Raw genomic sequence first — 65,069 nt, 5'->3', positions numbered from 1 at the left:
GAAATATTTGTGAAAATGTTACTTATTTATACAGTGTGTTCCTGGTGTGTGAACAATATGAACAATTAGAGGTCATTATACTTTTTGTTTTGTTTTGTTTTGTTTTGACAGGCAGAGTGGACAGTGACAGTGAGACAGAGAGAAAGGTCTTCCTTTGCCGTTGGTTCACCCTCCAATGGCCACCGCGGCCGGCGTGCTGCGGCCGGCACACTGCGCTGATCCGATGGCAGGAGCCAGGTGCTTCTCCTGGTCTCCCATGGGGTGCAGGGCCCAAGTACTTGGGCCATCCTCCATTGCACTCCCGGGCCATAGCAGAGAGCTGGCCTGGAAGAGGGGCAACCGGGACAGAATCCTGCGCCCCGACCGGGACTAGAACCCGGTGTGCCGGCGCCGCAAGGGGGAGGATTAGCCTAGTGAGCTGCGGCACTGGCCTTTTTTTTTTTTTTTTTTTTTTTTTTTAGATTTACTTATTTATTTGAAAGTTAGAGTTACATAGAGAAGGAGACAGAGAGAGGTCTTCCATCCACTGATTTACTTCCCAATTCACTGCAACGGCCAGAACCGCGCCTATCTGAAACCAGGAGCCAGGAGCCAGGAGCTTCCTCCAGGTCTTCCCATGCGGGTTCAGGGGCCCAAGGACTTGGGCCATCTTCTACTGCTTTCCCAGACCATAGCAGAGAGCTTGATCACAAGTGGAGCACCCAGGACTTGAACCAGCACCCATATGGGATGTTGGCACTGCAGGTGGCGGCCCCCATTATACTTTTAAAAGTTAGTTGCACTGGCTAATACAAAGACCAGGTCCAACACTGGCCCATGGCTTTGGAAGAACAAGTCAGAATCTTTGCTTTTGCTTTTCTCTATATATTGCTTGTTACTGTCTTAAAGACATCTTAAGGTTTATTGTGGAAAATATAGAGCATACCTAATTTTTGAAATCAATATAGCTGTACTAAGAGCATCAAACTGAAAGGAAAAGTAAAAGAACAGTTAAATTTGTTCCAAGATTAGAATTTAAGATATTTTATAGTTGAATTGCTATCTTCCAATTTTACATGCTTAGGCAGATTTTTCAACAGCAACAATGAAAATCAGAAGATATTAAAAAAAAGCTAACACTTAAGTATGTTGAAGGAAAATACCTAAAAATAAAGAGTTACTCATAGATTAGGGTGATGTAACTTTGAATACTAACAAAGCAAAATATTTAAAAAGTTTGAAACACAAGCCAAAATAAAAAAAGCATTTTTGGACAAATCTAAACGGAAAAACTAATGAGAATGGTACCTTGTAATTTGAGAGTATAGAATAATGAGCTTAAACCTCAGGAAACAATAGCATTTAATTTTGGAAGAAGACAATTATTTGTAGAAGAGCAGAGATACTACATGACAATGTATTAGACTGGGAGACCCAGTTTACCACAAATAAGGTGCAGGAGTGGTTCCATGACCAAAGAAGGTACTGGTCCCACACACTCCACCACCTGGAAGCTGCTGGTGTGAGTAGAGCATTGCATGGCTTGCTAAAGGTGGAGCTTGTAAACAGAGGACACCAATCTTTAGGATGCCGTCCTGGAATCAGAGACCTTTGTAAGTTACTGGTTTCCTCAGTCATAAAACAAAACAAAACAAAACAAAACAAAAACCAACAACACATGGTTCCAGGAACAAAGGAATTGGAGTAAGAAGAGCCTTACTTAACATCACTTCCAATGAAGCAGTTGGAGATACTGTCTTTGAACTCTGAGCTTTGTAGGGTTAGTGATCCCAGTTTTTAAAGGTTACATACTTTGGCAAGATTCCCATGGAAGTATAGCTGCCTAGGTACTTTGAGGACCAGCAGACGAGGGGATGAGGGGTAAGTGGCTCTGATCATAAAAGTCTGCTATGCACCGAGGTCATGGAGAAATATATATATATTTTTTTTTGACAAAAGTGGAGAGTAGAGAGAGAGAGAGAAAGGAGAGAGAGAGAGAAAGGTCTTCCCTTTTGCCGTTGGTTCACCCTCCAATGGCCGCCACGACTGGCGCACTACGGCCGGCGAACCACGCTGATCCGAAGGCAGGAGCCAGGTGCTTCTGGTCTCCCATGGGGTGCAGGGCCCAAGCACTTGGGCCATCCTCCACTGCCTTCCCAGGCCACAGCAGAGGGCTGGCCTGGAAGAGGGGCTAGAACCCGGTGTGCCGGCGCCGCTAGGTGGAGGATTAGCCTATTGAGCCATGGCGCTGACCGGAGAAATATTCTTAAGTGGTCTGCCTGGGTGCTTTTTATACCCCTGGCCTCAGAAGGAACTGAAGGATGAGAGATCCATTCGTGTGATTAGATCAGGCACTGAGGCTAGAGAGAGGGTGGCTGAAAGTGAGGGGAGTCGAGTGAAGAGCAGAGGAGGGACTGGAGTATATGCTGTGGTCTCAAGGAGCAGCAGGGGCAATACGTCACTACTACCCTCCCAGGGAGAGGGGCCCTGTGAAGTCCTAAAGGAGCTGTTCAAACTTGCGTCAGGCTGTGAGGAAAAGATGGACCCGAGTGGTCACAAAGGAACCTGCTTTAATGCAGGATGTTGCTCCAAGCCTCTGTGGGTGTGGTGGACTCCAGCTGGCAGTTTGTAAAAACTCATATTCTTATAGGGCTTTCCTCTGTTGCAGAGAACCACCTGCTCCTCTTGGGGTACCCTACAACCAGTGACTAATCGCAGCACCTGTATAATGGCTCCGTCACTTTTGCCCACTACACAACTCAATGGGGCATATATATTGCAGAGACCCTTTGTTGGGCTTGGTGGAGTGAGAATTATCTGAGTATACTTTTTGTGTGCTTAAATATAATATAGTGACTATCCCCTCCCTCCCTCCCTTCCTCCCTCTTTATATTCACCTCCCTGAAAGGCAGAGCAACAGCGAAATCTTTGATCCACTGGATCACTCCTCAAATGGCTCCCAGCAGTCAGGGCTGAGCCAGGCTGAAGCTGGCGCCTGGAGTTGAATCTGTCTCTTGTGGGTGGCAAGGGCCCAAGCCCTGGCGTCATCATCTCGTGCCTCCCAGTATGCTTAGCAGGAGGCTGTATCCGAGACAGAGTCAGAGACCTGATGGAACTCTGAGGATGTAGGTATTCCAGGTGGGGGCTTAACCTGTTGCATCACAACACCCAATCCAAGCCTTACTCTTAGGATGAGAACTATATGCAATTATTGAAGTCAGCTTAGATTTTCCAGTGAGCTGGGTAGGCAGTTCTATTGTCTGTAATTATGATGAAGATGGAAGCCAGGTTTCTCACAGTCTGAAAGAAGCTGCAGGAACAAACCCTGTGGTGTTGCACTGGGACTGGAAGTGTCAGCATGAACTCATGATTTTGTGTTTCTAAAGGTACATACACAGACATTTTCTAGCACCAAGAAGCAATTACATCTAGTAAAAGCTATGCAGCCCATAGCCCATTCACATTCTCTGCCAAGTCAAACTTGAGATCCTTGGGACAGCTGCCGATTCCAGGACTAGGGCTAGGAAAATACAAGGTGAAGTGCTCAGAAAATAATTAAATAGGGCTGGTGCTGTGGCACAGTGAGAGTCCCAGTCTGCAGTGCTGGCATCCCACATGGGCGCTGGCTGCTCCACTTCCTGTCCAGCTGCCTGCTAATGCGCTTGGGGAAGTAGCAGCAGATGGCCCAAGTGCTTAGGCCCTGCACCCACGCGGGAGATCTGGAAGAAGCTCCTGGCTCCTGGATTCCGCTTCGGCCTGGCCCAGCCCTGGTCCTTCAGCCATTTGGAGAGAGAACCAGCCGAGGGAAGACCTTTCTTTTTAAAGATTTACGTATTTGAGGGCCGGCGCCGTGGCTCAATAGGCTAATCCTCCACCTTGCGGCGCCGGCACACCGGGTTCTAGTCCCGGTCGGGGCGCCGGATTCTGTCCCGGTTGCCCCTCTTCCAGGCCAGCTCTCTGCTGTGGCCCGGGAGTGCAGTGGAGGATGGCCCAAGTGCTTGGGCCCTGCACCCCATGGGAGACCAGGAGAAGCACCTGGATCCTGGCTCCTGCCAACGGATCAGCGCGGTGCGCCGGCTGCAGCGGCGGCCATTGGAGGGTGAACCAACGGCAAAGGAAGACCTTTCTCTCTCTGTCTCTCTCTCACTGTCCACTCTGCCTGTCAAAAATAAAAAAAAAAAAAGATTTACGTATTTGAAAGGCAGAATTACAGAAGAGGCAGGGCTCTGAAGGCCGAGTCCTGCATGCCGGCATCTGGGTAGTGAACCAACAGGCGGAAGCGCTCTCTCTGTCTCTTAAGCAACTAAATAAAAACGTAAACATTCTGATGGACCTTTTCCCCTAGTCTTTCACAGCTTTCTTCCATCTCTTCACAGCGCTCAATCTGGATTCTCAGGTTCACAGCGCTCGGCACGCACGTACCGCGGGGTATTCTGGGAAGTGTAGTTCAAAGGCGGGACTTTCCTCCTGCGCAGGCGCACTTCTCCCTCTTTGGACGCGCTTTCTTCTGCCTTGCCGCTTTGTGAGGGCTGTGTGCGCACGCGCACTTCCGCTGAGGCCCGGCCCACTCCGCTCGGGGGACCGCACAAAAGCTCGCAATAGCGTGGGGCGTGGTGGGGCGGTGCCTGTCCGGGAGACCGCGCGGGTCACGTGGCTGCAGGTTGGGGGTCGGCGATGGTGGGGTAGCGGCTGACTCTTCCGGGAACGCCGTGACGGTTGACGGCGGGTGCTTCTCGCCGCAGCCGGTGCGGGGAGATCTTCAGGGGTCGTGAGGGTGGAATCCGTAGAAGGAAGCGTTTCAGGCTGCGAGGCCTTGGGTGCCGGGGTCCAGCCCACTGACAGTCCTGCGTTGCCCGCAGTGGGGTGCAGTGGGCACCCGAAGCCTTGGTTAGCAGCTCCCCGGTGAGTTGGGGAGCCCGGGCCGGACGCGGTGGTGCCGCACGTTTGGGGAGCCGGGGCCGGACGCGGTGGTGCCGCGCGTGGGGGAGCCCGGGCCGGACGCCGTGGTGCCGCGGGCGTGGGGAGCCCGGGCCGGACGCCGTGGTGCCGCACGTTTGGGGAGCCGGGGCCGGACGCGGTGGTGCCGCGCGTGGGGGAGCCCGGGCCGGACGCCGTGGTGCCGCGGGCGTGGGGAGCCCGGGCCGGACGCCGTGGTGCCGCACGTTTGGGGAGCCGGGGCCGGACGCCGTGGTGCCGCGCGTTTGGGGAGCCCGGGCCGGACGCCGTGGTGCCGCGGGCGTAGGGGGAGTCCGGGCCGGACGCGATGGGGCCGCGGGCGTGGGGAGCCCGGGCCGGACGCCGTGGTGCCGCGGGCGTGGGGAGCCCGGGCCGGACGCCGTGGTGCCGCGGGCGTGGGGAGCCCGGGCCGGACGCCGTGGTGCCGCGGGCGTGGGGAGCCCGGGCCGGACGCCGTGGTGCCGCGCGCGTGGGGAGCCCGGGCCGGACGCCGTGGTGCCGCGGGCGTGGGGAGCCCGGGCCGGACGCCGTGGTGCCGCGCGCGTGGCGGGCAGGGGCGAGGGCGCGGGACCGACTGGTTCTCGTGTCTTGGGAGGCGTTGGGCCGTGTTGGGGCGGCGACTCGTCAGAGTCCGAGACGCGGAAGTGGGTTCGGGGTCGGCTCGCTGCGTCGTCCTTGGCTGGTTTTGGAGCGTGACGGAGCCCCCTCGTGGGTCCGGCCGTGACTCTGCGTGGGGAGAGCTGGTGCGGCGGCCCGCTGCTGCGGCCCCTGCCCGGCCCAGCTGCGAGAGGGCGTGTCTGCTTGAGTGACCGCACGCACACCCGATGCTGACCGGCGTGGGGTAGGGAACCTTGGCTTTTGGTCATCTCTGCTCTGCGTGTACAGTCCACTCGGTTTCTGGTTTTTCATCTGAAAATGGAGTGATAAAGCCTCCCCCTTACTTCTCACGCGTTTGAGTCCCTGTGCTGTTGGCCTGAAACCCGAACCAGGTCCGCCAGAATGTTTCTGTTTAGTTACTTGAGAGACACAGACAGGTTCCGCCTGTTGGTTCAGTACCCAAATAGGCTTCGCTTGCCTATTTACTTGGATTAAGGATTTTTAGTATTAAATAATATGTGTACTTTTTCCTGTTACGAGAAAATGTAAAGTATGTACTCAATTCGGAAAAATGTTAAAGTAAAACTCGTGATCTCATTAGCAGCAGTTTCTACTACCATTTGGGAGCATTTCCTTCAGTCGGTGTATGTATCTTTTTAATATACTTTACCTTTTTGTTTCCTTTAAAAAAGCAATTTGGGAATTTTGCATGTGCAGTTTAAGACCATTACACTCTATTAATATTTTTTAAATATTTATTTAAAAGGTAAAGTTACAGAGAGGCCTTCCATCTGCTGGTTCACTTCCCAAACAGCCGCAGTGGCCAGAGCTGGGCAAGGCCAAAGCCAGGACCTGGAGCTTCTTCCAAGTCTCCTACAGGGCTGCAGGGACCCAAGGACTTGGGCCATCTGCTGCTGCTCTCCCAGACCGTAGGAAAGAGCTGAATTGGAAGTGAAGCAGCCAGGACTGGAACCAGCACCCATATGGGATGCCCACACCGCAGGTGGCAGCTTTACCTGCCAAGTCACAGCGCCGGCCCCTATACTCTATCATCATTGATATCTTTCTAACATGAATACATTGTTTTTAAAGATTTATTTATTTATTTATTTGAAAGAGTTACAGAGAGGGAGAGACAGATCTTCCATCTCTGGTTCACTCCCCAGATGGCTGCAATGCTCAGGGCTGGGCTAGGCTGAAGCCAGGAGCCAGGGGCATCTTCCAGGTCTCCCATGTGGGCAAGAGGGGCCTAAGTACTTGGCCCATCTTCAACTGCTTTTCCAAGGCCATTAGTAGGGAGCAGGATTGGAAGCATAGTAGCTGGGGCTTTAATTGGCACCTATATGGGATGCCAGCATTGCAGGTAGCATCTTTACCTGCTACACCAAAATGTCTGCCCCAGCATGAATATTTTATTCAAGTTGAGAGTTCAATTGAGTTTTGTCAACTGATTCTTGATAACTTTACTCTCTCTTTTTTCCTTTTTCCTTTTTTTTTTTTTTCTTTTTTTTTTTTTTTTTTTTTTTGAGCAAATAGACACACAAGCAGAGCTCTCATTGATTATTTCATTCTAATGCCGTTGGGACGAGAACCAGGAGCCAGGCACTCGAACCAAATCTTCTACATAGTGATGAGAACCTAACCACTTGAGTTATCACCTGCTTTCTCAAAGGGTCTATCCTGGCAGGAAACTGGAATCTGAAGCCAAAGCTGAGAATCAAATCCAGGCATTCTGGTGTATGGGGTGTAGACGTCTCAACTGCTAGGTCACACGCTTACCTCTTGTGTTTATTCCATATCCTGGTACACTAGAGGCCTGTCTGCACTTCACTTTCCAGTATTAAAGAGGGGTTGTGGACACAGGCGCTGGGGTGGAGTGAGTGCAGGCGTCCAGATGTGACTTCCTGACTCAGTCCGTCTTTGGGCAAGTTGCCGAACCTCTGAACGCTGTATCTCTTTCTCTGTGCTGGATGCTGGTACGTTAAAAAAGACAGTATGGTTTGTAAAATATTTGGAACATAGTAAGTGTAAATAAGTTATGTTTTTATTCTCTACCTTTCCCTGAAATTTCCTTAGAGCTTGGTGATGAGTGGAACTATGGGATGATCATGGTGGTTGTTCCTTCTGAAGATAAATTGAGAGCTTTCCCAAGGAGTGGCATGCAGGAGACTACCAAGGTAAAAAACAAACTGCTCTAGTTACAAGGGCCAAAAAAATTTTTTAATGATTAATTATTTATTTAAAAGGCACAGTTAAGGCATAGCTAGAGAGAGAGAGGCAGAGGCAAAAGACACATCCACTGGTTCACTCTCCAAATGGCTGCAACAGTTGAAGCTGGGTGGATCCAAAGGCAGGAGCTTGTTCTGAGTCTTTGACGTGGGCACAGGGGCCCAAGCACTTGGCCATCTCCTGCTGCTTTCGCAGGCACATTAGCAGGGAGCTGGATTGCAAGTGAAGCAGATGGGACTTGAACCAGTGCCCACGTAGGATATAGTTGCCTCAGGCAGCAGCTTTAGCTATATGCCACAATGCTGGTCCCCGTGGGCCAAATCTTTTCTTTTCTTTTCTTTTTTTTTTTTTTTTTTTTTTTTTATAAGATTTATTTATTTGAAAGGTGCAGTTACAGAGAGGTAGAGGCTGGGTGGGGGGTGGTTTTCCATTCACTGGTTTACTCCCCAAGTGACTGCAATGGCCGGAGCTGTGCTGATCTGAAGCCAGTAGCCAGGAGCTTCTTCTGGGTCTCCCACATGGTACGGGGCCCAAGCACTAAGGCCACCTAACACGGCTTTTCTGGGTGCAGTTAGCATGGAGTTGGATCAGAAGTGGAGCTCTTGTGACTTGAACTGGTGCTGATATGAGATGCCGGCACTACAGGTGATGGCTTGACCTGCTGCACCACAGCACTGGCCCCACTAAATTCTTAGGCATTTGTAAGTCATGCGTCATTTACCCGTATACTTTTGTGGAGTCAGCTTAAGTGTTCTTTCGTTTATTATGATTTGATAACATGTTATTGCTTTGGGTCTGTTCACATGCTCACACTTTTTATTTTATTTTATTTTATTTTATTTTATTTTTTTTATTGACAGGCAGAGTGGACAGTGAGAGAGAGAGAGACAGAGAGAAAGGTCTTCCTTTGCCGTTGGTTCACCCTCCAATGGCCGCCGCGGCCAGCGCGCTGCGGCCGGCGCACCGCGCTGATCCGATGGCAGGAGCCAGGAGCCAGGTGCTTCTCCTGGTCTCCCATGGGGTGCAGGGCCCAAGCACCTGGGCCATCCTCCACTGCACTCCCTGGCCACAGCAGAGAGCTGGCCCGGAAGAGGGGCAACCGGGACAGAATCCGGTGCCCCGACTGGGACTAGAACCCGGTGTGCCGGCGCCGCTAGGCGGAGGATTAGCCTAGTGAGCTGCAGCGCCGGCCTTTTTTTTTTTTTTTAAGATTTTAATTATTTGAGAAGTTACAGACAGAGGGAGAGGTCCTCCATCTGCTAATTCACTCCCCGAATGGCCTCAATGGCCAGGGCTGAGCCAGACCAAACCCAGGAACCAGGAGCTTCTTCCTGGTCTCCCACGTGGGTGCAGGGGCCCAAGGATTTGGGCCATCTTCCGCTGCTTTCCCAGGCATGTTAGCAGGATGCTGGATCGGAAGTGGAACAGCCAGGACTTGAACTGGCACCCATATGGGTTGCCGGCACTACAGGCTTAACCTTTTACACCACAGCGCTGACCCCTAGAATTGCTTATTAAATAGTTTTTGAGATTATGATCAGGGTTAACTAAAATATAGAAATTCTTTAGTGCCAAATTATCTGCAAATGAAGTCTTTCTATTCTAGAACAAGGCTTTTTTTTTTATTTAATAAATGTGAATTTACGGCCGGTGCTGCGGCTTACTAGGCTAATCCTCCGCCTAGCGGCGCCGGCACACCAGGTTCTAGTCCCGGTCGGGGCGCCGGATTCTGTCCCGGTTGCCCCTCTTCCAGGCCAGCCCTCTGCTGTGGCCAGGGAGTGCAGTGGAGGATGGCCCAGGTGCTTGGGCCCTGCACCCCATGGGAGACCAGGAAAAGCACCTGGCTCCTGGCTCCTGCCATCGGATCAGCGCGGTACGCCGGCCGCGGTGCGCTGGCTGCAGCGCGCCGGCCGCGGCAGCCATTGGAGGGTGAACCAACGGCAAAAGGAAGACCTTTCTCTCTGCCTCTCTCTCACTGTCCACTCTGCCTGTCCAAAAAAAAAAAAAATGTGAATTTACAAAGTGCAGCTTTTGTATTGTTGTGGCTTTCCCCCTCCAACCTCCCTTCCTCCCGCGGCCCTCCCTACTCCCACTCCCTCTCCCATCCCGCCCTTCGAGTTTCATTTTCAATTACCTTCATATACAGAAGATCAACTTAGTATATACTAAGCAAGGACTTCAACAGGCTGCACTCACACAACTGCACAAGGTATAGGGTATTATTCGACTAGTAGTGTTGTCTTTAAGTTTCATAGTAAAACACATTAAGGACAGAGATCCTACGTGGGGAGCATATACCCAGTGACTCCCATTGTTTTAACAATTGGCACTCTATTTATGACGTCAGCAATCACCCAAGGCTCTTGCCATGAGCTCTCTAGGCTATGGAAGCCCCTTGAGTTCACCAACTCTGAACTTGTTTAGTCAAGGCCATATCACAGTGGAGGTTCCTTCCTCCCTCCGGAGAAAGGCGCCTCTCTCCTTGATGGCCTGTTCCTTCTGGGGTACAAGGCTGACATATGCATTTATGTAATTCTATTTTTATTGTCCTTATTGGCTTGTTTGTTTCATATAGGTCTTCCATTTTTTTTTTTTTTTTTTTTTTGACAGGCAGAGTGGACAGTGAGAGAGAGAGACAGACAGAAAGGTCTTCCTTTTGCCGTTGGTTCACCCTCCAATGGCCGCCGCGGCCGGCGCGCTGCGGCCGGCGCACCGTGCTGATCCGATGGCAGGAGCCAGGAGCCTGGTGCTTCTCCTGGTCTCCCATGGGGTGCAGGGCCCAAGCACCTGGGCCATCCTCCACTGCACTCCCTGGCCACAGCAGAGAGCTGGCCTGGAAGAGGGGCAACCGGGACAGAATCCGGCGCCCTGACCGGGACTAGAACCCGGTGTGCCGGCGCCGCTAGGCGGAGGATTAGCCTAGTGAGCCGCGGCGCCGGCCACCATATTTCTTATCAAGTATATTCCTGTGTATATTTTTTCTAAGTATGATTCTATTTTTTTAAGACTTTTTATTTATTTGAGAGGTAGAGTTACAGTCAGTGAGAGGGAGAGACAGAGAGAAAGGTCTTCTGTCTGTTGGTTCAATCCCCAAATGGCCACAGCAGCTAGAGCTGCACCGATCCGAAGCCAGGAGCTTCCTCCGAGTCTCCCACACGGTTGTAGGGGCCCAAAGACCTGGGCCATCTTTCATTGCTTTCCCAGGCCATAGTAGAGAGCTGGATGGGAAGAGGAGCAGCCGGGACTTGAACCAGCACCCACCCATATGGGATGCTGCGCTGTAGGCTGAGGAATAACCTACTGCACCACAGCACCGGCCCCTGTTTTCTACTTTTTAATCATTTTGTATAAGAAAACTGCCAGTATTCTACAGATAAGATTATTAACATGGAAAAAGTATTCTTTACATAATAGTTTAAAAACAGTTTTATATGTGACCATATGCTTCTATTTTGTTGAAAAAAATCACAGTAGGATTTACAAAGTACATGTCCCATGCTGTAGTGCCTGGAGTTAATTCCTGTTTTGATTCCAGCTTCCTGCTAATGCAGATCATGGGAGGTGACAGGTGGTAGCTCAAGTAGTTGGTTTCCTGCCACCCGTGTGACACGTATTGAGTTCTGGGATCCTGGCTTTGACTAAGTCCAGCCCTAGCCATTGTGTTTTTTTGTGGGAAGCTCTCTTTCTCCTCTGCAATAGTAATTATAACTATTATTTGTTTAGTGATAACTGAGTGCCAGTTATCTGTATATATTGTCACAATTCAAGGTATAAAGGAATCATTTCTTATATAACTATTAGAAATCTCAGTATGTGTTTCTGAGTTTGCGCTGAAGTCTTAATAACAAAAAAAAAAACCATCAATGATTCATTGGTTAGGTGCTACTTTTTAGTATGATATCGAGTTGAGGCAGTTGTTAATTTGTGTTTCTGTGGGAATAAGTTAATAAAAATTCTGTGCATTAATGTGAACAAATAACATGATTTTGATAGTAAATGCATAGCAAGAAAGAGAAATAACGTTCTGCTGAGTAGCTGTGGGACATGGGAACACGCATCGTTTCACTCGTGGTTTTCTGTCTGTGAAATAGAGATCATGTTAAATTACTTTTTGGGGTTATCTGAGTATGAAATTGTAATATGCTTACTATGATGTCTCTAATGTTAACTTACTGTTCATACCAGGTGCCACATTCCTTCTGATACTTTACTTGTTCCTAAGACTCCTACTTTATCCTTACCATTTTAGCAAATAAAGAAATGGAAGGCCAGAAAGAAGAGGAAAAAGAATCAATCATTAATAAGTATATTTGAGTTCTTCAGTTAAAACAAAGATTTTTGATTTGGTTGTAGAGAAATGTAAGCTCTGGCTGTTTAAAAGATAATGGTGCTGAAATTTTTTTTTTTTTTAATTTTTTGACAGGCAGAGTGGACAGTGAGAGAGACAGAGAGAAAGGTCTTCCTTTGCCGTTGGTTCACCCTCCAATGGCCGCCGCGGCCGGCGCGCTGCGGCCGGCGCACCGCGCTGATCCGATGGCAAGAGCCAGGAGCCAGGTGCTTTTCCTGGTCTCCCATGGGGTGCAGGGCCCAAGTACTTGGGCCATCCTCCACTGCATTCCCTGGCCACAGCAGAGGGCTGGCCTGGAAGAGGGGCAACCAGGACAGAATCCGGCGCCCCAACCGGGACTAGAACCTGGTGTGCCGGCGCCGCTAGGCGGAGGATTAGCCTAGTGAGCCGCGGCGCCGGCGGTGCTGAAATTTTAAATGTAGATAAGTGGAGGATGGTAGCAGACACAGATTAAGCAAAGAATGTTGACACTGCCAGCTTCATCTAAGGTAAAATAGATTTTTTTAAAAAAGATTTATCTATTTGAAAGGCAGCAATATAGAGAGAAAAGGATTGGGATAGATCTCGAGATTTTCCATCTGCTGGTTCACTCCCCCGATGGCTGCCATGGCAAGAGCTAAGCCAGGCCAAAGCCAGGAGCTAGGAGCTTCATCTGGGTCTCCCACATGAGTAGCAGGGGCCCAAGTACTTCCTCCGTGGCTTTTCCTAGGTCAGTAGCAGGGAGCTAGTTCGGAAGTGGAGCAGCTGGGACACAAACTGGAGCCTACATGGGATGCCAGCACTGCAGGCAGCTGCTGCACTTGCTATGCCACAATGCTAGCCCCTGATGTAGAAGATTTTAATTAGGAAAGTGGTGCTCAGTAGGATGAAGTTTGTTTTTGCCAAAATGGTTGATGGAAGCTCCTACCTGTTTTGACAGGAATCATAGATGTTTTGAAAAATGCCGTCTAGCTAAGATAGTTCTTTTTCTTCACAGCCTTTCAGTGTCCGCAGTGAACTTTGAATGATTCTTTTACGTATTTTATTTGATATTTCTTGTATCTGTTTATGGACTTTCCTGTTCCCTGTTTCTGTCTCTGAGAAGCTTACATAGGAAACATTCTCTGGTCTTAGATGATCGTGAATTCCTATTTCCTAGCAACAGAGGAAGAGATTTAAGGTGCAGTGGGAACATGCGAGATGAAGTGCTTTTGTCCTTGTGTCCACAGATCCTGATTCCCTTCAGATAAGCCTGCTCCTCTGAGATAAGAAAGGAGTTCGTGCAACCAGAAATTTGTTCTTAATGCAGATGACCTAGCCAAGACCTCACTCCAGAGCTTTGGAGCAGAGGCAGAAGAGACAGAAGAGAAGAGAATCATCTCACATCGGCAACATAAAATGACCACTCCACAGGTGAGTTGCTTGTTTATTCCTTGTTAGAAGATTGGAAGAGGGCCGACGCCGCGGCTCACTAGGCTAATCCTCTGCCTTGCGGCGCCAGCACATGGGGTTCTAGTCCTGGTCAGGGCGCCGGATTCTGTCCCGGTTGCCCCTCTTCCAGGCCAGCTCTCTGCTGTGGCCCGGGAGTGCAGTGGAGGATGGCCCAGGTGCTTGGGCCCTGCACCCCATGGGAGACCAGGAGAAGCACCTGGCTCCTGCCACCGGATCAGCGCGGTGCACCAGCCGTGGCAGCCACTGGAGGGTGAACCAACGGCAATGGAAGACCTTTCTCTCTCTCTCTCTCTCGCTGTCCACTCTGCCTGTTAAAAAAAAAAAAAATTGGAAGAGATATATACATCTTCCAGTGGAAAAGAACATGTAAATAGCTAAGACAGTGAAGGAAAATAGCGTCAGCACAGAAGGTCAAGATGGGGGCAGAATTGGAGCACTGAGGCATTAATTCTGTGGCCTTGAGACGTTCTTAAAGTTTGAATGTTTATTATCTGCAATATCCTGCATAATTATTGAATTCAAACTGGGAACTTGGCTGAGATGTTTTGCGGTTGTAATAAGGAAATATGGATGTTTATATAAGTTGCATAATTCAAAGGAAAAAGCAAACTAATTCTTCGTAGGAAGTGAATGTTACTTGGTCATTAGTTACTTTATTCCCTCGATGAAGTCTTTGTGAATAAATGATTAAATGGATAATGTCCATAAGATAGACATAATAAATGCATAATCTTATGGCTTGTTTTCTTTTTTTAATAGTATTCCTCAGATATGACACAAAGGTAGAATGTGAAGCAGGACTTAGTGACATAATTTATTTCTTTTTAAGTTGTGAAGACTAATTCACATGCCAAAAGTCCATGAAGAAATAAAAGTAGAGCTTATTGAATTACTGTCAATAATTGCTGATCATATGAGACCAGCGCTCAGGTCAGACAGGAGGACATTGTTAGCTGCTGTGAGGGCCTGTACTCTCCAGGTTACCACCCTTTCCTCCTGACACAGCGCTCAGGTCAGGCAGGAGGACGTACTGAGCTGCTGTGAGGGCCTGTACTCTCCAGGTTACCACCCTTTCCTCCTGACACAGTGGTCAAAGTCCCTGACTTTTTTGGTAACCTTTTCTTTGTTTTCCTTTATAGTTTAAATGCAGTTGTTTGTTTTACCTGCTATGTATTTACTCATTTGGGTCTTGCATTTTAATTAAGTATTCTGTTCGTGAGAGTCATTGAAATTGCAAGGCTCTCTCTACTTAAGGTGCTTTTTTAAAGATTTTATTTATTTGAGAGGTAGAGTTATGGACAGAGAGAGACAGAAAGGTCTTCCATCTGCTGGTTCACTCACTCTCCAAATGGCTGTGATAAGCGGATCAGAAGCCAGGAGGCAGGAGCTTCTGGGTGTCCTACGCGGGTGCAGAGTCCCAAGCACTTGGGCCATCTTCCACTGCTTTACAGGCCATAAGCAGAGAGCTGGATTGGAAGAAAAGTACTGGGACATGAACCAGCACCCCTATGGGTGGAGGCTTAGCCTATTACACCATAGCACCGGCTCAAGGTAGCTTTTTTCCTTTTTTAATAGATTTATTTATTTATTTGAAAGGCAAAGTTACAGAGAGGGAGAGAGAGATCTTCCATTTGCTGGTTGACTCCCCAGATGACCACATTGGAAGCCAGGAGCCAAAAGCTTCTTCCAGGTCTTCCAAGTGGGTGCAGAGGCCCAAGGACTTGGACCATCCCCCATTGCTCCCCCAGGACATAGCAGAGAACTGAATTGGAAGTAGGGTAGCCAGGACTTGATCCAGTGCCCATATGGGATGCCAGCACTGCAGGTGGTGGCCTTACCTGGTGTGCCACAGCGCCGGCCCCTGAGGTACCTTTTAATATCACAAAATCCAGTTTTTCATTTCCAATTGTCTCATAAAATTCATGAATTGTTTATAGTTTGTTAAATCCTAATCCAAATAAAGTTCATACAGTGCAGTTGACTGATTTGTCTCTTAGTCTTTTATAATATATTGAGGTTTTTAATTTTTTGCTAGCCAGATCAGTTGTTGAAGAGGCCAGGTCATTTTTTCTGTGTAGTTTTCCACTGTCTATATTTATTTATTTATTTGAAAGGCAGAGTTACAGAGGCAGAGAGAGAGAGGTCCTCCATTCACTGGTTCACTCCCCAGATGGCTGCAACAGCCTGAGCTGCACTGATCCTAAGCCAGGAACCAGGAGCCTCTTCTGGGTCTCTCATGTGGCTGCAGGGGCCCAAGGACTTGGGCCATCCTCCACTGGTTTCCCAGGCCACAGAAGACACCTGGATCAGAAGTGGAGCAGCCGGCACTTGAACCGGTGCCCATATGGGATCCGGGCACTGCAGGCGGCGGCTTTACCCACTATGCCACAGCACTGGCCCCTCCCATTGTCTTTATTTTGCCAGTAATATTCCCATAGTGTTGTTAATATGTTCTGTTGGGGCTGGTACTTTTTAAAAACTTGAAAAAATTTGTTACATGATTGTTTGAGAGGCAGAGTGACAGAGAGAGCACGCTCCCATCTACTGAATCACTTCCCAGATGTCCCTGAGCCAGGAACTCAGTCCAGGTCTCCCATGTGAGTGACAGAAACCAGTTACTTAGGCCATCATCAGTAACTCCCCGAGTCTATGTTAGCAGGAAGTTAGAATCAGGAACCAGAGGAATTCCTGTATGGGACATGGGCATCCTAATTGCTCTTAAACTGCTAGGCTAAATGCACACCCTGCAGTTCATCTTGAGGAAGTCATCAGTTTGTTTTGGTGTATCAAAAGAATAAATATAAATTTAATAATTGCAATCATACTGTTTTGTTAGCCTCGCTTTTTTGTTTCAATATTTATGTTTTATTTGCATTATATTGCACTGGCTAACCTTCAGGACAATGTAGACTGGTAATAGTATTAGGGAGAGGCCGGCGCCGCGCCTCAACAGGCTAATCCTCCACCTAGCGGCGCCGGCACACCGGGTTCTAGTCCCGGTCGGGGCGCCGGATTCTTTCCCGGTTGCCCCTCTTCCAGGCCAGCTCTCTGCTGTGGCCTGGGAAAGCAGTGGAGGATGGCCCAAGTGCTTGGGTCCTGCACCCCATGGGAGACCAGGAGAAGCACCTGGCTCCTGCCATCGGATCAGCGCGGTGCGCCAGCCGCAGCGGCCATTGGAGGATGAACCAACGGCAAAAGGAAGACGTTTCTGTCTCTCTCTCTCACTGTCCACTCTGCCTGTCAGAAAAAAGAAATAGTATTAGGGAGCATCATTTTTTTTTTTTTTTAAGATTTATTTATTTGAAAGTCAGTTATACTGAGAGAGAAGGAGAGGCAGAAAGAGAGAGAGGTCTTCCATCTGCTGGTTTACTCCCCAGTTGGCCGCAACAGCTGGAGCTGTGCCAATCTGAAGCCAGGAGCCAGGAGCTTCTTCTGGGTCTCCCACACAGGTGCAGAGGCCCAAGGACTTGGGCCATGTTCTGCTGCTTTCCTGGGCCACAGCAGAGAGGTGGATTGGAAGTGGAGCAGCCAGGATTCAAACCACCGCCCGTATGGGATGCTGGCAGTGTTGGCGGCGGCTTTACCTGCTGTGCCACAGCACTGGCCCCAGGGAGCATCTTTGTCTTACAATTCTGCCTGCACTGTCTAATGTGGAACTACTGCAGTTCCATTTTGGTGTTAACCGCCCAGAGATAACCACTGCTAATTGCTGGTTAAGGGCACAGTTCTCACTGAAGTTGCCAGTTGCAAGTTTGGGGATCCCCAGAGCTGAACAACAGGCTACACATTCAGAGGAATTCCTTTGATCCTCTCAATTTGATAATTTTCTAGAGCAACCCATAAAACTCAGGAAAGCATTGTACATAGGATTGCAGTTTCATTATTAAGGATGTAAATCAGCCAAATGATTCAGTAGATGCAGCAAAGTCTGGGGGGGTGCTGACTTTGGAGCATTCATGCCTGTCCTCTTGAAATTAGTATCCATGACGACCCTGGACATACTGATCTGTTTACAATCCAGTAAACCACCTAGGATTTGGTGCCTACAGTCTTTCTTGGAATTTGACTGTATAAGCATGAATGAAGCATTGGCTGTGTGAAGGAACTCACTCTCCAACCCTCTTCCCCTCCCTGGAGGTTGGGCTGCTGTCTCCTGGCTCAAAGCTCCAATCCTCTGGCCATGTGATAGGTTTAAACATCTTGTCCAGTCCCTGTTCTGAGATTCCATGGAGGATTGCCATGAATCACCTTGTTACCCTAAATTCTGGAGAGGTCCCCATGAGTGAGAAAGACACTTCAGGCCCTGGGAAAATTCCAGGGTTTTGGAGATTCCATTCCAGAAACTTAGGAAAAAGACCAGGCAATTTTTGGGTTATTTTAAAATTTTATTTGAAAGGCAGATAGAGATAGAAATTTTCCACCCGCTAGTTCACGTTCTAAATGCTTACAATAACCAGGGCAACACCAGAAGTCTGGAACCCAATTTGGGGTTCCCATGTGGGTGACAGGGACCCAAATGTTTGAGACATCATCTGTAGCCTTCTAGGGTGTGTGTTAGCAGGCAGCTGGAATCAGAAGCAAAGCTGGAACTCAAACCTAGTTATTCCAGTATTGGATGGTTGTGCCCCAAGTACTGTCTAAACTTGCTTTCCCAAATGCCTACTCCCATATAGATTTTTGATTACATACTATCTTTGTGTGCTAGATTAAGTTAATTTAAAAGTCAGTTCCTTATCACTTTTGAAATGTTCAGTATACACTTGTGGCTAGGAATATATTTTGAATAGTACAGATACAGGACATACCAGTTATGAAAAACTTATTAAACAGTGCCAATCTAGTCCATAGGGAGTATCAACATATTACAATTAAATATGACTCAGCTGTAGATAATTTATGGGGTAGATTGAGTTCCCTCCTTTTCCTGGTTTATTAATAACATTTTGTTATATGCCTTTTTTGTGCCTTTTGAGTTAATTGTGGTTTTTCTCCTTTATTATATTAATATGATTAATTATATTGATTTTTCAATGTTAAATTTACCTTGTATTTCTAGAAGAAACCTCATTTGGTTGGGCCATACTTTGCTTTTATACATAGCTTGATTCATTTTCCTAATATTTTTACATGGCTTGATTCAATTTGTTATTATTTTGTTAGCAGTTTTGATTCTGTCTTTTTTTTTTTTTTTTTTTTTTTGACAGGCAGAGTGGACAGTGAGAGAGAGAGACAGAGAGAGAAAGGTCTTCCTTTGCCGTTGGTTCACCCTCCAATGGCCGCCGCTGCAGCCGGCGCACCGCGCTGATCCTGGCAGGAGCCAGGAGCCAGGTGCTTTTCCTGGTCTCCCATGGGGTGCAGGGCCCAAGCACCTGGGCCATCCTCCACTGCACTCCCTGGCCATAGCAGAGAGCTGGCCTGGAAGAGGGGCAACCGGGACAGAATCCGGCGCCCCAACCGGGACTAGAACCCGGTGTGCCGGCGCCGCAAGGTGGAGGATTAGCCTATTGAGCCACGGCGCCGGCTATGATTCTGTCTTTTTATTGATTGATTGTATCTTACAAGTGTTTTCCTGTAATTCTCTTTTCTTGTGTCCTTGTTGGGTTTGGGATCAGATGTCTGCCGACCTTAAAAAAAACAATTTGCAGGGGCCAGCGCTGTGGCACAGTGGGTTAAGCCATTGCCTGCAGTGCTGGCATCCCTTATAGCACAGGTTTGAGTCCTGGCTGCTCCACTTCCAATCCAGGGGGAGGGGAAAAAGAAGAGCTTACTGTCTTTTTTTGGGTGGGGGGGCATTTATTTATTTATTTGAAAGAGTTACAGAGAGCAGGAGAGAGAGAGAGAGACAGAGATGTATCTTCCATCTGCTCGTTCATTCCTCAAATGGCCTCAACTGCCGGGTCCAGGCCAGGCTGGAGCCAGGAGCTTCATCCGGGTCTCTCTGTGGGTGCAGGGGCCCAAGCACTGGGCCATCCTCCTCTGCTTTCCCAGGTACATCAGCAGGTACCTGGATCAAAAGTGGAGCGGCCAGGATTTGAACCAGCACCCACAGGGGATGTTGGCAGTGTTGGCAGTGGTTAAGTTTAGAATAATTCATCGCTGAAGACATCTAGAGCTTGACTTTTCTTTGAAGGAAGATTTTATATTTATTTTCATTTTATTTGAAAGACACACAGAGATCTTCATTGCATTGGTTCATTCCACAAATGCCTACAACAGCCTGGGCTGGGCCAGGTCGATGTCAGGAGCCAGGATCTCCAGCCTGAAGCAACTACTGATTTGCTTATTCTCCATCATAGGTTTGCACTTTGGAGATTTCATGTAAATAGATTTATGTTACATGGAGTCTTTTGTGTTATGTATCTTTCAGTTAGCACAATGATTTTGAAGTCCATGTTATAGCATGTGACAGGGATTTATTCCTTCATACTGTGGGGGAGTAGTTCATTCTATGGATAAGGACACATTGTGTTTACTCACTGGTTGATGAGTATTTGGGCTGTTTTCACTCTGTCATTATTCTAAGCATTGCTGATATAAGCAGTCATATACCTATTCTGTATGGACGTATGTTTCGTTTCTCTTGCATGCATACCTATAGTTGGAATTGCCAGGTAGCATGGTAAAAGTACATTGAGCTTTGAGAGCTCTTGAACCATCTTGTATTCGTTTAGTATGAGGTTCCATTTTCTCCACATCCTTCCCAGCACTTGTTCTTGTAACATTTTTATTATATAATTCTAGTGAATGTTACATAGTACCGTTTTTTTTTTTTTTATTTAAATTTTGAGAGAAGGATGCTACCATCCACTCATTCAGTCCCCAAATACCTGCAGCAGTCTGGGTTGATTCAGGGTCAGAGCCAAGAAAGAGCCAGGGCTTAATCCAGGTCTCCCACATGGTGTGGCAGGGACCTAGCCGAGCTATCGCTGCAGCCTTCTAAGGTCTGCCCTGGTGGGAAGCTGTAGTTAAGAGCCAGAGCTGAGAATCAAAGTCAGGCACTCCAGTGTGGTACATGGTTTTTGTTTTTGTTTTGTTTTTGACATTTATTTATTTGAAAGAGTTATAGAGAGGGTGAGGCAGAGAGAGAGAGGTCCCATCCATTGGTTCACTCCCCAAATGGCCCCACCAGCCAGGACTGGCCCAGGCTAAAGCCAGGAGCTAGGAGCTTCGCTTCATCCTGGTCTCTTGTGGATGCAGGAACCCAAGGACTTGGGCCATCTTCTGCTTTACCAGGCTTTTTAGCAGAGAGCTGGATTGAAAGTGGAGCATCTGGGTCTTAAACCGGTGTCCATATGTGCTGCTGCACTGCGGGCAGCAGCTTTACCTGCTGTGCCACAGCACTGGCCCCCTTTTTCAAAGATGTATTGTATCTGTTTGAAAGGCAGAGTTAGAGCAAGAGCTCCTCTGTCTGCTGGTTACTCCCCAAACTTCCACTACAGCCAGGGCTCGGTTCAGGCCAAAGCTAGGAGCCAGGAGCTTCTCCCAGGGGCTGAAGGACTTGGGCCATCCTCCACTGCTTTCCCAGGTGCATTAGCAGGGAGCTGGATCAGACATGGATCAGCTGGGACCTGAACTAGTGCCCATATGGGATGTTGGTGCTGCAGGTGGTGGCTTAACCCACTACACCACAACACGGGCCCCGACAGGCCTCTTAACTACTGGACTATTTTCCCTCTCACTATGGTTTTCATGACTGATGATGGTAGTTATTACTCCCTGTGTTTATTAGTCATTCTTACATTTTCTTCGGTGAAATGTGTTCATATATTCTACCTGTGTCTTTTGATTATGGAGTTAGAAGATTTCCTTATATATTCTGGGTCAGGTTCTTTATCATAAATATAATTATCAAATATTTCTTTCTATTCTGTGTCTTATCACTTCATTATTTAATTGGTGTCTTAAAGTATAAATCTTCAAATTTTATTTTGCTTCTTCAGTAAGAATGTAGAAACCTGTCTCCTTTATATTGTGATTGTTTTATATATCTCATGTACAGATATTGAAAACTCTTATAAGAGAATGTTGCAATTTTTGCTTTCAACTGTTAGATAAATTTGAGAGGAGAACCGCTTAATATATATTTGGTCCTGTTGTATTTCTGAGTTGCACGGTGGTATCATTTCCCTTCTATCTAAATGTCATATGCTAGTAACTCTTATAGAGCAGACCTTTAATTCTTAGTTGTTTTTTTTTTCCCTATAAGAAAATGTTTTTATTTCACAGTCATTCCTGGTGAATATTTAAGGTAGATTCAGAATTCTAGATTCACAGATCTTTCAGTGCATTAAAAATGTTCCACTTCCTTCTGGTCTTTATGCTTTCTTTTTTTTTGGACAGGCAGAGTGGACAGTGAGAGAGAGAGACAGAGAGAAAGGTCTTCCTTTGCCGTTGGTTCACCCTCCAATGGCCGCCGCGGCTGGCGCAGCGCGCTGATCCGATGGCAGGAGCCAGGAGCCAGGTGCTTTTCCTGGTCTCCCATGGGGTACAGGGCCCAAGCACCTGGGCCATCCTCCACTGCACTCCCTGGCCACAGCAGAGAGCTGGCCTTGAAGAGGGGCAACCGGGACAGAATCCGGCGCCCCGACTGGGACTAGAACCTGGTGTGCCGGCGCCGCTAGGCGGAGGATTAGCCTAGTGAGCCACGGCGCCAGGCCCCAAAAGTGTTTTTTTTTTTTTTTTTTTTTTTTAATATTGATTTTACTTGAAAGTTACAGTTACAGAGAGAGAAGGAGAGGCAGAGAGAGAGAGAGGTCTTCCTTCCGCTGGTTCACTCCCCAGATGACCACAACGGCTGGAGCTGTGCCGATCTGAAGCCAGGGCAGGGGCTTAAGGGCTTGGGCCATCTTCTACTGCTTTCCCAGGTCATAGCAGAGAGCTGATTGGGAGTGGAGCAGCCGAGTCTCAAACCGGTGCCCATGTGGGATGCTGGCACTGTAGGCAGAGGCTTTGTCCCCCTAGGCCACAGCGCTGGCCCTTGAACGTATTATTTTACTACTATGTCTTCCATTGATAAATTGGACATTCAGTAAATATTTTGCTATTTCTTCCATGAATGTATATTTACCTATTCCCGTGACTGTGTTGTATAAATAGAAGAATGCACAGTGCCATTTTATCACATTAAATATAAAGAAGTGATACTGGCATCCCATATAGGTGCCAGTTCAAGTCCCAACTGCTCCATTTCTGATCCAGCTCCCTGATAATGTGCCTGGGAAAATAGCAGATGGTCCAAGTACTTGGGCCCTTGCCACCCACAGGGGAGACTTGGAAGAAGTTCCTGGCTCTTGCCTTCGGTCTGGCCCAGCCCCAGCTGTTGTGGCCATTTGGGGAGTTGATGGAAAATCTCCCTCTGTCTCTAACTCTGCCTTTCAAATAAAATAAATCTTATATTATCCATTTCTATATATATATATGTGTGTGTGTGTGTGTGTGTGTGTATAAAAAGAAAAAGCAAGGACATAGTAGGCATTTTGTATAACCTACTGTGATGAGAACAGTGTGCTTAAGCTCTGTTATATTCTTTTCACATCATGCAGTGATCACTGCTTCAGATTTACCAAGTTGTGCTCTTGCAGGAGTCATTTTCATTTGAAGATTTATCTGTGGGTTTCACCCGAAAGGAATGGCAGCTACTGGATCCACAACAGAAAAAGTTATACAAGGATGTCATGTTGGAGAACTTTAGCAACCTAGTGTCACTGGGTAAGAAATGTTTCCTCAGGTACCTTGGACTATGCTCAGTAAATTGCTCTCCCCCTTGTTACACTTACTGAGAGCTATGGACTCTGAATTTTTTAATACTTGTATAGTTAAATTAGGTGATTAAAATTCATTGAACAATGATAGCAATTACAAAAGCATTTGGATCTCATTTTCAATAATGAAGTCTTAAATTTTTTTTAACCTCTGAAATTAAGTAGGAATAGTGGTGGTAGACATGGTAGTGCCTGATGCTTATAACTCACGATAAGCCTCATACAGTTCCAATTGCGTTACATAGATGGATGCATTTATTTGAAAGTCAGGGTTACTTTTTTATTTTTTTTATTTTTTGACAGGCAGAGTGGACAGTGAGAGAGAGAGACAGAGAGAAAGGTCTTCCTTTGCCATTGGTTCACCCTCCAATGGCCGGCGCGCTGCGGCCGGCGCACCGCGCTGATCCGATGGCAGGAGCCAGGAGCCAGGTGCTTTTCCTGGTCTCCCATGGGGTGCAGGGCCCAAGCACCTGGGCCATCCTCCACTGCACTCCCTGGCCACAGCAGGGAGCTGGCCTGGAAGAGGGGCAACCGGGACAGAATCTGGCACCCCAACCGGGACTAGAACCCGGTGTGCCGGCGCCACTAGGCGGAGGATTAGCCTAGTTAGCCGCGGCGCCGGCCAGGGTTACTTTTTTTAAAGTATCGTTTTTTAAAGATTTATTTGCTTTATATATATTTTAATATATATATATATATATTTGTTTTAAAGATTTATTTAAAAAGTAGAGTTACAGGAGAGGCAGAAGCAGAGAGATAAAGGTCGAGTTCACTTCTCAAATGGCTGTAATGTCCGGAGCTGGGCCGATCTGAAGCCAGGAGCCAGGAGCTTCTTCCAGGTCTCCCATGAGGGTGCAGGGGCCCAAGGATTGGGCCATCTTCCTCCACTGCTTTCCCAGGCACATTAGCAGAGAGCTAGATCAGAAGTGGAACAGCTTGGAGTTGAACCAGTGCCCATATGGGATGCGTCACTGCAGGTGGCGGCTTTACCCACTTTGCCGCAGTGCTACCCCTCCCCCCTTTTTTCCTTGGGCCATCTTCTGCTTCACCAAGCCCCTTAGCAGGGAGTTGGGTCAGAAATGGAACAGCTGGAGAGGAGAGGCAGAGAGAGAGAGGTCTTCCATCCAATGGTTCACTCCCCAATTGGCTGCAACGGCCAGAGCTGCACCGATCCAAAGCCAGGAGCCAGGAGCTTCTTCTGGGTCTCTCATGCAGGTGCAAGGACCCAAGGACTTGGGCCATCTTTTACTGTTTTCCCAGGCCATAGCAGAGAGTTGGATTGGAATTGGAGCAGCCAGGTCTCAAACCGGTGCCCATGTGGGATGCCGGCGCTTCAGACCAGGGCATTAACCCACTGCGCCACAGCACTGGCCCCAACGGATTCATTCAGTCATCAGTGCAATCCAGGTAGAAGTTATGATGATTGGCCGGTGCTGCGGCTCATTTGGCTAATCCTCCGCCTGCGGCGCTGGCACCCCAAGTTCTAGTCCCGGTTGGGGTGCTGGATTCTGTCCCAGTTGCTCCTCTTCCAGTCCAGCTCTGCTGTGGCCCAGGAAGGCAGTGGAGGATGGCCCAAGTGTTTGGGCGCCTGCACCTGCATAGGAGACCAGGAGGAAGCACCTGGCTCCTGGCTTCGGATCGGCGCAGCGTGCCAGCCATAGTGGCCATTTGGGAGGTGAACCAACAGAAAGGAAGACCTTTCTCTGTCTCTCTCACTGTCTAACTCTGTCAAAAACAAACAAAAAGAAGTTATGATTATTATCCTTTTTTTATGATGAGAAAATCGAAGCCTAGAGTGTTTAAATAACTTTCCAAGGACTGATAGCTACTAAAAGAGCCTGGAATTTAACCCTGCTAGGCTGGCTCTAGAGCTCATGAAGTGTATAATAAGTTTGGACTTGTATTATAAAAGTTGCAGATTGTTGGGATTCTGTTAGCCACAATATGGAAATGTGGCTTCATTCTTTTGAAGCCCTACAGCTCAAGCAGTTGAACCCAAAGCTTTTGTGTTTTTTCCTGAATAGGGTATGAGGTTATGAAACCAGATGTCATCTTCAAGTTGGAGCAGGGAGAAGAGCCGTGGATAGAAGACGGAGAAATGCCACTTCCAGACTCTGCAGGTGAGCATATGACAACTGGGTTGGAAGAAGGTAGCTCAGTCATTTCTGCTCAGTGATGTGCTCTGTTTTCAAAATCTGCCTTAGAGGTCTCTTTAAAATCTCCAGATTTTTAGTTGTGATTCAGATGAGTTGATATTAGCTAACTCAGGTGTATCACATTTAGATATGGCTTCTTCATAGCTTAAAATCAAATATGTAGCTTATGTGATCCCTGGCATTATTCCCTGCATTTCACTTCTAGGACTTGGACTGCTTGCTTGGTATTCCATCTCCTGACGTTTGATTTCCTCTGTACCTCCTTCCTATATGGTCAAAGACACCACTGATTGCACACTCAAACCTTTTGATTTTCCCCTCAATTTAAGTATACCTTGAGAAACCGCACTTTTCAGCCTCGTTATTTTAGAAAATGGAGTCATTTTTTTCTCAAATTTTCTCTCTTTTCAGTTTGGTTCTTTGTGTGTCTATAGATTAGACACCATGGAGTGTGATACTCTCTTCCTGGCATCCTTTCTTATTATTCATGTTTTTGCTCTTTAGAAAATATCTTTTTAAAGTTTTCTTTTTTGAACTCCCTCTTTTTTTTTTTTTTTCTTTTGACAGGCAGAGTGGACAGTGAGAGAGAGAGAGAGACAGAGAGAAAGGTCCTCCTTTTGCCGTTGGTTCACCCTCCAATGGCCGCCGCGGCCGGCGCACCGCGCTGATCCGATGGCAGGAGCCAGGTACTTCTCCTGGTTTCCCATGGGGTGCAGGGCCCAAGCACTTGGGCCATCCTCCACTGCACTCCCTGGCCACAGCAGAGAGCTGGCTTGGAAGAGGGGCAACCGGGACAGAATCCGGCGCCCCGACCGGGACTAGAACCCGGTGTGCTGGCGCCGCAAGGCGGAGGATTAGCCTAGTGAGCTGCGGCGCCGGCCTGAACTCCCTCTTAAAACTAGGCCCATGATGTCAAATTCCCAAAGTTCTCAAATTCCCAGAGAAATGCAGATTCTAATATTTTGTAAATTATTTTAGATAATACCACTGTATCTGATTTTTGGTAGCATCTAGCACAGATTGATCAGTTAAACCTCCCTGGTCATTTGACATTGGCTTACTTCATGTTTCCTCGAAAGCAGATCCTGAGATATGTATCTGAGTGCAAGAGTTTACTCACCAGTGCAGTGGGAGAATGGGGAAGTGAAATGAGGCTGGGTGGGTTAATGCTTGGAGTTTTGTGGGCAGTGGGGTCTCAGCTGTGCCCAGAGTCCTCTGAGGCACTGTGGAAACGTACCTCAGTTCTGACCCTATGAGGGACCAGGAAGCCTATGTATTTGTTCTGTAACTCCTATTTCTCAATGGTTAAGGATTGCTTTGAGACATGTCAAGTCCACTGGAATGTCCAGCATCTCTGCACACAGACCAAGCTTGCACTTGCAGCCCAAGAAAGGTTTTGGGCAAAAAAGTGCAGGTGCCTTTAGTAGGCTCTATGTCAGGAACTATCCATTAAAACTGCAGTTATTCCCTGAATTTAGCTGAGGGCGTTAGTAAGACTAATAGCATCTGCTTCAGATTTATGATCTCTTCTTTCTAGGCTCTCTACAGTGTAACACTGCGTTACTTGTTCATTTAAATTCCCCTACCCCCATTCATGGTTAGCTCCACTTAAACATTTCTCACTAGTTTCAGACCTGTAATATTCATTTTTGTTTGCATCTGAAATTTTGATTGTGCTGTGGTAGTTATCTAGAAATTTGTAATCTTTTCCATAGGAACTCACTTTTTACTGCATTCATATTCACAAAATATTCCTTGAATATTTCAGCTAAAGTTTTCTCTCCTTTTTCTGAAGTTCTGTTCCAAACTTGGTCGCAGTATAGTACTTTGTAGTTGATATGTCACTGAACTTTGTGCACGGAGATGCAAAGGCTTTTAATTTAATATTTCCAGTTATATCTTTAGTTATATTCCATAAATTTTTCTCTATAAGTATAAGAGGGGTCTTCAGTCAGCCGGTTCACTCCCCAAATGGCCACAATGGCCAGAGCTGAGCTGACTCGAAGCCAGGAGCTTCCTCCAGGTCTACCACGTGGGCACAAGGCCCAAGGACTTGGGCCATCTTCCACTGCTTTCCCGGGCCATAGCAGAGCGCTGGACCGGAAGTGGATCAGCCAGGGCTCCAACTGGCTACACCACAGCGCCGCCCCCCACAACAGTTTTGCTATCCCCAAATCAAACTCTTGTTGCATCCTCACATGCCCTTTCCTTGGTACGTGCGTATTGACGTAGTGAGCATTCTCTATTGTCTGTTCTTATACAAACAGTAATTCTATCACACCAGGGTCCCATACTTATGACCTCCTTTCAGCTTAATTGCTAAGAGGCCCCATTTCCAAATAAAACTACACTGGGGACTAGGGCTTTACTGTGAATTTTGAGGGGACACATTTAGTCCATAAAAGAAATAACTGCAGAAGCCAGTAGGGAAAAGTGACTCCAAAAAGAATGAGAAATATGAATGTAAGCCAGGAAAGGGCTTAGTGATTTAAGGAATAGAAAAGAGGCACATGTTGCCGGAGGTCTGTGTGCCAGGAAGATCTAGAGAGATTGGAGAGAGGGTAGGAACCAGGTGATTTTTTTTTTTTTTTATTTTTGACAGGCAGAGTGGACAGTGAGAGAGAGAGACAGAGAGAAAGGTCTTCCTTTGCCGTTGGTTCACCCTCCAATGGCCTCTGTGGCCGGCGCGCTGCGGCCGGCGCACCGCGCTGATCCGATGGCAGGAGCCAGGAGCCAGGTGCTTTTCCTGGTCTCCCGTGGGGTGCAGGGCCCAAGCACCTGGGCCATCCTCCACTGCACTCCCTGGCCACAGCAGAGAGCTGGCCTTGAAGAGGGGCAACCGGGACAGAATCCGGCGCCCCGACCGGGACTAGAACCCGGTGTGCCAGCGCCGCTAGGCGGAGGATTAGCCTAGTGAGCCGCGGCGCCGGCCCAGGTGATTATTTTTAAAGATTGTTTTTATTCACTTGAAAAAAGAGAGGTCTTTCGTCAGCCTCAAATGGTTGCAATGGCCAGGACTGGGCCAGGCTGAAGCCAGGAGCTTCTTCTGGGTCTCGTGTGGGTGCAGGCACCCAAGCACTTGGGCCATCCTCCACTGCTTTCCTAGGCTTATTAGCAGGGAGCTGGATAGGAGGTGGAGCAGCTGGTTCTCCAGCTATCGTTCCATTTGGGGGATGCCCATTAACCTGCCATGCCATTAACACCAGCCCCAGTAATTTTAAAAAAATTTTTAAGGGAGAGACAGAGAGAGAAAGGTCTTCATTCGCTGGTTCACTCCCTGGATGGCTGCAATAGCCAGCCTGGCTAGGAGGCAGGAGCTGTGTCTGGGTCTTCCATGATGGTGGCAGGAACTCAAGCTCTTGAGCCATCTTCTACTGCTTTCCTAGGTACATCATTAGCAGGGAGCTGGATCGGAAGTGGAGCAGCTGGAACTCAAACTGGTGTTCATATGGGATGCCAGCATTGCAGGCAGCAACATAACCTCCTGTGCCACAACACTGACCCCTAAGGATCTTTTTTTTTTTTTTTTTTTTTTTTTTTTGGACAGGCAGAGTTAGACAGTGAGAGACAGACAGAAAGGTCGTCCTCCCATTGGTTCACCCCCCAAATGGTTGCTACGGCCAGCATGCTGGGCCGATCCGAAGCCAGGAGCCAGGTGCTTCCTCCTGGTCTCCCCAATGCGGGTGCAGGGCCCAAGCACCTGGGCCATCCTCCACTGCCTTCCCAGGCCACAGCAGAGAGCTGGACTGGAAGAGGAGCAACCAGGACAGAATCCTGCGCCCCAACCGGGACTAGAACCTGGGGTGCTGGTGCCGCAGGTGGAGGATTAGTCTAGTGAGCCGCAGCACCGGCCAGGATCATTCTTGATTCCTTGCCTTCCCTTATCCTCTAATCAAATCTGTCAAGAAATCTTGCTGATTATGCCTCTGATATATAATTTATGGTGAACAGTGAGTTGTCTGTTGCCCCAATTGACATTTAAATCTGTAAAAGTTTTCACATTATTGATTACCTTTTTTTTTTTTTTTTCACAGGCAGAGTGGACAGTGAGAGAGAGAGACAGGGAGAAGGGTCTTCCTCTACTGTTCGTTCACCCTCCAATGGCCGCTGCGGCCGGCACGCTGTGGCCGGCCCACCGCACTGATCCGAAGGCAGGAGCCAGGTGGTTATCCTGGTCTCCCATGGGGTGTAGGGCCCAAGCACTTGGGTCATCCTCCACTGCACTCCCGGGCCACAGCAGAGAGCTGGCCTGGAAGAGGGGCAACTGGGACAGAATCCGGCGCCCCAACTAGGACTAGAACCCGGTGTGCCGGCGCCGCAAGGTGGAGGATTAGCCTATTGAGCCATGGTGTCGGCTTGATTACCTTTTATACCACTAGTTATAACCTCAGAAAATTCTGAGCTTCCATTGAAAAATAGGCCTGTAGGGGCAAAACTGTGGCACAGCAGGTTAAGCCGCTGTCTGCAGCGCCGGCATCCCATCTGACATGGGTGCCAGTTCAGGTCCTGACTGCTTCATTTCTGATCCAGTCCCCTGCTAATGTAGCTGGGAAAGCAGTAGAGGATGGCCCAGGTGCTTGGGCCCCTGAACCCATGTGGGAGACCCATTGGCAGCCACCTGGAGAGTGATCCAGCAGATGGAAGATCTCTCTCCTCCCTTTATCTTGTCTCTCCCTCTCACTGTAACTCTGACTTTCAAATAAATAAAACTTTAAAAAGAAATAGGCCTTTGAAGAGCACTTAAAATAGTGATTATAGTCTAGAATAATGAAAATAGTACAATATGATAGATGAATATCAAACAGTATTTTAGGAATAAAAACTTGTTTCTTAGGACAGTTTCATTGAAAATGCACACAGATTTTAAGATTCTATTTCTGGGCTGGCGCCATGGCTCATTTGGCTAATCCTCTGCCTGCAGTGCCGGCACACCGGGTTCTAGTCCCAGTCAGGGCGCTGGATTCTTTCCTGGTTGCCCCTCTTCCAGGCCAGCCCTCTGCTATGGCCCGGGAGGGCAGTGGAAGATGGCCCAAGTGCTTGGGCCCTACACCCCATGGGAGACCAGGAGAAGCACCTGGCTCCTGCCTTCAGATCAGCGCAGTTCGCCGGCCGCAGCAGCCATTGGAGGGTGAACCAATGGCAAAGGAAGACCTTTGTCTCTGTCTCTCTCTCTCTCACTATCCACTCTGCCTGTCAAAAAAAGAAAGAAAGAAAGAAAATGTGTCATGGGACAGGCATTGTGATGCACCATGTTAACTTGTCCACTTGGGACACCCACATTCCGTATTGGAGTGCCTTTTTAGTTCTGGATACTCCACTTTTATTTTTTAAGATTTATTAATTATTTGAACCATCTGTTAGTTCACTTTCCAGATGGCCAGAACGGCCAGGGCTGAGCCAGGCTGAAGCCAGGAGCCAGAAACTTTATCTGTGACTACCATGTGGGTGGCAGGGGCCCAAGGACTTGGGCCGTCTGCGGCAGCTTTCCCAGGTCGCTACCAGGAAGCTGTATTGGAAGTGGGGCAGCTAGGACACAATCCAGTACCCTTATGGGATGCTGGCATTATAGGAAGCAGCTATATCCACTATGCTACAAGGCTGCCCCCTCCCCACTTTTTTTTTTTTTTAAGATTTGTTTATTTGACAGGAAGAGTGACAGAGGCGGGTAGAGAGAGAGAGTATTCATCTGCTATTCACTCCCCAAGGGGATGCAATGGTCAGGTCTGATCTAGGCCAAAGCCAGAAATCTGGAACTCCATCTGAGTCTTCCAGGTAGGTGGCAAGGGACCAAGTATTGGGCTAACCTCTGCTGCTTTCTCAGGCACATTAGCGAGGACCGAGATTGAAAGCAGAGCAGCCAGGACTCAAACTGGTGCTTCCCTGGGCTGCAGGCATCTCAAGCATGGCTTATCCTGCACCACAGTGCTCATCCCCAGGGATACTCCTCTCCTGTCCCAGGTTACTTCTGGTATATGTGCCTGGATTGTAGCAGATGATGGTTCAGGTACTTGGTTTCCTGCCACCTAGGTGAGAGGCCTGGATGGAGTTTCTGGCCCCTTAGTTTAACCTGGCCAAACCCTATCACAGACATTTGGGACATGAACTGGTGGATGGAAGATCTCCCGATCTCTCTTTCTCTCCATCTCTGTCATTCTGCCTTTCAGATAAAAAACAAAAACAAAAACAAAACTTAGAGACTATGTCATGAAGTAACTGGCTTTTTTGGTAGTTATTTTAGAGGAAAAAATAAAACATTCAGAAAATATGAGGATGGGTAAAAATATACAAAGTGTTTTTCTTCAAACTTGAAATGGTTTTAGCTAATTCTCTATTCAATATATTAATTTTCTTTATAGTACTTACCAAAGTGTATAGCTTCATAATGAGAGGGGCTTTTCTATCATGTTTTCTTTTGTCTCCAATATTTCATAAACTTATCTGGAAATTGGTATATACTCAGTAGCTATCAAGTGAACTAATTTCTTAGAACACTGAATTAAGGCTTTATCCAGCCTCCTTTCCTTGTTCCTCATTCTTCATGTACTTTTCACATTCTCTTTAATAAATGTATATTTGTTAGCAACCAGAGGTGTCTTACTACAGCCAGTTTTCTGTTCCCATTTTCAGCATTTCTCCTGTTTTTCAGTACCTAAAGGAGACATTATGCTTGGGACATACTTCATACTATGAAACTAAGCCTTAGAAAGCAGTCAGCCCCTCATTATAGCATTTCTAGGTTCTTTTCTCCAGCAACCAGAACCAAACAGGTTTTTTGTTTCCTTTGTAGAAGAAGTCTGGCAAGTGGATAGTCACATGATGTGCTACAAGAATAACCAAGACAAGCGTAAAAATATGAAAAGAAGTTATGAATGTGATGCATTTGGGAAAAAATTTAATCTGAACATGAACTTTGTTCCTTTAAAGAAATCGCACAATGAAAGCGACTTAGATGGGTTGATTTTAAAACATAATTTAGATTTGTTAATTCCAGAAACAGATTATGGAAGAATGCAATCAGATGACTTTACTGTGTTTGATAAATTGTTTCTCCACACCAAGCCTGATGAAACTGATACATGGTTAAAACACTGTGAATTTGATAAATATCATGACAGCTGCAGAAAAACACAGATTGTCATATATCACAGAACTCGTTTAGGGGAGAAACTCTATGAATGCAGTGAATGTAGGAAACGCTTCATTAAGAAATCAAGTCTCATTAAACATCAAAACAGACATATCAGAGAGATAGCCTATGGCTGCGGTAAATGTGGCAAAACCTTTCTGCAGAAATCACAGTTTGTTACACATCACAGAACTCATACTGGAGAGAAACCTTATGACTGTAGCCAGTGTGGGAAAGCCTTCTCTCAGAAGTCACAGCTCACATCCCATCAGAGGACACACACAGGAGAGAAACCGTATGAATGTGGCGAATGTGGGAAAGCCTTCTCCCGGAAGTCACATCTCATATCACATTGGAGGACACACACAGGAGAAAAGCCCTATGGATGCAGTGAATGTGGGAGGGCCTTCAGCGAAAAGTCAAATCTCATTAATCATCAGAGAATTCATACAGGAGAGAAACCTTTTGAATGCAGGGATTGTGGGAAAGCCTTTAGCAGGAAGTCACAGCTGGTTACGCATCACAGGACTCACACTGGAACCAAACCCTATGGATGCAGCGATTGCAGAAAAGCCTTCTTTGAGAAGTCAGAGCTCATTAGACATCAGACAATCCATACTGGAGAGAGACCGTATGAATGTAGTGAATGTCGGAAAGCATTTAGGGAGAGGTCAAGTCTTATTAATCATCAGAGAACCCATACAGGAGAGAAACCCCATGGATGCGTCCAGTGCGGGAAAGCCTTCTCCCAAAAGTCACATCTCATATCACATCAGATGACACACACAGGGGAGAAGCCATTTATATGCAGTAAATGTGGGAAAGCCTTCAGTAGGAAATCCCAGCTTGTTAGACATCAGAGAACTCATACAGGAGAAAAACCCTATGAATGCGGTGAATGTGGGAAAGCTTTTAGTGAAAAATTAAGTCTCACTAACCATCAGAGGATTCACACAGGAGAAAAGCCCTTTGTGTGCAGTGTATGTGGGAAAGCCTTCTGTCAGAAGTCACATCTCATATCCCATCAGAGGACACACACAGGAGAGAAACCATACGAGTGCACCGAATGTGGGAAAGCCTTTGGTGAGAAGTCCAGTCTTGCAACCCATCAGAGAACTCACACGGGAGAAAAACCGTATGAATGCAGGGTTTGTGAAAAGGCCTTCTCCCAGAAGTCACAGCTGAATACTCACCAGAGAATTCACACTGGAGAGAAACCCTATGAATGCTGTCTTTGTGGGAAAGCTTTCTTTGAGAAGTCAGAGCTAATGAGACATCAGAGAACTCATACAGGAGAAAAACCATTTGAATGCAGTGAATGTAGAAAAGCCTTTAGGGAGAAGTCAAGTCTCATTAATCACCAGCGAATACACACAGGAGAGAAACCCTTTGAATGCAGTGAGTGTGGCAAAGCCTTCTCTCGGAAGTCACACCTTATACCACATCAGAGGACACACACAGGTGAGAGGCCTTATGGATGCAGTGAATGTAGGAAGGCCTTCTCTCAGAAATCACAGCTTGTTAATCATCAAAGAATTCACACAGGAGAGAAGCCTTATCAATGCAGTGAATGTGGGAAAGCTTTCTCACAGAAGTCACAGCTCATTAATCATCGGAGAACTCACGCAGCAAAGAAGTCCTGAGGATGCAATTGATACGAGTCTCTGATGGAGATCATACATGAAGTTAGGTAAGGAATGCCTTCACCAGACAAGCATACTTCTGTACCAGAATTCATAAGTGAACCACTGAACACAGTGGCTCTCAGCCTTTGAAACCATCAAGTCTTGCGCAGTACAAAATTATATCAAAGTGGAATAATTTGAATAATATCAGAAACTTCCAGATGTCAGGTTTCAGTAGCTATTATAAATATTCCCACAGTGATGAGAGGAAACTCCATAAATACGGCAAGCAAGGCAACATTTTCATCAAGAAATCATAGCTAATTACAAGAAAATGTTGTTAGGAAATTTTAAGGAAATACTAAATGTGGGACAAACTTCAGCAAGTAAAGCCAACTATATTGTATAGTGGAGGATTCATATTGTTGATGAACCTTAAAAAGATGCTGGTAACCTGTGTTCCTAAAAGTGGTACTATAAAGAGACAGTGTATACTTTTTCTAGACATGGGTACCACAAATAGCCAGTTCCAATGGTTGACAGATACTCACTTTGAAATTTAAAAATACATGACAATTAAATAATTGAAACATCTAAATAAGAAACATATTTGTATTTATGCCTGTATCACAAATTTTTTTTGGTATTGCAGATGACAATTTAATGTAATTGAGAGCATGAAGTGCGTATATCATATCGTGCCTCTGATGTCTCTCATACCACTGATTTTCCTGTTTCTGTACTATAAAATTTGGAAACATATAATTTGGCTTATTGCTGAATAAATAGCTTAGGTAATATTTTTTCCCTTATTTGTTGACACATATAAGAGACCTTTTATTATTTAACTCTTCAGTAATAAGTCTTCTGCATCTTCAGAGTCTGAGAAAGTTTATATAAAGTTCTGTTTATAGTTATGCAAGGGCAAGAACCACAGAATAACAGTGATAGACTGTGAGCAAAAGAGAAGTATGGCAGCTGTGTTACTCAGCACTCACATGACAGCAGTGCTGTACACCATCATTTAGTGTGATGCCTCCTTTAGTCAAGTACATCTAAGTGCTGTGTAGCCCAAGTACCACTTATATTTTAATTTACAGTTGATGAGATCTTGATGTTTTTTGCTGCTGTTACTTCTGGTGTTTCATAAAATATCTTAAATTAGAAACTGGATTAATAGTAATTGTTTAGAAGATGTAAAATATAAAGGACTTTGTGGTGAGGAAATATTTTTTACAAATCCAGGGCACTGCATTTTGCCTTCTTGCAAATTCTTGTGATATTGAACAAGTATTAAACAAGACTTCCATTATTATTTGAAATGTTTGTATTTCATTTTCTTTATAAACAACTGTATTATTCACGCAAGAAATTTCCCATTGGTAAGTTACCATTTTGTAAGTATGCTTTCCTTTAATAATGCATGAACTAATTTAGCCAATTTAGAATTGTGTAGTGTTTTCTCTGTAGTGTTTGAAAAAAGCTAATATTTTTGTATAACGATTGAATTCAGAAAAGTCCAGCAGTGAGCTGGATCCAAACAAACGATGTCGGACTTCCTTGCGCACAGATCGTGTCGTTGTGGTGTTGTCCCTTTGATTTTTGCAGTTGTTCTTCTTAATTATAAATTTTCTGACATTGTTGGAGAGTTGGAACTTTAAGTAAATGAAAATAATTTTCTATGGCACCATGCCAGAATTTCAGTAGCCAAAATCTATTTTCTCGTGGATGATTTTAAAATCATCCAGTTACCCATTTTTTTTTCTTATTCATACTCAGATTTATGGACTTCCTCCTTTTCTAGTATCTAAAACTCATTTTTCTAGGTAAGGAAGACATACCTTTTAAATGAACAAATAGTAGCAGGGAGGTGTTACTTTTGTGAACAAATAATAGCAAGGAGGTTCCAATTTTACTCCTTCCGTGTATGGTGACTCTCTGTCCTGGTTCCAGAGATTGATTGATGAGGTCTTGTACAGAATTTAGAAATAAACTACTGCTTCCTGATTTTCTCACGTCAACTTTAGATTATTCCTTTGACTATTAAGCAGTTAAATGTAGTTCTTTTACTGTATAATGGAACCTCAGCCCTAGATTATTGGTTGACTATTCAAAAGCAAAAAACTATTTTTCCTGAGCATCATCAGATGGTTACTCATAGGGCTGATGCCAACAACTGGTTTGAGCATCCATATATGCAGTTTAGCACTCACTGGAACTCTTCATTGTTCTGAAGTCTAAAAGAGTTCTAAATTTGAAATTATAGATTTTTAGTGTCTGTTTTTTATATCAACCTTAAAAGCCACAAACAACATGTCTTCACATTTCCCCTTACTGATTCCTACCAGAGATCCCAGAAGAAAGACCATTTTAAAGTCAGACTATTATGTCATGGAGCACAGTGAGTTACATTGAGATAAAACGTTGAAGGATGCCAAATATAAAACATCACTTTTCTGATCCTATTTTACCACCTGGGTTCCTCAACTGACTTGGAATTGTTCACAGTTCTACAAAGGAGAGTTTGCTTTGCATTCGTTTTACTAAGTTATAGGGTTTTTTTTTTTTTATGTGAAATTTGACACTTATGTTAGAAGGGCCTTTTTAAAAATTTTTGTTATGTATTTGAGAGATGAAAATGGGCTTCCCCAAATGCCTGCAAGAGCTAGGGCTGAGCCAGGGACAAATGTATGAGCTAAAAACTTAATTTAGGTGTCTTCTGTGAATAGCAGTAACCCCTATTTTTTGAACAGTCACCACAGCTTCCCAGGGTCTGCCTTCACAGACAGCTGGAATCATGAACTAGAACCAGGACTCAAACGCAGGCACTGATGTGGAACACAAGTACTTTTTTTTTTTCCAGATGTATTTATTTATTTGAAAGTTACAGAAAAGGAGAGAGATCTGCCATCCACTGGTTCACCCCCCAGATGGCCACAACCACCTAGGGCTGGGCCAGACCAAAGCCAGGAGCTACTTCTAGGTCATCCGCATGGGTGGCAGGGGCCAGGGAGCTGGATTGGAAGTGGAGCAGCTGGGACTCGATCAGCGCCCATTTGGGATGCTGGCATTGCAGAGTGCAGCTCTACCTGCTATGCCACGGTGCCTATCCCAGAACACAAGTAGCTTAACCAGACCTTAACTGCTAGGCCAGGCTTCTGTCCCCTGTTGTGTCTTCTGTTCGTCTCTTTGGGATCTGACAGTTACCTGCAGCTCTGTGTGTTCCTGATACTTTGTCTTCAGGAGCATCTTTTGTAGAAACTTGAGATTAACCCAAAGATGCCAGGTTTAGCCAATAAAACGTTTATTAAATAGAATGTAAATCAATAAGTATTTGGAATTTACACGACCTCCTCGGGCATTTGGTCATTTATTCCAGCAATATATGTATATGCTGTCAATTTCAATGGGCTTGTTAGTCTGCATATATGTCAGTAAGCTTTCAGATGTCCAGCATCTAGCCTTGCCCTAAGTGCTTATAAATATCCATGACCCTTGGCACTGTATGTATACTTTTTGAACCATATTCTCAGTTTATTTTTCAGATTTTGTGAATGCGTAGTGATTATTTTTAAATGCAACTTAGATTACACACTCCCTTGTTGAAATACCATGTGGTTCGTTGTGGATTTAAGGTGTAATACCCTTATGGTATTGAAGACTTTTACACAGGCCCATGCCCATCCCCTCATTGTTTGTCAACATTCATCTTTCCTCCTGTTCGATGTTTTCTGGCCAACTACTCATAGTTTACTTTAGATTCTACATCTCTCATCTAATGTCATTTGCATATCTAGCTGAAATACCGGTGTTCCTTGTTAATGTTCGTTCAACCTAAATGAACCTTTTATCTGTATTATCATTGTGATAATATAATCTCTTTTTTAATATTAGAAAGCTCCTGGAAAGCTGGACTATCTTTTTTTGTCTATAATTTTAGCAGCTGAAGCTATAATTAAATACGGGTGGTTTTCTGTCATGTGGAGAAAAACAGTCTACAGTGAGAAGAGTGAAGCCATCATGGGAGCAAAGAAAGTCCTGATTGTGTCCTGGCACCTGGCTCAACTTACCTTGATGTTCACTTCCATCTCTGCCTTTTTCACGACCTGATGGTTAAAATCTTTGAGTTACCTCAGATGTCTAATAAATTCTCATGTTTTCCTCGTGGTCAGGTTGTGTGTGTTATTTACAACCCAGGTAATTCCCAAAGAGGAAGTCAGACTAATTTTTTAAATGTTTTTTATTTATTTTTTTGACAGGCAGAGTTAGATAGAGAGAAAGGTCTTCCTTTTTCTGTTGGTTCGCCCCCCCCAAGTGGCCCGCGCGGCTGGGGCGCTGCCCTGAGCAGGAGCCAGGTGCTTCCTCCTGGTCTCCCATGTGGGTGCAGGGCCCAAGCACCGGGGCCATCCTTCACTGCACTCCTGGGCCACAGCAGAGAGCTGGACTGGAAGAGGAGCAACCGGGACAGAATCTGGGGCCCTGACCGGGACTAGAACCCGGTGTGCCGGCGCCGCAGGCGGAGGATTAGCCTATTGAGCTGCAGCACCGGCCAAGACTTATTTTCATTAGCTGAATTTTCTGGAAGCAGTTACTGGGTGCAATTTTTTTTTTTAAGATTTTATTTGAAAGGCAAAGCTAAAGAGAAGGAGGGAAAGACAAAAAATCTTTGTCAGCTGGTTCATTCTCCAAATGACTGGAAAGGCCAAAGCTGAGCCTGGCCAAAGCCAGGAGCCAGGAACTCCATCCAGGTCTCTCACATAGGAGGCAGTAGCCCAGATACTTGGCCATCTTCTGCTTTCTCAGGCACATTAGCAGGGAGCTGGATTGGGGGCAGAGCAGCTGGGACTTGAACCAGCACATTATGGATTGCCAGTGTTGCACGTGGCACCTTAACCCATTGCCACAATGCTACCCCCAGAAGGTGTTTGTTGAGGATCTGCAGCTGTAGGCTAGGGTTAGTGTTAGGAAGATGAGTAGGACAAACTGTAACCTCTTGTTGAAGTCAACTTTCTGTCCCCTGTTACCCACTCCAGCTTCTCACGCTTGTACCACCTCTTCTGGTAGCAAGGGCTAGCCAAGTGGCATCTCACAGGCCCTCCTACAGTCAGCCAGGGTCACTGTGCTGTAAAGTTTGTCCATGTCTACCATCACAATTGAGCAGCAGAGTCCCATGAAGCATCCAGGTAGATCATCAGTTTCACCCCCATTTCCTTCCTTGCCCCTCCTACCTCCTTTTGATCCGTGTCCAGTATCCCTATGAAGACAGCAACCCCTCTTCTGGCTTGCTAGTTCTTGAACACAGGAGTCACAAAGGTCATATCTATAGCTTGTTATTTAAAACACTCAGGGCTGGTGCTTTGGCATAGTATGGTTGAGCCTCTGCCTGGCGTGCCAGCATCCCATAGAGGTTCGTGTCCTGGCTGCTGCTCTTCCAATCTGACTCTGCTAATGGCCCAAGTGCTTGGGTCCCTGCACCCATGCGGGGGACCTGGAAGAAGCCCTAGCTTTGGATTGGCCAAGCTCCAACTGTTAAGGGTATTGAGAGAGTGAACCAATGGATGGAAGATCTGTCTCCTCCTCTCTGTGTAACTCTTTCAAATAAATAAATACATCTTAAAAAAAAAAAAAAAACTCCTCTTGTGTAAGGGATGCCCCCTCTGGGAATCACCACCTGTAACCCTACAGAACCCAGGGATGTGGGTATGGTAAGCAGAAGTCTCCAAGAAGGGCAGTGTAATGGTGGTAGGTGAGGCTACTGCTTTCATCCAGGGGAACCAGAGTCTTGTATGCTCCCCCTGGGGACGCAGCTGCATGGTAAGGCTTTTGGCCTGCTCATATACTACATCCTAAAAGATGGTGCCTTCAGGAGATAACTTTTTAAAAACAATTTTATTTTTTTATTTGAGAGATTGAATTCCCATCTACCAATTCCCCAAATGCATGCAATGGCCAGGGTTGTGCCAATGCTTGGGCCAGGAGCCAGAAATGTAATGTAGATCTCCCATTGGGTGGCAGAAACCTACTTAACTTGAGCCATCATTACCTCCCAGGGTCCGCTTGGGTGGGAAACAAGTCAAGAGCTAGAGCTGGGAATTGACTCTTCCCTGATAAGTCAGTTTTTATTTATTTGAAAGAGTAACAGAAAAGCCTGCACTTCAGTCTGCTGGTTTACTCTCCAAATGCCCATGATAGCCAGGGCTGGGCCAGGCTGAATCCAGGAAGCAGGAGCTCCATCCAGATCTCCCAGCTTGCGTGGCAGGGATCCAAGCGCTGGAACTGTCCTCTGTCTCCCACGGTGTCCATTAACAGGAAGCTGGAATGGGAGCGGAGGTGAGACTCTCAGGCACTCAGATGGCATGTGGCTGTCCCAATCAGTGGCTAACCACCAGCAACATCCTGCCCCACCCCACCCGCAATACACAGAAGTACTGTTTGAGCTGGGAGCTTCAGCTTTTCCTTCACATGTTCACTAAAAGCCCTTTGGCGCCAGCAGTACCGGAGGGTGAGGTATGTGATACAAGTGGGTTGTTTTGACATGAACACATTTTTGTATGCCGTTTGCTACAAAGTAGGTCCCCCTAGTCTGCTGCAGTGGAGAGTGGGAGCCCAGACTGTTACATCAAACATTCTGTAAGCAAGATTTAGGCAGTGGTACTAATTGAGGCCCCGTGCACAGGAAAGTGTGTCTTCATGAGAGAATAAACCACTGACTTTTCTGGGCCAAAATAGCCAGCCTAACACCAAGTGCCAATTGGTGCTCAAGGAACGGTACCTTGTTCTGGGCGTTCGGTGCTTGCATCAGCTAAATCAGCTTTGTAATGAGATTCTACATGCGAGTTCCATCTTTGCCACTGCAGCCACCCCACTGGTCCAGCACTGTGTGGAATTTTAGCCAGATCATGTTGCTTACATGGTTGTGTCTTGCTGCTTCTACGGGAGATGCTGTCTGATCAACAGTAGCATTTGACACGAAGATCTTCATGACATGCCTGTATTCCAGACCTCTTTATACCAAATCTACCCATTTCTCCCCTTCGATTCCCTGCGAAAGCTAGCCAGGCCATAAAACCGTGAGTCCACATTTACTTAAACCTCCTTTTCGCACAGAACAATAGCCAAGTGTATCTCCCAGGGTACCATCCATGATGAGAGATTGGCCCTTCTGCGGTTTGCAAGGCCACCTGTGAGTGGGATGCAATACAGCTGCTATCTTTCATGCTTGCATCCACACACTGAGTTGACTTGTAGATAGAACTCAGGCTTTTTTCACCTGAATCTGGTTGTACCATTTGTAGGCATAAGATGAAGAATTCTGGTACAAATGTGATGAGTCTTAGGTGTCCTGTGAACTACTTCCTCATGAGGCTTGTTTGGCTTTCTTAAGTCCTGTTCATACTTGATCCTGGATATACCATTTCCATCTTAAAATGCTTAACAGTTGCAGTTGCCCAAGTTTATATTTGCAGGCCTGACATGACACAGTCTATCAAGGGCAGTACTGGACATATGATCACTTGTACTCTGCTTAGGTATTCCATAATTACCAGGGCCTGATAAAAACCAGAAAATGGTTTTTGTTGTTGTTTTTTCCAAAGGCATATATGCTGTAATTTGAATATTTTTGTTTGTCCCCATGAATCTCATACTGGGGCATGATCCCCAGTGCAGCACCAGAATTGAGATATGTCGGAGCCTGTGAGAGATGAAGTCATTCAGAATTAACATTTTTCTTGCCAGAGTGAGTTTTTGCCTGGAGTGGGGAACCTGTTTTCTGCTAAGGGCCAGTTGGATATTTACGACCGCATTTGCGGGCTATGCAAAATTATCCACTTAAACATTATTCTGCTATTGATGTGCTGAATTTCAAACCCCATGTATAGTTGCCTTGGCAGGGCCAAACCAAATGATTCTGTGGGCCTTATATGGCCTATGAGCTGGACATTCCCACCTCAGAGGGACTGAAAAGAGAGGAGTTGTTATAAAGCAATTCTGGTACCATCCTTGCCCTCACCCTGCTGCCTCCTTCACTGTCGTGTGCTCCCTTGCCCTTCTGCTTTTGACCTCCATGTTATGACAGAGGAGTCCCTTGCCAGGTGCAGCCACCTGATCTTCAGTTTCCCTGATCCAGAACTGTGAGCTAATTAAACTCTTTTCTTTGTAACTTACCTTGTCTTCACATACTCTGTTACAGCAACAGAAAACTGACTAAAACCAGTGGATGGAAGATCTGGCTCTCCCTCTCTCTAATGATAACTTACAAATAAGTAATTTTTCTTCCACCACGGCTCACTAGGCTAATCCTCCGCCTTGCGGCGCCGGCACACCGGGTTCTAGTCCCGGTCGGGGCGCCGGTTCTGTCCTGGTTGCCCCTCTTCCAGGCCAGCTCTCTGCTGTTGCCCAGGAGTGCAGTGGAGGATGGCCCAAGTGCTTGGGCCCTGCACCCCATGGGAGACCAGGAAAAGCACCTGGCTCCTGGCTTCAGATCAGCGCGGTGCACTGACTGCGGCGGCCATTGGAGGGTGAACCAACGGTAAAGGAAGACCTTTCTTTCTGTCTCTCTCTCTCACTGTCCACTCTGCCTGTCAAAAAAAAATTAAAATATAGTGTCCTTTAAAAAATAATTTTTCTTTTACAAAAACAGACTATATGTTCTTAAAAATCCACTTTACAATTCATTTAATTATTTTACACATTTTTTAAAATTTTTTTAAATTTAAAAGCCAGTGAGAGAGAGAGAGAGAGATCTTCCATCCACTGGTTTACTTCCCAGATGGCCAGAAAGGCCTGAGTTAGGCCAGTACTAAATCTGGAGCCAGGAACTCCAACTGGGTCTCCCACATGGGTAGCAGGTGCCTAAGCATTTGGACATCTTCCACTGCTTTTCCCAGGCCTTTATTGGGAGCTGGATGGGAAGTGGAGCAGCTGGAACTCCAACCAGCATCTATATGGTATGCTGTCATCGTAGGCAATGGCTTTATCCACTATGCCCCAATGCAAGCCCTTATGTTCATTTTGAAAAACACATTTTTCTAAGGATTTATTTATTTATTTGAAAGTCAGAGTTACACAGAGAGAAAGAGAGGCAGAGAGAGAGGTCTTCCATCTGCTGGTTCACTCCCCAATTAACTGCAATGGCTGGAGCTGCACCGATCAAGATCCAGGAGCTTCCTCCAGGTCTTCCCACGTGGGTGCAGGGGCCCAAGGACTGGGGCCATCTTCTACTGCTTTCCCAGGCCATAGCAGAGAGCTGGAACAAAAGTGGAGCAGCCGGGACTCTAACTGGCGCCCTTATGGAATGCTGGCACTGCAGGCAGCAGCTTTACCTGCTCTACCACAGCACCAGCCCCCCAAAACACACACTTTCTAACAAGATTATTTTGTGCTTCATTAATAGTGAATCATGATCAAATACTCAAGCGATTTAAATGCTTTGCTAATGATTCCACCCATCACAGATTCTTGGCACACTTAATAGCTACTATAATAATCAGAAGAGCTACAACTATCTTTTTTTTTTTTTTTTTGACAGGCATAGTTAGTGTGAGAGAGAGAGACAGAGAGAAAGGTCTTCCTTCCTTTGGTTCAGTCCCCAAATGACCGCAACGGCCGGCGCTGCGCCGATCCGAAGCCAGGAGCCAGGTACTTCCTCCTGGTCTCCCATGTGGGGCAGGGCCCAAGGACTTGGGCCATCCTCCACTGCACTCCCGGGCCACAGCAGAGAGCTGGACTGGAAGAGGAGCAACCAGGACAGAATCCGGCGCCCCAACCAGGACTAGAACCTGGGGTGCCGGCCCTGCAGGCAGAGGATTAGCCTAGTGAGCCGCGGTGCCGGCCACAACTATCTTTTAAACGATTGATTTATTTCTTTGAAAGTCAAGAGTTACAGAGAGACAGACAGATCTTCCATCCACTGATTTATTCCCTAGATGGCCACATGGGGAAACCACTTCCCTAGGGAAGTGGCTGTTCCACTTCTGATCCAGCTCCCTGCTGAAGGCTTGGAAAAAGTAGTGGAAGATGGCCCAAGTGCTTGGGTTCCTGCACCCATGTGGGAGACTAGGAAGAAGATCCTGGCTCCTGGCTCCTGGCTCCTGGCTCCTGGCTTTGGCCTGGGTGTTGTAGCCATTCATGGTGTAAACTAGTGGATGAAAGATCTCTCTTCGTCACTCCTTCTATCTTATCTCTGCCTCTCAAATAAATAAATAAATATTTAAAAAAAGACAAACTCTCCTAAATTCTTTTCTACAAGTGATATAGGTGCATCATCTTATAAATAGACAATTTAATAAAGAAATACTAACCTAAAACAATAAAATTATAGTTAATGGTGATTCATGCCAAAAACACCACACCGTATGTCACAATTTGGAAGTAATTTTGATGCATATTTTTGCATAATGTTTTAATCCTTATAATTTCCACTTTTTTAAGTAATCAAGACAAATAGAAAAAGCTACAGTAAGATCTGTAAAAGGTGTTAATATAATATTGCCTATACAGAAAAAAATCAAACGTGAATAGTAACAATAAATTATACATCTCATACTTACCAATGTAATTAACTCATATTGCCATAAAGTTGTAGGGTATAAAAAATCAAAACGTATTAATCCACAATTAGTATATTGAGAACTGTAGTGATCATTTCAGGTTTATGAAATTTGCAATCATTCTACAGAATATCCTAAGACAAGGGAGACACACTTAATTCACTTAATTATCATCTGTTGGTTTTTTTGTATATTGTGCACAGGAAAAAAGTAATGAGTTGACATTAATGTAAATAGGGTATATTTAGCCTATACATAAAAAAATACAAAATATAAAGATAACACCGAATGAAATCTGAATACAGGTTTAGAAAAGTGGACATCTTAGCACATACTGTATTTCTCATATAAAAATGTCTGGTTTCAGCGAAAAATAATTTGGTTGCTTTTCAGCTGCATTGTAGATCCTGTAAGCTGAAGATGTGTTATGTCCAAGTACCTTACATGCCATAATGAATGCCCTTCTCACTCCATACACAATTTCTTTAAACTATATTATAAATTTTTCTTTAAATATTTAGTAGAATTGATCAGTGAAACCATCTTTTCCTGGGATTTTGGGGTGGACTGGGAGACTTTTATTATTAATTCAATCTTTCTACTCCTTTATTGATCTGTTTATATATCTATTTCTTCATGATTCCATCTTGATATGGTGTATGAGTTCAGTATTTTTTCCATTTCTTCTAGGTTATAAAATGGTTGGCATACAATTGTTCATAATAATCTCTAATAATCCTTTTTTATTTCTGTGGTATCGGTTGTAAAGTATTCCTTTTCCTCTCTGATTTTTTTTTAAGATTTATTTATTTGAAAGTCATAGTTACACAGAGAGAGGAGAGGCACCAATATGGGATGCACTGCAGGTGGTGGCCTTACCCGCTACGCCACAGCACTGGCCTCTCCTTTTTGATTTTGATTCTTTTTTTTCCCTTAGCCTAGCTAAGGATTTATCATTTTTTTTGTCTTTTCAAAGCAACAGCTCCTTGTTTCATTGAGCTTTTGGTTTCATAGCTGCTATTTTATTCCCTTCTAATTGAGTTTTATTCTTTCTCCTATTCTTAGGTTTAATTTGTTCCCAATTTTCTAATTCCTTGAGGTACACTGTTAAGTTCTTTCAGATATTTCTGCTTTTATTCAAGAGGCAGAAAGATGGAGAGGGAGAGACAGACAGGGATCTCCATCTACTGTTCATCTCCCAAATACCTACAACAGCTGGGCCTGGGCTGTGGCCAAATCCAGGAGCCAGGAATTCAAGCTAGGTCTCCACATGAGTGGCAGGGACCCAACTACTCACACCATCCCTTGCTACCTAACAGGGTTCACACTGGCAGGAATTTGGAATCATGAGCTCAGAACCAAGAATCAGGAGCTTCTTCCAGGTCTCCCATGAGGGTGCAGAAGCCCGAGGACTTGGGCCATCTTCTACTGCTCTCCCAGGCCATAGCAGAGAGCTGGACTGGAAGTGGAGCAGCCGGGTCTCAAACCGATGACCGTATAGGATGCCGGCAATGCAGGCATTAGCTCTACCCACTACGCCATGTGCCAGCCCTTATTATACTGCTTTTGATTTAACATCTATTTTACAGTGCTGTGGCGTAGTGGGCATCCCTTACGGGCGCCAGTTCAAGATCCGGTTGCTCCACTTCCGATCCAGCTCTCTGCTGTGGCCTGGGAAAGCAGTGGAAGATGGCCCAAGTCCTTGGGCCCCTGCACCCGTGTGGGAGACCTGGAGGAGGCTCTTGGCTCCCGGCTTCAGGTCCGTGCAGCTCCGGTTGTTGCGGGCATCTGGGGAGTGAACCAGAGGAAGGACGACCTTTCTCTCTCTCTCTGCCTCTCCTTCTCTCTCTGTGTAACCCTGACTTTCAAATAAATAAATCTTTAAAAAAAAAATAAGAAAAAAGGCCAGTGCTGCAGCTCACTTGGCTAATCCTCCGCCTTGCGGTGCCAGCACACCGGGTTCTAGTCCCAGTCAGGGCACCAGATTCTGTCCCGGTTGCTCCTCTTCCAGTCCAGCTCTCTGCTGTGGCCCGGGAGTGCAGTGGAGGATGGCCCAAGTGCTTGGGCCCTGCACCCGCATGGGAGACCAGGAGGAAGCACCTGGCTCCCGGCTTCAGATCGGTGCAGCGCGCCGGCCGTTGCGGCCATTTGGGGGGTGAATCAACGGAAAGGAAGACCTTTTTCTCTGTCTCTAACTCTGCCTGTCAACAACAAAAACAAAACAAAACATCTATTTTATATAAGTATGGTTATGCCTACTTTGATGGTCTATTTGCATGGAAAATCTCATTCCATCCTTTCACTTGCCGTCTACATGTCCATAAAGTTTCTTGTATGCAGCATATACTTGGGTCTTATATTTTATTTACTTATGCATTTATTATTTATACGTGAGGCAGAGAGCGCGCCAACCCCACTTGGTCTCCAATGACTGGTCCCGGTTGGGGCTGGAGCTAGGTCAGGAGTGCCATCAGAGTTGCCCACAGCGGTGGTAGGAGGCCAGCTGCCATCACTGAGCCATCACTGCTGCCTCTCGAGGGATTCTGCAGTCAGAAACCAGAGCAGGACTCAAACCCAGGTACTCAGTGCGGACGGGGTCTGAAGAGAACTGCTCCCACGGGCGGGCGCCGTAACAGGAGAGAAACGCCCCATCGCCCCACGCGCTAGGTCGCGGCGCCCTCGGGGCAGTGTGGGTTTCCTGTTCCAGCCGTCTCTGCCTCCCCGCGCGGTGGCACCGCCGCGGCGCCGGCAGGTATCACAGGACAAACGCCCTCACCTTCCTCGCGGACGGCCGCTGTGGGCTCTGGGAAGTGTAGTCGGCTGCCGACGTAGGCGTGGCCGCGGGGCTCTCTGGGAGTTGTAGTGGTAGGGAAATGTTACGTTGGTCCCAGCGGAGGCCGCGGTGGTATCTGGGAAGTGTAGTCGTCTGTGGCCCGAGGTCTGGCGTTAGCGCTATGCGGCGTGGCCGCGGGGCAGGCTGGGAGTTGTAGTGGCAGAGAGACAGCCGCGGTCCTCTCTGGGAAGTGTAGTTTCGTGAGGCCCGAAGCCTGCTCCGGGATGAGGCTCGGAAGGCACAATTCCTGAGACACTGGAGCGGTCTTCCGGGTGTGGTCCACAGTGTGGCGTGCGTCGGTCCGGGGCGGTAGGAGGGGCGGGAGCCCCGCTGGGTGGCCTGTGGCGGTGACTCGATTCGGAGCCCGGGAGCTGGCCACCCGCCCGGCGGAAAGGCCAGCCCGGCGTCCTGTGCCCTCGCGGAGCGAGCAGATCGGGCTCACCGTCCGCGGAGCTCGCGCGGGGCGCTGGGCGACCCGGGTCCGGGCCCCCGGGCCCGCGGGCCCCCTCGCCTCCCTTTCCAGAGGGTTCAGGACCCAGGCCGGGGGCACCGCCGGCCAGCTCGGGCCCCGGCCTTCTTGCCCTCGGAGCCATGTCGCAGGTAAGCTGACGCCCTCGTTTCTTCCTCACGCGCGGTTTCCCTCCGGCACGACCTGCCTGACGGGCCCGCAGCTCTGCGCGCCAGGCCTCTGCCGCCGCCCGCGTTCCGTTGTGCAGCGGCTGTTCGGTAGCGGAGGTGGGGGGGACTCGGGGTCTCCACGCGAGGCAGACCGCGCGCGGGGCGGACGGCAGTGGGGAGCGAGGGCCGCTGGGGCCGTTCGGGCTGGGGTGAGCGCGGGCCCCCGACGGGCCGGCGGGCGGCCGGAGAGCGCTGAGCCGCAGCCTGGGGCCAGCCTGGGCCAGGTCTCCCGCCTCCCGCTTCTCCTGGAGAAGGTTCGCCGGGCGAAGTCGGGAACAGTCCTGCCTGGCGGGGTCACTCGAGTGGCCAGGCTGCAGAGCAAAGCCTTGTAGATGAGCCCCCGCAGTCCGCGGAGACGACGTTTGGTTCTGACCTGGGACGCAGTGCGTGGCCTCCTTGGGAGGCCCATGCGCTTGATTGCGTATCCCTCTTGCTAGTAGTTCTGTGTCATTGCTAAAGTTGCTGCTACGTCTTATAGCTGTTTCTTCAGGATTAGAGAGAACCGTGATAAACTGGAGTACATTTCCTTTTCGAAGGGTGCTACTGCTTTAGCCAGTTATCATGAAGACGTGCTGGCCAGTTCATAGTCATTGGACTGGTGTTAAGGAAAATAGACACTGCTTATTAAACTCAAAGGAATAGTCTTTACTACTCATGCAATGTTAGAACATTTTAAGAAAATTTACAACCAAAGCTATAAGTCAATGCACTTTATAGATAATTGTTTATCTTCAGCAAAATTGTAAATCGTCCCAGATCAGTTCTCTTTTTTTCTGGTTATATAATAAAACAAAAAAGGACGTTAGTTATATAATTTTTACTTACACAGTTCGTCTGCCCACCACAATGAGACTCTTTCCTCCTTGATCAAGGCCTGTGGGGGCAAGGGTGCTGGTTGTATAGATATATGTTTGTCATTTCAGAGGTCAGTGACATTCAGAGATGTGGCCATAGACTTCTCCCAGGAGGAGTGGAAATGGCTTCAACCTGCCCAAAGAGATCTGTACAGATGTGTGATGTTGGAGAACTATGGCCATCTGGTTTCGCTGGGTAAGTATTCCTCTTTTTTTTTTTTTTTTTTTTTTGGTAATATTTTTCAAAATTATGTGAAAGGCAGTTACAGAGAGAGAGGGAGAAAGAGAGAGAGATCGTCCATCCACTGATTCACTCCTCAAATAGCTGCAATGGCTGGGGCTGGGCCAGGCTGAAGCCAGGATCCAGGAGCTTCTTCCAGGTCTCCCATGTGGGTGCAGGGGCCCAAGGGCTTCGGCCATCTTCTGCTTTCCCAGGTGCATTAACATGGAGCTGGTTCAGAAGTGCAGCAGCCAGGACTCAAACCTGTACCCATTTAGGTGCTGGTGGTGCAGGCAGCTGCCTAACCCAGTACAGTGCTGGCCGCAGGAGCTGGCGTTTTGAAAGGCTGTTGTCAATCCACATTACGTGCTGAATATTCCCAAGTAAGGGATGGGTTTCTGAAAATTAGTTTCCAGGTGGGGCTGTAACTTCATTTAGGATTTAATGACTGATGTTGAATTCATTTCATTTTCTGTAAGCAGGTCTTTCCATTTCTAAGCCAGATTTGGTTTCCCTATTGGAGCAAGGGAAAGAGCCGTGGCTGGGCAAAGGAGATATAAGAAGAAATCTTTTTTCAGGTGAGTGAGTTAGAAGCTGGTAGGGGGAAATTTTAAAATAATAACCAACTAGTTAGTGAGAAAGCAATGGTTTTTACTATGTTGGTTGCAAATTCTTCCCTTAAAGATGTCAGTGTTGTAGAGACTCAGTTCTCACCCACAGCTGCATAAGGGACACTTCATACCCAATGCTCGTATGTTCCCCACTTTCTCACAGACAGTTGTCTCCTTTCTTTCCATCGTTAGCTCTGTTCAGTCTCTGGATTTCATTTCTCTTTGGTCTCATCCTTTTCTTCAAATTGGTACGGTTTTCTTTTGTCTAAATAAAAAGGTATGTAGTATTGTTTTTATTTAATCTGATTGGAAAGGTTAATTCATTATTCTTTGGCTAATTGATTTTTTTATTCATTTGTTCATATATTCTCTTAACAATATTTACCAAATATTTAATCATGCTGCAGACACCAGAGGGTATACAAAACTGTATCAACTATCAAGGAATTTATGACCTAGTGAGATAAAATATGACTGTAGATCACTTGCATAAGAGACTTCAAATTAACAGTGCAACAATGAGAGGAAAGGAATTTCCGGTTGGTGTTTTTGGCTTGGATAATTTGGATAGGGAGAGTAGTAATAGAAAGGTAAAAGACAAGAAGAGAGTCACTTTTGGAGAAAAGGAGATGAATTGGTTTGATAGCCTAGGTGTGAGTAGGCAATAGTGTTTGCAAGTGAAGATTTGCAATAAGCTATTGGATATATTCTGTAAAAAAAAAAATGAGGGCCGGCGCCGCGGCTCACTAGGCTAATCCTCCGCCTTGCGGCGCCGGCACACCGGGTTCTAGTCCCGGTCGGGGCACCGGATTCTGTCCCGGTTGCCCCTCTTCCAGGCCAGCTGTCTGCTGTGGCCAGGGAGTGCAGTGGAGGATGGCCCAGGTGCTTGGGCCCTGCACCCCATGGGAGACCAGGATAAGTACCTGGCTCCTGCCATTGGATCAGCGCGGTGCGCTGGCTGCAGCGTGCCGGCCGCGGCGGCCATTGGAGGGTGAACCAACGGCAAAATGCAAGACCTTTCTCTCTGTCTCTCTCTCTCACTGTCCACTCTGCCTGTCAAAAAAAATTAAAAAAAAAAAAAAAAAAATGAGGTTAGGGGCCAGCGCCATTGCTCACGTGGTTAATCCTCCGCCTGCGGCGCTGGATCCCATATGGGCGACGGCTGAGTTCTAGTGCTGGTTGCTCCTCTTCCAGTCCAGCTCTCTGCTGTGGCCGGGGAAGGCAGTGGAGGATGGCCCAAGTGCTTGGGCCCCTGCACCTGCGTGGGAGACCAGGAGGAAGCACCTGGCTCCTGGCTTCGGATCAGCATAGCTCCGGCTGTAGCGGTCATTTGGGGGGGTGAACCAATGGAAAGAAGACCTTTCTCTCTGTCTCTTTCTCTCACTAACTCTATCTGTCAAATAAATTTAAAAAATGAGGTTAGAGATGCAGATATGAGACTTTTTAAAATATTTATTTATTTGAAAGTCAGAGTTACAGAGAGAGAAGCAGAGAGAGAGAGAGGTCTTCTATCCACTGGTTCACTCCCCAGTTGGCTGCAATGGCCGGAGCTGTGCCGATCTGAAGCCAGGAGCCAGGATCTTCTTCCGGATCTCCCATGTGAGTGCAGGGCCCAAAGACTTGGGCCATCTTCTACTGCTCTCCCAGGCCACAGCAGAGAGCTTGATCAGAAGTGGAGCAGCTGTTACTTGAACCAGCACCCACATGGGATGCTGGCACTACAGGCGGCGGCTTTACCCTCTACGCCACAGCGCTGACCCCAGTGAGACTCTTATATTAAGAACCAAAAATTTAAACCATGAGAGTGAATGAGAAAAATCTCTGAAAGCCTTCTTCACCTTTGATTAACAAGGGAATTGTGGTGAAATTCTTTAAAAATACATGACTGTGCTCCACCCTTGAAGATTTTTTTTTTTTTTTTTTGATAGGCAGAGTGGACAGTGAGAGAGACAGAGAGAAAGGTCTTCCTTTGCCGTTGGTTCACCCTCCAATGGCCGCCACAGCTGGCGCGCTGCGGCCGGCGCACCGCGCTGATCCGAAGGCAGGAGCCAGGTGCTTCTCCTGGTCTCCCATGGGGTGCAGGGCCCAAGCACTTGGGCCATCCTCCACTGCACTCCCGGGCCACAGCAGACAGCTGGCCTGGAAGAGGGGCAACCGGGACAGAATCCGGCACCGTGACCGGGACTAGAACCCGGTGTGCCAGCGCCGCAAGGTGGAGGATTAGCCTAGTGAGGCGCGGTGCTGGCCCTCCTTGAAGATTTTGATATGGAAGCTCTAAGGAAGCTAATGAGCATTTCTGTAAGTCTTATGTAGTGATTGGGAAGCAGTTGTCCAGTGGTGGTCCTCTGACTCTTAGAGATCCTGCTGAGAAAAGGAAAAATACCTGTTTAAGACGTTGCAGCTTTAAAAGGACTTCCAAGGGAACAGGCGACAGGTCCGCCGGGCTCTGGCCTTAAGAGTGGTGGTGGTCAGCGCCACGTGCTGCTGAGACCTCTGAGAGGATGCAGAGGGATTGGAAAGAGGGTCATGATGCGGGCTGAAGTCAGAACAAACACAAGGAGGTTTCATGAAAGTGTGAGTGTGAGTTACAGAAGAAAGATGTTATTCTCTAAGAATAAAAATTAGAAGAAGACCAGTGTATGAAACCCAGGTACGGGGTGGGGCTGGTGCTGTGGCATGGGGGGTGGAACTGCTGCCTACAGTCCAGCCTCCCATATGGGTGCCAGTTCAAGACCTGGCTGTTCCACTTCTGATCCAGCGCACTGATACGGCCTGGGAGGGCAATGGAGGATGGCCCAAGTGCTTGGCCCCCATGTGGGAGACCTGGAGGGGCCTTCAGGTTCCTGTCTTCATATTGGCCCAGCTCTGGGCCATTGTGGCCATTTGGGGAGTGAGCCGGCAGATGAAAGACTTCTCTCTCTGCTTCTATAACTACTCCTTTTGCACAAACAAATAAATCTTTAAAAAATGTACAAGATAAGTGAAGAAAAGGGAATACATGGAAAAATTGTCTCTAACTCCACTGCTTTAATGTAGCTCTTGGAATTTTTGTGTTCCTTCTAGTGTCTTTTCTGGAAAACTCCTCTTGTTGTGAACTATCAAGTAACATAAACCTGTAGTTCAACAAATTACTATCAAGCCAAACACATGTATCCAAGGTCAGTAAACAGAACAGTGCTTGGTCTCTGAGTGCTTTCTAGATGCTCAACCCCATCCCCCTGTGCCCCTCCAAATAAAAGCTAAAAAAAAAGTAAGCTTTCCTTATGGTACAGGTTGAGTATCCTTACCTGAAATGGCTGTGACAAGAAACATTTCAGATTTTAGATTTTTTGGATTTTTGTAATGTTTATATATACTTTACTGGTTGAACAGCACTAATTTGAAAGTCTCTGAAGCCAGGAGCCAGAAACCTCCTCTGGATCTCCCACGCAGGTGCAGGGGCCCAAGGACTTGGGCCATCTTCTACTGCTTTCCCAGGCCATAGCAGAGAGCTGGATCGGAAGAGGAGCAGCAGGGACTCAAACTGGCACCCATGTGGGATGCTAGCCCTGCAGGCAGCAGCCTTAGCTGCTACACCACAGTGCGCCCCTACAATTTTGTTGATATTTCTTCTTTGATCTTGTTAGTATTTTTTGTTTATTTGTTTGTTTTTGTTTGCTTGTTTTTGTTTGTTTGCCAGGTAGAGTTAGACAATGAGAGAGAGAGAGACAGAGAGAGAGTTACAGACAGTGACAGAGAGACAGAAAGGTCTTCCTTCCGTTGGTTCACTCCCCTAATGGCCGCTATGGCCGGCGCTACACCAATCCAAAGCCAGGAGCCGGATACTTCCTCCCGGTCTCCCATGCGGGTGCAGGGGCCCAAGCACTTGGGCCATCCTCCACTGCCTTTCCAGGCCTCAGCAGAGAGCTGGACTGGAAGAGGAGCAACCGGGACTCGTACCCGGTACCCCAACCAGGTCTAGAATTGGGGGTGCCAGCACCACAGGCGGAGGATTAGCCAAGTGAGCCACGGTGCTGGCCTGTTTTTCGGGTTTTTTAAGATTTATTTACTTCAGAGGCAGGGTTACAGAGAGAGGTCTTCCATCCTCTGGCTCACTCCCCAAATAGCTGCAATGGCTGGAGCTGCGCTGATCAGAAGCCAGAAGCCAGGAGCTTCCTCTGGTTCTTCCATGCAGGTGCAGGGGCCCAAGCACTTGTGTCCATCCTGTACTGCTTTCCCAGGTCATCAGCAGGGAGCTGGATCGGAAGTGAAGCAGCTGGGACTTGAAGCTGGCACTGCAGGTGGATGCTTAACTCACTACGCCACGGTGCTGCACATTTTTTTAAAGATTTATTTATTTATTTGAAAGAGTTACAGAAAGAAAAGGAGTCTCTCTCTCTTTCTCTCTCTCCCTCTCTCTCTCTCTTTCTCTCTCTCGCTCTTACACGCACACACACACACAGATGTCCTGTCTGCTGGTTCACTTCCCAGATGACTGCAAAGGCCAGGATCCAGCAGCCAGGAACTTCATCTGGGTCTCCCACATTGGTGGCAGGGTTGAAAACACTTGGGTCATCTTCCACTGCTTTTCCCAGACCATTAGCAGGGAGTCGAATTGGAGGTGGAGCAGCTGGCAGTGAATGGCGCCCACATGGGATGCTGGTGTCTCAGATGGCAGCTGTATGTGCTATGTCTGAATGCCAGTCTGACCATGGTAGTATTGAGAGGTGTATTGTTCAGTAACTAAGGATGAGGGGCTTCAGAGAGTTTGTGGAAAAATTAAATAGTTTGTGTATTTTGTTGTAAAGTTATCAAAATTTTGCATAGTTAGTTCATAATATGCATTTTCTGTTACATTTTAGAGACAAAGATCTTCATCTGTTGATTCACTCCCTAAAATGCCCATAACTTGTCAGGCTAGGCCAAAGTCAGAAGCCTGGAATTCAATCCATGTCTTCCACATGGGTATAGTGACCCAAGTATGTGAGCCATCACCTGTTGTCTCCCAGGGTATGCATTAGCAAGAAGCTGGATTGGACGTGGGGACAAGACTCAAACCCAGGCACTCCAGTATAGTATATGAACATCCCAAGTGGCATCTTAACTATTTTGTCAAACATCAACCCCTGTTAATTTTTTATTTTTTTGGGGGGAGGTGGCAGTGCTGTGGTGTAGTGGGTTAAGCTGCCACCTATAGTGCCAGCATCCCGTATGGGCACCAGTTTGAGTCCCAGCTGCTCCACTTCTGATCCAGCTCCCTGCTATGGCCTGGGAGAGCAGTAGAAGATGACCCAAGTCCTTGGGCCCCTGTACCCGCAGGAGGGGACCCAGAGGAATCTCCTGGCTTGGGCCCCTGCACCCGTGGGGGACCCAGAGGAAATTCCTGGCTCCTGGCTTCAGATCAGCTCCGCTCTGGTCATTTGGGGAGTGAACCAGTGGAATGGAAGATGTCTATCTCTCTCTGGCTCTGCCTCTCTCTGGGAGCAGCTGGGACTCAAACTGGGGCCCATATGGGATGGTGGCACTGCAGGGGTCAGCTTTACCTGCTATTTCACAATGCCACCTCTCCCCCACTGACTTTTTTTTTAAATTTATTTATTTTATTTGAAAGGCAAAGTTATAGAGGCAGAGGCAGAGAGAGAGAGAGAGAGAGGTCTTCCATCCACTGACTCACTCCCCAAATGGCTACAATAGCCGGAGCTGCACCGATCTGAAGCCAAGAGCCAGGAGCTTCCTCTGGGTCACCCACGCAGGTGCAGGGTCCCAAGGGCTTGGGCCATCTTCCACTGTTCTCCCAAGCCATAATAGAGAACTGGATCAGAAGTGGAGCAGGGGGCCGGTGTTACGGCTCAATAGGCTAATCCTCTGCCTGTGGCGCCGGCACACCGGGTTCTAGTCCCGGTCGCTCCTCTTCCTGTCCAGCTCTCTGCTATGGCCCGGGAGTGCAGTGGAGGATGGCCCAAGTGCTTGGGCCCTGCACCCGCATGGGAGACCAGGAGAAGCACCTGGCTCCTGGCTTCCAATCAGCGCGGTGTGCTGGCTACAGCGCATCGGCTGCAGTGGCCATTGTGCGGTGAACCAACGGAAAAGGAAGACCTTTCTCTTTGTCTCTCTCTCTCTCACTGTCCACTCTGCCTGTCAAAAAAAATAAATTAATTAAAAAAAAAAAAAGTGGAGCAGGAGCCATTGCTGTGGCTCACTTGGTTGATCCTCCGCCTGTGGTGCTGGCATCCCATATGGGCGCTGAGTTCTAGTCCTGGTTGCTCCTCTTCCAGTCCAGCTCTCTACTATGGCCTGGGAAGGCAGTGGAGGATGGCCCAAGTCTTGGGCCCTGCACCCACATGGGAGACCAGGAAGAAGCACCTGGCTCCTGGCTTCGGATTGGCGTAGCATCGGCCATAGCGGCCATCTGGGGAGTGAACCAATGGAGAGAAGACCTTTCTCTCTCTCTCACTGTCTATAACTCTATCTGTCAAATAAAAAAAAAAAAAAAGAAAAGAAAAGTGGAGCAGCCAGGACTCATACCAGCGCCCATATGGGATGCTGGCACTGCAGACATTGGCTTTACCTGCTATGCCACAGCACTGGCCCCTCCCATTAACTTTTTAAATTTTATTTTATTAATTTGAGAGGCAGAGAGATGTTGAGGGAGGCTGGGGGGACAGAGAGAGAAAGGGAAGGAGTGAGGGAGGGTGAGAAGAAGGAAATAAGAAAGGAAATTCACCCGCTGATTCATCCCCCAGATGCTCACTATAGCCAGGACTGTTCCAGGCCAAGGTGTGGGAGCCAGGAACTCAGTCTGAGTCTCATGTGGGTGGCAGGGACCCGACTACTTGAATCATTATCTACTGCTACACAGGTCGTACTTTAGTAGGAAGGTGAAATTACGAGTAGAGCCAGACACTCCAAAATGAGATGCAAGCATCCCAAGCAACATCTTAACAGAAAGGCCAAATGTCCATTCCTCCTACTCCCTGAGCTTTTTGCAGATTCTATTTGGGGATTTTCCGTTTTCCTTTCTGTTACAGATTTTTAGTTCCATCTCATTGTTCTCTTGTCCAGTTTCATTGTACTGTGGTCTGAGAGCTCACAGTGTATGATTTCCATTTTAAAAAATGTATTCAGTTATTTTTATTCATTTTATTTAAAAGGCAGAGTTACAGACAGCTAGGCAGCAGTGGGTATAGGATGGGGGAGGGGCTGAGATCTTCAGTCTGCTGATTCACTCCCAAAATGGCCTCCAGGACTGGTCCAGGCCAAAGTCAGGAATCTGTGGTGGCAGAGACTGAAGCACTTGGGCCATCTTTCACTGCTCTCCCAGGTCCATTAGCAAGGAGCTGGATTGGAAGCAGAGACTTGAACCAGAGCTCCAGTATAGGATGCCAATTTTGCACACGGTGGTTTTACCCACTGTACCACAATACCAGCCCCTCAGGTTTGTTTTATAACCCAGAATGTGGTCTATCTTGGTGACTATTCCATGTGAATTTGAGAAAAATGAGTAATGTGTTGCTGGATGAAGTAGGCTATAGAAGTCAGTTATGGGGCCAGCACTGTGGTGCAGTAGGCTAAGCCTCTGCCTGCAGCACTGGGCGTCCCATATGGCACTGGTTTGTGTCCTGGCTGTTCAACTTCCAATCCAGCTCTCTGCTCATGGCCTGGGAAAGCAGTGGAAGATGGCCCAAGTGCTTGGCCTCTTCTGTGTGGGAGACCAGCAGGAAGCTCCTGGCACCTGACTTCAGATCAGCCTAGCTCCAGCCATTGTGGCCATTGAGGGAGTGAACCAGTGGATGGAAGATCTTTCTCTGTCTCTCCCTCTCTCTGTCTGTAATTCTACCTCTCAAATAAGTAAATATTTAAAAAAAAAAATCAGTTAGAGCCAGTTGATTAATGGTGCTATTGAATCCAACTATTTTGATGGATTTTCTGCCTCTGGATTTTTTTCTTAAGATTTATTACTTAATTTTTATTTATTTATTTATTTGAAAGTCAGAGTTACACAGAGAGAAGGAGAGGTAGAAAGAGAAAGAGAGAGAGAGAGAGAGAGGTCTTCCATCTGCTGGTTCACTCCCTAATTGGCCGTAATGGCTGAAGCTGTGCCTATCCAAAGCCAGGAGCCAGGAGCTTCTTCTGGGTCTCCCACGTGGGTGGGAGGGGGCTCAAGAGCTTGGGCCATCTTCTACTGCTTTCCCAGCCCATAGCGGAGAGCTGGATAGGAAATGGAGCAGCCAGGACATGAACCAGCGCCCATATAGGATGACGGCACTGCAGGCGGTGGCCTTACCCACTGTGCCACAGCACCGGTCCACAAGATTTATTACTTAATTGAAAGGCAAGAGTTTCAGAGGGAGAGAGGCAGATTTCCCATCTATTAGTTTACTCTCCAAATGGCTGAAAAAGCTAAGCCTGGACGAGGCTGAAGCCAGGAGCCTGAAACTCCATCCTGGTCTCCATGTGGGTGGCAGGGGCCGAAATACATGGGCCATCTTCTGCTGCCTTCCCAGGTGCATTAGCAGGGAGCTGGATTAGAAGCCAAGAAGCTGGGACTCTAACTAGCACTCATATATGGGATATGGGTGCTGCAGGCCGTGAACCCACTATGCCACAAGCAGCCTCCTTTTAGTTTTTTATACAGTATATAATAATTGTTGTGAACTATGATCATCCCACTGTGCTGTGGACTAGAACTTCTGTGTTTTGTGCCTGTTATCTACCCTCCCTCTCCCCCATCCTTCCCAGCCTGTAGTAATCGTTATTTTACATTCCAATTGATTATTTTCTTAAAAAAGTTTTATTTGCTTATTTTAGAGGCAGAGTTAGAGAGAGAGAGAGAGAGGGAAAGAGAGAGGTCTTACATTCGCTGGTTCATTCCCCAAGTGGCTACAATGGCTGGAGCTGGGCTGCGGATCCAAAGCCAGGAGCCAAGAGCTTCCTCTGGGTCTCACATGTAGGTGCAGGGGCCCAAGTACTTGGACCATCTTCTGCTTTCCTAGGCACATTAGCAGGGAGCTGGATCAGAAGTGGAGCAGCCAGGACTTGAACCGGCCCCCATGTGGGATGCTGGAGCTGCAGGCAGAGGCTTAACCTAATGTGCCTCAGCACTGGCCCCCAACTTGTCTATTCTTAAACTTCCATGTAGGAGGGAGAACATATGGTATTTGTCTTTCTGTATCTGAGGTATTTCACTTCATTTCTGTTTCCATCCATTTACCTACAAGTGTCAGAATTTCATTTTTTAATGACTGAAAAATATTCCATTTGTGCATATATTACATTTTCTTTATCCCTTCATCAAGGGACACCACCTAGGTTGACTCTCTTTCTGCTGTTATGAATAGAGCTGCAGTGTAGTAAACAGAACTGCAGTGAGCATGGGAGTGCAAGTGTCTGTTTCATGTGCTGATTTAAATTCCTTCTGTACATCCCTGAACTGTGCTATCCTGGTCGTATTGTAGATCTACGTTTAATTTATTTGCGGAACCTGCATACTGTTCTCCATAATAGCTATACTAATTTATATTCCCATCAACAATGTAAAAGGGTTCGTTTTCCCTATCTCCTCACCTGCATTTGTTATTTTTTTATTTTTATTTTTTATTTTTTTATTTTTGACAGGCAGAGTGGACAGTGAGAGAGAGAGAGAGAGAAAGGTCTTCCTTTGCCGTTGGTTCACCCTCCAATGGCCGCCGCTGCAGCCGGCGCACCGCACTGATCCGATGGCAGGAGCCAGGATCCAGGTGCTTTTCCTGGTCTCCCATGGGGTGCAGGGCCCAAGCACCTGGGCCATCCTCCACTGCACTCCCTGGCCATAGCAGAGAGCTGGCCTGGAAGAGGGGCAACCGGGACAGAATCCGGCGCCCCAACCGGGACTAGAACCCGGTGTGCCGGCGCCGCAAGGTGGAGGATTAGCCTATTGAGCCACGGCGCCGGCCTGTTATTTTTTTTATCTTTTTGATAATAGCTATTCTCACTGGAGTGAGATAATTCCTCATTGTGGTTTTTTTTTTTTTTTATGTGTATTTATTTGAAAGTCAGAGTTACACAGAGAGAGAGAGAGGCAGAAAGAGAGAGAGAGAGAGAGAGATCCTCCATCTGCTGGTTCACTCCCCAGCTGGCTGCAGCTGGAGCTGAGCCAATCCAAAGCTAGGAGCCAGGAACCTCTTCTGAGACTCCCACTTGGGCGCAGGGGCCCAAGGACTTGGGTCATCTTCCACTGCTTTCCCAGGCCATACCAGGAAGTTGGATTGGAAGTGGAGCAGCCAGGACTCAAACTGGTGCCCACATGGGATGCCAGCACTGCAGGTGGCGGCTTTACCCACTATGTCACAGCGCTGGCCCCTCATTGTGCTTTTGATTTGTGTTTCTGATAGGTGATTTTACACATTCATATCCTTTGCCTATTTCTTAACTGTATTGCTTTGTTGTTGCTTTTTTTTTTTTTTTTTTTTTTTTTTTTTGACAGAGTGGACAGTGAGAGAGAGAGAGAGAGAGACAGAGAGAAAGGTCTTCCGTTGCCGTTGGTTCACCCTCCAATGGCTGCCGTGGCTGGCGTGCTGCGCTGATCCGAAGGCAGGAGCCAGGTGCTTCTCCTGGTCTCCCATGCGGGTGCAGGGCCCAAGCACTTGGGCCATCCTCCACTGCACTCCCGGGCCACAGCAGAGAGCTGGCCTGGAAGAGGGGCAACCGGGATAGAATCCGGTGCCCTGACCAGGACTAGAACCCGGTGTGCCAGCACTGCTAGGTGGAGGATTAGCCTGTTGAGCTGTGGCGCCGGCCGCTATTGTTTTTTAAAAATTCCTGGGGGCTGGTGCTGTGGCATAGCGGGTAAAGCTGCCACCTGCAGTGCTGGCATTCCATATGGTCGCCGGTTCAAGACCCAGCTGCTCCACTTCCAATGCAGCTCTCTGCTATGGCCTGGGAAAGCAATAGAAGATGGCTGAGGTCCTTGGACCTCTGCACCCACATGGAAAGACCCAGAGGAGGCTCCTGGCGCCTGGCTTCCGATTTGCACAGCTCCAGGTGTTGCGGCCAATTGGGGAATTAACCAGAGGATGGAAGACCTCTCTCTCTCTCTGCCTCTCCTCTTTCTGTGTAACTCTTTCAGATAAATAAATAAATCTTTAAAAAAATTCCTTATAAATTTAGGATATTAATCCTTTATCAGATGAGCAGTTTGCAAATGTTTTCTCACATTCTGTCAGTTGTCTCTTCACTATTGATTGTCTTCTTTGTTGTGCAGAAGTTTCTCAGTCCTGAGGAGAATTATTCAGTTAGTATTTCCAGGGCGCTTATTCAAGCACTCAGTAGATGAAGATTTCCTTTAGAAGAGATAAGAAGGGGTGTTAGATTTTCCCCTTGTTAGCGATAGCGATTTCACTGTTTCTCCATCTTAATCTTTCTTTTTTTTTTTTTTTTTTTTTTTTTACAGGCAGAGTGGACAGTGAGAGAGAGAGACAGAGAGAAAGGTCTTCCTTTTGCCGTTGGTTAACCCTAACCCTTTACCATTGGTTCACCCCCCAATGGCTGCTGGGGCTGGCGTGCTGCGGCCGGCGCACCACGCTGATCCGAAGGCAGGAGCCAGGTGCTTCTCCTGGTCTCCCATGGGGTGCAGGGCCCAAGCCCTTGGGCCATCCTCCACTGCAATCCTGAGCCACAGCAGAGAGCTGGACTGGAAGAGGGGCAGCTGGGACATAATCCGGCGCCCCGACCAGGACTAGAACCTGGTGTGCCGGCGCCGCAGGTGGAGGATTAGCTTATTGAGCCGGGGCGCTGGCCATGTTTTTTTTCTTTTGCCTGCTATATAGATTTAGATCTTGATTATTTTCTGAGACCGATATTAAAGAAATATGAAGTCTGTTTACTTCTACATAAAAGCGTACAACGTGATAGTAAAAGATAGTACACCCTCTAAGTGAATAAGCATCAAAGTATGTTTTAGGGGAAAAAATTTTTTAAATATGCTATTGGAAGTAATTATAAGGCTGGCGCCGCGGCTCACTAGGCTCATCCTCCACCTGCGGCGCTGGCACCCCGGGTTCTAGTCCCAATTGGAGTGTCGGATTCTGTCCCGGTTGCTCCTCTTCCAGTCCAGCTGTCTGCTGTGGCCCGGGAGTGCAGTGGAGGATGGCCCAAGTGCTTGGGCCCTGCACCCCATGGGAGACCAGGAGAAGCACCTGGCTCCTGGCTTCCGATCAGCACAACATGCTGGCTGCAGCGCGCCGGCTGTATCGGCCATTTGGGGAGTGAACCAAAGGAAGGAAGACCTTTCTCTCTGTCTCTCTCTCACTAACTCTGCCTGTCAAAAAAAAAAAAAAAAAAAAAAGGAAGTAATTATAAACTTAAAGAAAAATTACAAGAATTTTACTGTTGCTGAAACAGAATGTTACAAAAGCTAGTAACAGCCACATGCTAAAATTGTATTTGAGAGGCAAAGCAGCCGATCGGGATCGACACCCCTTACCAGAGTGTGGTCCCCAACAGCGAGTTACACAGCTGTTACAGAATTCTGTCCACTAGGGCTCACAATTGTGAAACTTGTCATGCAGTTACCGGGCCCAGGATGTAGTTGTAAGATAAACGTGGTGAGGCACATTTCTTTAATCTTAGGCAGAACACTGGGATGGGCCTTTTCTCGGTTCTTGGAATTGGCCCCATACCTCAGTCCCTGGAATTTGCCCCACAGTTTCACAAGATAGCCGTTAGTAAGCAAGCCAGCCAGCCAGCAAGACTGGTCTTTACAGAAGTGGGAAGTCATGTAGTTAGCTTTTAGCCACACTTACTCCATTTTGATTTTAACTCTGTATTGCAAATAATGCCCTTTGTCCACTTTCACCTTTGCTAGAATTTTATTCCATTTACCTTCTTGTTTGGTATATGAGCTTTTCTGAAACATTTGATATATATATTATATATCTCAAATATATATATGCATAAGTAAAAGGCAATATATATATATATAACCTTTTACCCCTACATACTTATGCTAACTTCCTAAGTATAAGAATTTATTATGTTTATTTATATATTTATTATATTTTTAAAAATCCTTAAAATACTGCCTGGGGAAATTTAGGAACCATGCTTATACTGTGAGAGTAGGCAATCGGCACAGTGGTTAAGTTGCCCACACCCTACAACTGAGTGCCTGGATTTGAGTCCTGACGCAGCTTCCTACTTAGGTGCACACTGAGAGACAGTAGGTGATGGTACAATTATTTAGGTTCCTGCCACCCACATAGGAGACCTGGATTGAGTTCTGGGTTTTAGGCTGGCTCAGACCTGGCTATTATGGGCATTTGGGGTGAACCATCAGCATAAATTTTTGTCATTGTGCAAGAAAGAATTCAGACATGAGACAGCAGTGGTAAGCTCGCTAGCAAGGTTTAATGGGGTCAGGCATCCCCAGACGGAATCTGAGAGAAAGCGTCCAGTCATTCAGACTGGGGAGAGCAAAGTGACATGGTTTAATGGAGAGCACACAGCTGACAGGCCAGGCGGGTGGCTCAGGAAAGAGCTGGGAGCTGAATGTGTGGTCCGTATTCAGACTGGGGCTTATAAGGGAATGGGGTCCACTTCTTCCCGCAGTTTCTCCTTTCCCTCCCTCCTCTTCTCCAGGACAAAGGGTTTGCTGAGTGTGAATTAGGTGAATTTCACCCCAAGGTTTCACTACTCAGTGCTATCAGACTGGGTGGCCCGCCTGGCGCTGGGCAGAGGAGCTTCCCTTAGGGTGCCTTCCTTGGGGACGGCTGTGAAGGTTTGATTGTGCAGTGTTGTCAGGCCAGGTAACCAGCTTGGTGCTGAGAAGAGAGGGTTCTCCTGGGGAGCTTTCCTTGGGGGGAAGGCTGAGACCCCCTGTGGTTACTGGGGTGTGAGCAGGACCTGGTAGTGTGAAACACTGCACTGCTTCCCAGCTGGTGCTCTGTTTTCCTCAGGCCCCTCTCACTGCCATGGGCTAATTTCTGACTTCCTACCTAACACTGTAAGATGTCTCTCTCTGTCTCATTTTCTCTTTCAAATAAATCTTTTGAAAATTTTTATTCAGACTTATATTGTACCAGTGCTAAGCTTCATATCAGTTCAGAAGGTAGAGTTAGACCGAGGATCATAGAAAATAGTTTTCAGAGGAGCTCCCCTCTCCCACTTTTAATAAGTCGTTCTAAGATGTTTCAGGGCCCGGTGCTTTGGCATAGAGGGTAAAACCGCCTGCCTGCAGTGCCGGTATCCCATATGGGCGCCGATTCGAATCCTGGCTGTTCCACTTCTGATCCATCTCTCTGCTCTGGCCTGAGAAAGCAGTAGAAGTGGCCCAAATCCTTGGGCCCTTGTACTGGTGTGGGAAGACCTAGAGGAAGCTCCTGGCTTCTGTTCAACACAGCTCTGGCCGTTATGGTCATCTAGGGAGTGAGCCAGCAGATGGAAGGCCTCTCTCTGTCTCACTGCCTCTCCTTCTCTCTCTGTATAACTTTGACTATCAAATAAATAAATCTTTTAAAAAAAAGTGTTTCAAAGGTACTAAGTTAACAGAGTCTGATGTTTTTGTGATATCTGAACACTTGCAGTGTTTATTTTCAATATTCAGTTGTACTCTCTTATAGTGTTTATTAGCATTATTATGAAATTGTCATTTTCAGATAATTCTTTAGCAAATGCAGTTTGAGTGGAGGTGAGGAAAACTAACAACCTAACCCTCACAACTACTTCTCTTCTTGATAGTTCTATATTTCCTTCTATCAAAGTTATTTATATTTCATTTTTCTGCTTATTCACTCACATCTCTATTTGATCTATTCTGAACTTCCGGGCCTGGTACTCAAATTTCATAGTCATATATGACAGCTATGAAAGCCGAGAAATAGATAAAATTGTTTTCCTCAGTGTGGGTCTCTCTCTCTCTCTTTTTTATTTAACAGGTAGAGTTATAGACAGTGAGAGAGAGAGACAGAGAGAAAGGTTTTCCTTCCATTGGTTCACCCCCAGAATGGCCACTATGGCCAGCACTGCGCCGATCCAAAGCCAGGAGCCAGGTGCTTCTTCCTGGTCTCCGACGTGGGTGCAGGGGCCCAAACGTTTGGGCCATCCTCCACTACCTTCCCTGGCCACAGCAGAGAGCTGGACTGGAAGAGGAGCAACCGGGACT

At 47.1% G+C, this 65,069-nt stretch overlaps 2 protein-coding genes across 13 annotated transcripts in view; both read left to right on the top strand.

The window, feature by feature from the left end:
• The first annotated feature begins 4,449 nt into the window (after positions 1–4,449).
• ZNF84 (zinc finger protein 84) lies at positions 4,450–38,375 on the top strand. Of its 9 annotated transcripts, XR_016227476.1 has the most exons (8): positions 4,469–4,881; positions 7,609–7,709; positions 13,318–13,501; positions 23,122–23,248; positions 25,326–25,421; positions 32,245–34,273; positions 35,454–35,590; positions 38,149–38,375. XR_016227476.1 is itself a non-coding variant. In XM_051836889.3 (7 exons), exons 3-6 carry the CDS (start codon positions 13,487–13,489, stop codon positions 34,224–34,226), a joined length of 2,220 nt encoding a protein of 739 aa, XP_051692849.2. In that variant the 5' UTR covers positions 4,469–4,881; positions 7,609–7,709; positions 13,318–13,486; the 3' UTR covers positions 34,227–34,273; positions 38,149–38,375. The 9 variants fall into 9 exon arrangements, 7 of the variants coding, with proteins under 7 accessions (XP_089179643.1, XP_089179641.1, XP_051692850.2 ...); XR_016227477.1 differs by lacking the exon at positions 7,609–7,709 and having other exon boundaries at positions 4,463–4,881; XM_051836889.3 differs by lacking the exon at positions 35,454–35,590.
• An 8,640-nt stretch (positions 38,376–47,015) lies between these two features.
• ZNF140 (zinc finger protein 140) overlaps positions 47,016–65,069 on the top strand; it is a 20,335-nt gene continuing 2,281 nt past the window's right edge. The window contains exons 1-3 of one of the 4 annotated variants that reach the window (XM_089323535.1): positions 47,016–48,191; positions 49,193–49,319; positions 49,823–49,921. In XM_089323535.1, the coding sequence (XP_089179661.1) occupies positions 48,183–48,191; positions 49,193–49,319; positions 49,823–49,921 (235 nt within the window). In that variant the 5' untranslated portion in view covers positions 47,016–48,182. Of the gene's footprint in view, positions 48,192–48,223; positions 48,327–49,192; positions 49,320–49,822; positions 49,922–65,069 lie in introns of those variants that run through there. The other 3 variants (XM_089323536.1, XM_089323538.1, XM_089323537.1) reach the window with 3 other exon arrangements.

This window comes from Oryctolagus cuniculus, chromosome 21, assembly GCF_051225735.1.
Source record: "Oryctolagus cuniculus isolate XC-2025 breed Fujian yellow rabbit chromosome 21, ASM5122573v1, whole genome shotgun sequence".
Taxonomy (NCBI): domain Eukaryota; kingdom Metazoa; phylum Chordata; class Mammalia; order Lagomorpha; family Leporidae; genus Oryctolagus; species Oryctolagus cuniculus.
The sequence above is the reverse complement of the archived record's forward strand: the minus strand, read 5'-3'. Positions and strand labels throughout refer to the sequence as shown.

Bases quoted from the DNA above. Each gene is read 5' to 3' on its own strand.
- ZNF84 (XM_089323515.1), top strand. The intron at 23,249-25,325 runs GTAAGAAATGTT...TTTCCTGAATAG, and splicing joins TAGCAACCTAGTGTCACTGG to GGTATGAGGTTATGAAACCA. The intron at 25,422-32,244 runs GTGAGCATATGA...TTTCCTTTGTAG, and splicing joins GCCACTTCCAGACTCTGCAG to AAGAAGTCTGGCAAGTGGAT.